The 70,943-nt window shown below is 38.9% G+C and overlaps 5 protein-coding genes and 1 long non-coding RNA gene across 8 annotated transcripts; 3 read left to right on the top strand and 3 right to left on the bottom strand.

Annotated features, from left to right (window-relative positions):
- Positions 1-8,187: 8,187 nt before the first annotated feature.
- LOC120111120 (uncharacterized) lies at positions 8,188-9,869 on the bottom strand. The gene is made up of 3 exons (XM_039127629.3): positions 9,718-9,869; positions 9,206-9,287; positions 8,188-9,093 (listed from the first exon to the last, which is right to left on the bottom strand). The coding sequence occupies exons 1-3, from the start codon at positions 9,727-9,729 to the stop codon at positions 8,339-8,341; spliced, it is 849 nt and encodes a 282-aa protein (XP_038983557.3). The 5' UTR covers positions 9,730-9,869; the 3' UTR covers positions 8,188-8,338.
- A 17,067-nt stretch (positions 9,870-26,936) lies between these two features.
- LOC103707577 (uncharacterized) lies at positions 26,937-27,677 on the bottom strand. The gene is made up of 3 exons (XR_015967151.1): positions 27,539-27,677; positions 27,085-27,166; positions 26,937-26,972 (listed from the first exon to the last, which is right to left on the bottom strand). It is a non-coding gene; the product is annotated as an uncharacterized LOC103707577 (long non-coding RNA).
- A 4,728-nt stretch (positions 27,678-32,405) lies between these two features.
- LOC103707578 (Na-translocating NADH-quinone reductase subunit A) lies at positions 32,406-38,646 on the bottom strand. Its single transcript, XM_008792112.5, has 3 exons — positions 38,431-38,646; positions 33,017-33,114; positions 32,406-32,891 (listed from the first exon to the last, which is right to left on the bottom strand). The coding sequence occupies exons 1-3, from the start codon at positions 38,480-38,482 to the stop codon at positions 32,610-32,612; spliced, it is 432 nt and encodes a 143-aa protein (XP_008790334.4). The 5' UTR covers positions 38,483-38,646; the 3' UTR covers positions 32,406-32,609.
- A 7,139-nt stretch (positions 38,647-45,785) lies between these two features.
- On the top strand, positions 45,786-50,281 carry LOC103707579 (heavy metal-associated isoprenylated plant protein 8-like). The gene is made up of 5 exons (XM_008792113.6): positions 45,786-45,990; positions 46,509-46,674; positions 47,523-47,713; positions 48,300-48,387; positions 49,765-50,281. Exons 1-5 carry the CDS (start codon positions 45,982-45,984, stop codon positions 50,106-50,108), a joined length of 798 nt encoding a protein of 265 aa, XP_008790335.4. The 5' UTR covers positions 45,786-45,981; the 3' UTR covers positions 50,109-50,281.
- Positions 50,282-52,000: 1,719 nt separating this feature from the next.
- On the top strand, positions 52,001-56,808 carry RUS4 (root UVB sensitive protein (Protein of unknown function, DUF647)). Of its 3 annotated transcripts, XR_015967150.2 has the most exons (12): positions 52,068-52,643; positions 52,971-53,117; positions 53,202-53,348; positions 54,687-54,749; positions 54,850-54,926; positions 55,322-55,424; positions 55,562-55,664; positions 55,760-55,908; positions 55,994-56,059; positions 56,158-56,237; positions 56,318-56,536; positions 56,614-56,808. XR_015967150.2 is itself a non-coding variant. In XM_008792115.6 (11 exons), exons 1-11 carry the CDS (start codon positions 52,161-52,163, stop codon positions 56,632-56,634), a joined length of 1,578 nt encoding a protein of 525 aa, XP_008790337.4. In that variant the 5' UTR covers positions 52,001-52,160; the 3' UTR covers positions 56,635-56,808. The 3 variants fall into 3 exon arrangements, 2 of the variants coding, with proteins under 2 accessions (XP_008790337.4, XP_008790336.4); XM_008792115.6 differs by lacking the exon at positions 56,158-56,237 and having other exon boundaries at positions 52,001-52,643; XM_008792114.6 differs by lacking the exon at positions 56,158-56,237 and having other exon boundaries at positions 56,318-56,808.
- A 4,386-nt stretch (positions 56,809-61,194) lies between these two features.
- On the top strand, positions 61,195-65,003 carry LOC103707581 (zinc transporter 2). Its single transcript, XM_008792116.6, has 4 exons — positions 61,195-61,818; positions 62,418-62,476; positions 62,771-62,903; positions 64,419-65,003. Exons 1-4 carry the CDS (start codon positions 61,341-61,343, stop codon positions 64,811-64,813), a joined length of 1,065 nt encoding a protein of 354 aa, XP_008790338.3. The 5' UTR covers positions 61,195-61,340; the 3' UTR covers positions 64,814-65,003.
- Positions 65,004-70,943: the final 5,940 nt, after the last annotated feature.

Genomic DNA, 70,943 nt, shown 5'->3' with positions numbered 1-70,943 from the left:
AAACACTGGATTACGAACACAAGGATTAAAATTTGAAACAACAAGGGTGGAAACATCAGTCATTGGAGGAGTTTATATTTTTTATAGTAGAAAAATTAGCTTCACACATATTATTTATTACGAAAGATATTAAGAATATTAATTATTAATTGCGGGAAGAAGAGAGACTAATCCACCAAAATGCCTAGTGAAACTAGTCACCGAAATCATCTGCATATTAATTGCCCAAGTCCCAAGCCATTGGCACCAGCCCGGTTCATTAAATGAAACTCAACTTTAATCTATTTGATCTACAACATAAAGAATAGAAATAACCATATAGCAAGACTCGGGAATGAACCTGACTTAAGCTAGCCTGAATTTGGAATTAATGGACTAACTTTTAACTCGTGCCTACAAAGTTGAAACTCAAATTGGATCTTCGGGGTGAAAGCGAATGGGTTTAAAAACTAGTCTGAGAATTTACAAGACAGGATAGGTAGGATTTGGGTACAGATCTAAAGAGATAATCACTGCACTAAAATAGTATTATATATAGTAGAAGATTTAAGATAATGGATGGCGAACCAGATGTGACAGACCTCCCACGATAATGACACTTATGCAAAAGAAGATCCACAAATTGGGGGTAAAAGATGATCTTCAATACAGAGAAAGGCTACACTCATGCCCTTTATACCATCCTACATAAAATTCGCAGCTACAGAATGATGTACAAAACGGTGTTCTTAGATGGCGTCAAAGATGGACAAGATTTGATGGGTTGAGGTTGGTGGCTCAACCTTTATCTCTCTCTCCTTTTTTTGGAGGGAGGATGATGAAAACGGGTGACTTCTCAACATCCTGAACCCAACTCCATGAAGCGATGTGACTACAAGATGTGGCCCATGAAGACGGAACATAGTTGCTGTCAACCATGACTGGGACCCAGACCAACGGTTCAAGTGGGACTTTGATTCCATTAACTCCGGTAAAAAGCTTGAGAATATGCGTTTTCCCATTTGCCTTCATAGCAGTAGGTCCATTGTTTCAGCAGCATGATTCTACGTTGAAACACCTTAGCAAACGAGCATGCTTCGAACTGAAAAAGCCGAGCATTCCTCTCGTTCCATAGCGTCCAGCAGATCACAGTGTTGAAATTAGTGCAATTGATTTGTTGGAACACTCTAGATATATATTAAACTAGATTTATGCAAGAATCGTTAATATATTTATGTACTTATTCATCTTTACATCTTCCTATAATGTCTGTTCATTTTTCTATGCAATCTTAATTACTTGCAATTAATGTGAATGCATATACTACAGGTCTCCATGAAGAATGAAGTACATCCCTACCAGTGTATTTGGGAACACAACCACAAGTTGATTGTTCTCCATCTTTGTATTGAGTTGCTACAAGTTGAGTAGCAATGGTAATGCATTCGTATGGCATGCTAGACTTGGGCATCTTAACATGAATAAGTTAAGAATTATGGTGCAAAAGAACTTGGTAAAAGGGCTTCCAAAATTAATTAATTTTGATAATGGAGAAATTTATGAAAGTTGTCAATATAGAAAGGCACATTGCCTTCCATTTGACAAATCTATCTCAAGGTGCAAGGCTCCACTAGAATGTATATATAGTGACTTAGGCCCTGTTTGGGGGGGCTGTTGGCAGTAGAGCTGTTGGAAGTAGAGCTGTTGAAAGTAGAGCTGTCTGAAGTAGAGCTGTTATAAAAAGCTGTTTGCTGTTTGGTAACTACATTCGTAAAGTGCTGTGGTACTTTGTTTTGTGTTTGGTAAACAAACTGAGAAAGTACTTTTATATGACAAAATTACCATAAAGGACATTGCATAGTATTATACAACACAACATAATAAAACATAACATAAATTAATACATAAATATACGATATAGTATAATATTATTGTAATATAAAATAATATTATGTTAATATAGCATAATAGTAATATAATTATTAGAGTAAATTAATATTTGGTAATATAACATAATTTTAAATTATTTAACATAACATATTAATGTATTATGATATAATGTAATATATATTATATTTATAATATAATACAATAATAAAAGTATAAAATATTATAATTATTAGTATAAATTAATTTCTCATAATATAACATAATATTAAATTATTTAAAATAACATATTAATGTATTATAATGTAATGTAATATAATACAATATTTATAGTATAATACAATAATAAAGGTATAAAATATTATAATTAATATTATAAATTAATTTTTCATAATATAACATAATATTAAATTATTTAAAATAACATATTAATGTATTATAATGTAATGTAATATAATACAATATTTATAGTATAATACAATAATAAAGGTATAAAATATTATAGTTATTAGTATAAATTAATTTTTCATAATATAACATAATATTAAATTATTTAACATAACATATTAATGTATTATGATATAATATAATATGATATTATATTTATAGTTTAATAAAAAATAAAGGTATAAAATATTATAATTAATATTATAAATTAATTTTCCATAATATACCATAATATTAAATTATTTAAAATAACATATTAATGTATTATAATGTAATGTAATATAATACAATATTTATAGTATAATACAATAATAAAGGTATAAAATATTATAATTATTAGTATAAATTAATTTTCCATAATATAACATAATATTAAATTATTTAACATAACATATTAATGTATTATGATATTATATTTATAGTATAATACAAAAATAAAGGTATAAAATATTATAATTATTAGTATAAATTAATTTTCCATAATATAACATAATATTAAATTATTTAACATAACATATTAATGTATTATGATATAATATAATATGATATTATATTTATAGTATAATACAAAAATAAAGGTATAAAATATTATAATTATTAGTATAAAATAATTTTTCATAATAATTTTTCATAATTTTTCATAAAATAATTTTCCGCGGTCTAGGGGCTCTTCTTCATGGTCCACGCTCGAGGAGGACCTCAGCGTGGGCCGCGAGGTTGATGATAAAAAAAAAACAATAGATTGATTTTGGAAGGTATGGAAAAGGATTAAAAATTTTTTCTTCTAAAATGTGGTTCAAGAGATGCATACAAAAATTGAAAAGAAAAATACATTTTCTTACGGAAGGGAGTCTGACGGCTTGGGTTCTTGGCTCTAGCAGATTTTTAGATTTATACAGGGATAAACTATGTAATTATGTTATTTTAATATGGGCATTTTTGTCAAAAATATAGCTTTCCGAAAAAGCTGAAACAGCTTCCTCCCAAAAGCTGTTTTCAGCTTCCCGCAAAAGCTGAAACAGCTTTTGAAAAATTTACCAAACACAGTTTTTCATCTAAAAGTACTTTTGGATGGCCAGAAAGTGCTTTCTGGCCCTCCAAAAGCTCCCCCAAACAGGGCCTTAATGGGACTAACTAGAACTCCATCTTATTTTGGATTTCATTACATATTAATTTTTGTTGATGGTTTTACAAAATTCATGTGGGTTTATTTTGTAAAGTATAAATCAGAAGTTTTCACCAGATTTTTGGAGTTCAAAGAGACCGTAAAAGGTGAACTTGGGATGAAAATCAAGCGGCTACAAATAGATAATCGAGGGGAGTTCACTTCCGATGGGTTTTTCTCTTTTTTATCGACAATATGGCATTAAGACAGAATTTAGTTATGCTGAAATGCCATAGCAAAACAGTAGGGCTGTTAACGAGCCGAGCCGAGCCCGAGCCTGGCAAAGCTCGGCTCGGCTCGTTTCACAGAAGCTCGGGCTCGGGCTCGGTAACGAGCTCTATATTGGGCTCGAGCTCGGGCTTGCTTGGCAAAGCAAAGGCTCGGGCCTGAGCTCGTAAAGCTCGTTTCAATTACGAGCTCCAGAATGAGCCCGAGCTCGGGCTCGTAATCGGGCTCGAGCTCGGGCTCGGGCTCGATAATAGGCTATTTTTCTCTATGTGGTCAGATTTTTATGAATTATAGTGCTGAAATAAGATTTTTCAGTGGGAGACTAGAGCTCGTTTGGGCTCGTGAGCTGCTCGGGCTCGAGCTCGGGCTCGGGCTTGGATGTAAGCGAGCCTTATATTGGGCTCGGGCTCGGGCTCGTTTGACTAACGAGCCGAGCCTGAGCCGAGCCCGAGCAGCTCGGCTCATTAACAGCCCTACAAAACAGAGTCGTTGTGAGAAAAATCAGACACCTTGTGGAGACTTGCAAGAGCTGGTTGTATGCTAAAAATTTATCCAAAGCTATATATATAAAGTGTGCAACATATATGATTAATCAAATGTCCCTTAGCCTAACAAACATGAAGTCTTCTTATAAGTTGATGTTTGGAGAAATTTATGTTCACATGCCGGAATCTCAAAAAAACAAGTTAGATGCAAAAGCAAGAAAGTGCATTTTTATTGGATACGATGAAAGGAAGAAGGGCTGGAAGTGCATGGATCCGAGAACTCACAAATTTATTGTTTTGATGAAGTTTCTTCATATTATGGCCTAATTAATGGAGCTGCATTTGAGCAAGAAAGATCCAACACTTTAGACCTTAAAATGACAATACCACATGACTCTTCTTCTTAATCATCATTAGGAGAGCAAAGTGAAAGGGAGATTTGAAGTTCTCCCCAAAGTAGTGGACAACAAGAAGAAAATGATGAATTGGTGGCTAGTAATTGACGGCCAAGGAGAGCAATTTTCAAGCCATTCCGTTATCGAGATAAAAATTTTGTAAGTACTTATTCTTATTTCTTTACCAATTCAATTGATGATGAGGAACTTTCTTGCTATGATGAAGCTAAAGGTATCAAGGAGTGAAAGGGTGGATGAGGAGATGAATGTTTTTTTTTTTAATGACCATCACTTCCATCAAAATAACTTTATCTATTTGTTATCAAAAGAAAAGTCACGTCAGTCAATATCATCCTCCACTTTGAGAGGAAAGTATTGGATAGCCGTTGCATCAAAAGTATTAAACTACGAAATTTAAGAAAAGAATATTCGTGGGGAGGACCATTTCCTTTATGAATCTTGAAGTGTTAAATTACCATCATCATGGAGGGAAATCATGAGAGCCACCATCCATGCAATCTCTTGTTGCCTTCCACTTTGATGGTGATGACGTAAAGGCATCTTAATTTATGATTAGCCTTGTCATATCCAAAAAGATGAAGATGATGTTTGTATTAAAATTTAAAAGCGTGTCAAACAAAGCGGGCTTATCGGGCAGTCTTTTCCATCACCAAACCGGCCGAACCAGTGGTTCACAAGGTATGGGTTGTGCCTTCGAGTCGGGCTTCTCATCGGGGCATTTAGTATCCTTGGGATGGTCGCATACCATAATTTGTATGTCATTGATCACCTTGCAGGATTCTTTTTTCTTATCAGAGGGTGCATTAATTGGGAGGGTCCCTGTGTTCTTTGGCAGGCCTTGCAGCAGAGCTTCTGGGGATCCAATGGGCCGGCGATTGTGACGGCATTGTTCTTCTCGTCATAGGAGATAGTTTTTATGTTCTCTCCTTCTTTGCTGGTGGAAAATATGGGGGAAAATTGGATGGTTGGTACAATCATTAGTAGCTAAAATATTGGACTAAAATGGAGGTAGTAACATGTGTGGAGGTTTAGTTACGTATCCAGGAGCTTGCATGGAGTCATTTAAATCTTTTTGTAGCAACGATGGCAGTCTAGGTCAACTTTTTATGGCTAACTTGGAGATCTGGGTGATAGAATTTATTTAATGAATGTGAAAATAAAATGAAGGACCTTGGCTAGCAAATATGTGAAAATAAATATGCAATACAAAATGAAAATACCGTTGTCTTAGTATGAGTATTAAAAGAATTAAAAAAAAGAAAGAAAGGAAGAAAAGAAAGAAAGAAGGAAAGGTGGCAAAAAATGAAGCATTTAACCTGCTATTAGAGAGAGAGAGAGAGAAGAGTGGGGAAGAAAAAAGAAAAGGGAAACTCTAAATTGCTTTCACTGATAAATTTAGAAACAATTTAACAATAATTGCGATCTTAAGCTAATAGAGAAAGAATAAATAATGTAGGTCAAAGTTAAACATAGACAGATTGATCTAAACAAGAAAAAAGGAAAAGATTTGAGAGTGATGAACCATCCACCTCTAAAGTTTTATTCTGATAAAAATTATAAATGGGAATACAAAAGCTTCATAGTATCATTGACATATAACCGAAAGCTTTAGAAAAAAGATCATGATATTATGAGATCCGTAAGAGAAATGAGTTAAACACATCATATATTGGCCTTCGAAAATTGCGTTGAGAAGATACAATAAGTGATATTGGAGGGAGGAGAATTTTCAATCTTTTCCGCTATTGCTAGATTGAAGCCAGATCCCAATTCTGAAATTTGGTGCGAGGGTACGTAGCCTTTTACGGCCCCGTATAACGTGAGCGACCGACGGAGAGCTGTAGAGAAAAAGCCGGGGGGACGTGACCAAGAACCCACCCGCAATTATGGTAGGCTTTTTTATTATTATTTTTCTTTTTATAAAAGTAAGTGGAAGTGCCATCACACTAATGGTAATATTTTTTAATGACCATCACATCCACCAAAATAACTTTTCTTATTTGTTTTCAAGAGAAAAGTCATCCCAAGAGTCGTTCAATATCATTCTCCACTGTGAGAGGAAAGAATGCGATAGCCGTTGCACTAAAAGTATTAAACTAGGAAATTTTTATTTTTTAATTAAATATTATTTTTTGAGATTTGTGCATTGGATTTTTTAGTTGACAGTATCTTGACCTGTAGTCAACTAATAGTCCACTGTGGAAAGAAAAACAGTCCAACAAACAATCTTAAGAGATCAAGCACGTAGGAGCTGATAGATAAACCAGATGTAACTATTTTATTCAAAAAAATATAAAGAGGATCAAAGCCACCCCATGTATCCACTCTATGGGTACTTGAGTTCAGAACAGACTAAGCTTAATACTTGAAGTCTCGAAGAATTAGAGTTGCATCTTTTGTAAGCCTTTGAATTATGATCAATTGGTCGCTTTGAGATGTATGCAGGCGGATAAATAATAAAGTTTTGAAGTGCTTTGAGATCTGTGCATGGGTGATCTAATAGTGGATTTGTGTGAAGGAAATTGAATACTTCTTTCATGCAAAAGATGCAATCAAGTCCCAGCTTTCAACCCAACCGGGGCAGAGGATTTGCTGGTACCTCTCGCCTGGAAGATAAGAGGATTTGCTACTCAGCTACAAACTCAAGAAGTAGATGCAGTTGTGTTATAGAAAATATTATGAAGAATAGCTCTGTTAAAGATCATAATGGCAGTACCACCGAGGTAGTAGCACGGTTGAAACGAGGCTAAGATTCCACCGGAGTAGCCCAGATTCGAAACGCGCGGGCACGGGTGGGGAGGGTATGAGTAAAACTTATCTGCCCGTATTGAATATTCTTCAGTGGGAAGAGGGCTCAGTAGGGGCTGCTACGCGGGTGAGGTCCTCCTCACCCCCCCTCCTTCCTTTTGTCCTAGCAAAAAAAAAAAGAAAAAAAAAAGACCATAATGGCAGTCTCTTGTGAAGATGATTTGGCTGGTTGTTTATAGGCTTTTTGGTTGCCAGTTTTTTGACCTCAAGTCCGCTAATAGTCCAATGTGGAAAGAAAAATTTTCTAACAAACAATCTTGAGATCGAGGACATAGGAGCCGACAGATAAACCAGATGCGACTATTTTTTCCGAAGAAAGGCAGAGGGGAGTGGCCTTACCCACAGTATCTATATATGAGTCCAGAACAAACCAAGCTTAATACTTGAAGTCGTGAAGGATTAGAGTTGTATCTTTTGCAGATCTTTTGAATTATCCATTGGTCATTTTGAGATCTATGCAGACAGATAAATAATGAAGTTTGGAGTGCTTTGAGATCTGTACATTGGGTGATCCAATGATGGATTCGTGCGAAAGAAGATGAATACTTCTCTAGATCCAATGGTATTCTAAGTCTCACATGTATGTCTATGAGGAGAGAAATCAATCTCTAGATATATTGGCTAGCCAGTAGGCGCAGATGTACTGATGGAAATTTTATAATCGGAAGTTCTCAGCCTTTATCTTCCTAGTAGGCTTTTTTTTCTTCTAGCTGATATAAGTTTATTTATTTTTGGAGGAAAACACTAAGAAAAAACTTTACATTATCAAGCATATATAAAATATTCCTTTCACACAATATTCCAAATGAAAATATTACACTGAAATAACATTTTATTTCCACATTATTCCCCCATAAATCATACATCGTTCGCCCTTATTACTGTTATTAGTTTTGGCAAAGGAAAAACACGGATACACATGATCACATGATGGTACATGACGCTGATGGATCCTCCTTAAGAATGAACTGGTATCCTCCATAAGAGGTTCCACCATAGGGCATTGGTGGACAATCAGGCGCACATCCGTAGATCCTTCCACAAGAGTAACACCGAGACCCTCCTTGGTACCCGCCAGAGCTGGGCATCCAGCAACAAACCTGACAAATTGGTGGTTGACACGGTGGCGGACACGGTGGTGGACACGGTGGTTCACACGGTGGTGGACACAGTGGTTCACACTTTGGCTGACATGGTGATTCACACGGTGGTTGACATGGTGGTTCACACGGTGGTAGACACTTTATCTTTTTTGGCGGCTCCGTGCAGGAATCCGGGCATTTTGGATGCTCACATATTATGATCTCAATGTCGTTGATCACCTTCTTTTTAGTTTCTTTTTCGGTAGTTTTTTTATCCTTATCATCCTTTTCCTTCTCGGGAGTAGGATCCTTGATCACCTTCTTAGTCACCGTGCATTTGGGATCCTTGTGATGGTCACATGATATGATTTTAATGTTGTTGCACACCTTGCAACAACATTTGCAAGGTACTGGTGGGGGTGGCGGCGGTGCCGGCGGCTTCGGTTTCGGTTTCTCCACTACAATTATTATGGCTATGATCACCTTGCAGGCCATGCAGCGGAGCTTCTTGGAGAGCTTCTCGGGATCGAATGGGCCGGAGATTGTGACAGTATTGTTCTTCTTGTCATAGGAGATGGTTTTTATGTTCTCCCGTTCTTTGTTGATGGAAAGCAAAGGGAAAAATTGGATGATTGGTACAATCATTAGTAGCTAAAATATTGGACTAGAATGGAGGCAGTGGAAGTGTCGGGGGGTGTAATTACGTACCTTGGAGCTTGCATAGAGTCTTTTGAATCTTTTTGTAGCAATACCGGCAGCCTAGGTCAACTTTTATCTCTAACGTGGAGATCTGTGATAGGATTTATTTAGTGAATGTGAAAATAATATGAAGGACCTCAGCTTGGGAATAAGTGAAAACAAGTATGCAATACAAATGATGTTGTCGTTGTTCTAATATGAGCATTAAAAGAATAAGAAGAAAACAAAGAAGGAAAGAATAAAAAAAAGAAAAAAGTTAAACATAGTCAGGTTAATCAAAACAAGAAAGAAAGAAAAGATTCAAGAGTGATGCAACGATCCGCCTCAAATAAGTTTTATTCTGACAAAAATATAAAAGGGAATTACCAAAGCTCGATGCTATCATTAACATAAAACTGTTAAGCTTTAGGAAAACGATCATGATATTATGAGATCCACAAGAGACATGAGTTAAAATCATCGTAAGCTAGCCTTTGAAAAGTACATGGAGAAGTGATTCTGAAGGGAGGAGAATCGGCAACCTTTTCCGCCATTGCTAGATTGAAGGCAGATCCTAATTCTGGATGTTTGGTTTCGAGTGTAGTTGGCGGGGAGGGGGGGTAGCCTTCTTTATAACGCGAATGACCGACGGAAAAGAGGGAGGGGACACTGTGACCTCGAACCTACCGGCAATTATGGGAGCACCTGAGAGGCTCGTTTGGTGGGATGGGACTTTTATTAATTAGATGGAGTGAATTTCTCATGATGCCCCTACCTTCATTTATAGGTGGAGTGAATTTGTCCCTCGGACAAATTCTTTCCTCCACCTTGACCATGAAGTGCCATGGGATAACATTTTCCTATTCTGCTCTTGCTTGACATGGTAAACAGTATTACCGGGCATTATCGCACTTATTTAATCAGTTTCATGGGCCTTCTTTTAGAATAACTAGTTTTCCGTGCTTTCATTAAAAAATTATATTAAATTGAAGAGGCTTCTTATCTATCTTTGTTAGATTCATGCATTTTTGTTGAAATAGTATACTTGCATCTTTGTTTGCATTATTGTTTGTAGTAAGTACATATTGGATGTTGTAACAATTTAACTATAATTCAATATGTTCAAACTTGACGTCATGAAGAGTATTATTAATTGAACGAAAATATAGTCTGAAGTCTGAGACACCTTGTGGAGACTTGCAAGAGCTGGTTGTATGCTAAAAATTTATCCAAAGCTATATACATGAAGTGTGCAGCATATGTGATTAATCGAATATCCCTTAGCCTAACAAATATGAAATCTCCTTATAAGTTGATGTTTGGAGAAATTTATATTCACATGCCGGAATCTCAAAAAAACAAGTTAGATGCAAAAGCAAGGAAGTACATTTTTATTGGATACAATGAAAGGAAGAAGGGCTGGAAGTGCATAGATCCAAGGACTCACAAATTTATTGTTTCTAGAGATGATGTTTTTGATGAAGTTTCTTCATATTATGGCCTAAATGGAGTTGCACTTGAGCAAGAAAGATCCAACACTTTAGAGTTTAAAATGACATTACAACATGGCTCTTCTTTTTAATCATCATTAGGAGAGCAAAGTGAAAGGGAGATTTCAAGTTCTCACCAAAGTAGTGGACAACAAGAAGAAAATGATGAATTGGTGGCTAGTAATTGACAGCCAAGGAGAATAATTGTCAAGCCATTCCGTTATCGAGATAAAAATTTTGTGAATACTTATTCTTGTTTCTTTGCCAATCTAATTGATGATGAGGAACACTCTTACTATGATAAAGCTAAAGGTATCAAGGAGTGAAAGCGTGCCATGGATGAGGAGATGAATGCCCTTATTTTTTAATGACCATCACATTCATCAAAATAACTTTTCCTATTTGTTATCAAGAGAAAAGTCACATCCCAAGATTTGTTCAATATCATCCTCCACTTTGAGAGGAAAGAATTGGACAGTCGTTGCATCAAAAGTATTAAACTACGAAATTTAAGATAAGAATATTCATGGGGAGGACCATTCCCTTTATGAATTTTAAAGTGTTAAATTACCATCGTCATGGAGGGAAATTGTCACGCCCCCGCCTGCGCGGGGCACGTAAGGCACCCAGTGCCCACGTGGGGGCCACATGAGGGGGAAAACATGGGGCTCCCCTGCCAGATATTGTCCGGTTTTGGAGCTTCACGCAAGCATCCTTCACCCCTCCTCGGTTTTGTTTTCCACCCAAAATGCGTCGCAGGATTTGGAGACACCCGCCTCATATGCCCAGGCTCTGAAACAAGTCTTTCCAATATGGGACTATTGGGCCTCACACCCTTCCCACATCAGACAAGAGCCATTCTCGGCTCTGATACCAAATGTCACGCCCCGCCTGCGCAGAGTACGTGAGGCACCCAGTGCCCACGTGGAGGCCACATGAGGAGAGAAACACGGGGCTCCCCTGCCAGATATTGTCCAATTTTGGGGCTTCACGCAAGCGTCCTTCACCCCTCCCTGATTTTGTTTTCCATCCAAAACACGTCTGCAGAATTTAGAGACACCCGCCTCATATGTCCAGGCTCTGGAACGAGTTTTTTCGATGTGGGACTATTGGGCCTCACACCAAGAAAATGCCAAGCCAAGGAGGACCATGTGCCAACTGAAGGCCAAAGTGGCCGCGCTAATCAAACAGGACATCGGGATATGAAGAGGCCAATGGAGGGTCAAGCCAAGGCCAACCACTTTGCCGGAAAAAGCCTTGGCCAAGCCCCTTCATTCGGCCAAGCACGCCCTTGGTCGGCCGAGACCATGCCCAAGCCGCATGCACCGCACCCATGCAAGCCAAGCCTCGGCCGAGCACGCCCAACCTCAACCGAGCCAACTGCGCGCCGATGCGTGCCCAAGCCTTGGCCAAGCATGCCCAACCTTAGTCGAGCCCACCGCACGCGCAACCCCGCCAAAGCCATGCCGCAGCCACGTCCAGCTGCGCTCAGCCAATATGCTACAGTGCGAAGAGGTTCGGCTGCAAGAACCTCGCCAGCTACAGTGACTGCGCCTGCTACAGTGCGGCGAGGTTCTTAGGCAAGAACCTCACCAGCTACAGTGTTAGCGCACAGCTAGCCCGCGAGTCAGCCTGCTACAGTGTGGCAAGGTTTGGCCTCCCGCACGCCCTCCCATGCGCGCGCGCCCGCACACGCCCGCCAGCCTAGCGCGCGCCCAGTCCCAGTACCACCCGGACTGGGACACGTCCAACCGGGACGCACGACTCGGCCAACTAGGACATGCGTCCCGTTTACCCAGCCCGCGCGCCCAACTGGGACTCCTCCAGCCACAACCGGGACACGCGTCCCGTGCGTCCGGTCTGCGAGTCTCATGCAATCTCAACCCTCCATCCTCTTCCATCCAACGGCCAAAAAGCAAGCCAATGTCTAGCCGTGGCAGGGCCCTTCTTGGGGGATTTTCAGCCACTCATCTCATGCCAATCAACGGTGGAAAAGCCTTGGATCCATGGGATGACAATTTGCCATGTTTTCCTAAGGGGTTTTACTTAGTTTTGTCTAGGGCTTAGCCTATAAAAAGAGTTGTGAGAGGACATTGTAGGGAATGGAATGATCAATGAGTTGAGTCTTGTTTCTTTTGTGAGAGAGTCGGCCGTAAGGCTTGGGCTATTAGGGGGTTAGGCCTTTAATAGATTTTGGTCCTTAGATCTTCTGTTCTAGGACTTGGGCTAGTGGTTGATAAATCAATCTCCACTAGATTGGGCTAGGAAGGGATCCTTTCGATCCTTTGCTAGATTTCTTTTACTTTTTGTTATTCTTGTTATTTGCTTTTGATTGTCGTCGTTTGTTTTTCAATTTATTGGAATATAAATCAAGGTTGCTTTCATTGTTGATCTTTTATTGAGTTATTCCACCGGCGTTACCTACAATCGATCCATCATCAGCATCTTTTGAAAGCGCATGCAAGGAGCGTGAGGGAAAAGGGCTTGGTGAGGGGTTCTGGACCGTGAGCCCCCATCAAATTGGTGCTTTCATTGAGAGAATCCTTCAAGGAGCTAACGCTTGAATACCAATCTTCCAGATCTGATTTTGCTTTGCATATTCTTTTGGATCTAAGGTTAAAAATCAGATCATAGTCGTTGGTGAAGTTCATAAAAATTCTGCATCCTATATTGGACTTGAATTTGTATTCGGTTGGGGGATTTTTAATTTCTGTTTTTATTATTGTAAAACCCCTGTCGGTGGCTGATTGGGTGAAATACAAATCAGGTGGGTTGGTTCATCCTTTGGGTGACAACCGCAAGAGGTTTAGGGACTGATTTGGGAAAGTTTTGTGTTGCAGAAAAATTCTGTACCAAGGTCTGTGTTTGGGTTGTTAAGAACAGAGTTTTCTGAAGCTTTGAGTTTGATTTTTTGTGGAGAGTTTCAGAGGTTATTACTCACTGTAATAGGCATCTTTACGTGTTGATTTGGTTCTATTTTGAGGGAGATATTGGCTGCTGAAGTCGGTAGACTGCTGCAGAAATTTTCTGCAGTCCAGAAATTTTTTGTGCAGCAAGTTTTGGGGGCTTGATTGAGTTCTGGTTTTTGGAAGTTAGAGGGGCTGTTGTCTCCGGGTTTTAGAGTCCTAAAACAGAGGGTTAAAAGGAGATGGAGTCCCCCCAAAATAGTAACCACGATAGGAGGTTAGAAGCCCTTGAAGTTAGTTCGGCAAACCTTAACCGGGCATTGGAAACTTTGTCCAATACTATGGCTGAAATAAGGAGGGAGAACATTGCCAACGTTGAGAGATTAGAAAGAAGGATGCTAGAGAGAGAACATAAGAGGGTGCAAGAAGAAGTGCCTAGGCCGCATGCTGCACGGTAGAACCGGGCAAGGTATGAGAGCGATGCCATTATTGTTTAGAATACACATCATGTAGATCATGGCATTAGGCATCATGGCCGAATGGGAGGAAGGATAGAAGCCGAAGGCTTAGTGTTTGAGAGGTGGCTTGATGATGAGTGGGTTAGTAATGGCCATAACAATCATGATGGGGCTGATAGTGAACCCGAAGAACATCCCTTCCATGCTCAAAGGCCTCATGGCCGGAGAGAACCCATGGCAAGGAGAAGAAGAAGTATTATGCGGGGTACTGACTTTGGAGATGATGACTATAGGGGTCCATGGCCTAGAGAAGAAGGGCTTAGGAAACCCAAAATTGACTTTCCAAAGTTTGGTGGAGGAGACCCGTATGAGTGGCTTGACAAGGCGGATCAGTACTTTGACATTTATGATATCCCACGGGCTGATCGGGTGACCCTAGCTAGTTTCCACTTAGAGGGAAGGGCTAGCCGATGGTGGAGGTGGATCTGGGCCTTGTATGAGAAAGAAGGAAGAAGATTGGGTTAGACTGCCTTTATGGATGAATTCATGAAACAATGGGGACCTTCCTCCGTTGTCAATCACCATGGTCAACTTGTAAAACTCAAACAGGAGGGCAAAGTCCAGACCTATATCGATGAGTTCCGGTAATTGCAAACTATGGTCAGCGGATGGTCCGACGAAGTCTTACATGGTACCTTCATCGATGGCCTCAAACCATGGCTAGCCAAGGAGATCAAACTCAAACAACCAACACGGTTACAAGAGGCGATGCGCATGGCGGAGATCCTAGACCAAAGCTACAACCCGGAGTGGCGGATGTCCAAGGATTGTGCGGGCAACCAGCACACCGAATTCCCACCATCCAAGGCGACAAATGAAGGCAAAGAAGGGATTGGAACCAGCAACAAACACCAACTAAAGGAGGTAAGAACATTGACTCGTGATGAACTGAAAGATTACATTAAAAAAGGGCTATGTTTCAAATGCGGTGAAAAGTGGAGCCAGGAGCATCGTTGCAAGACCGGCCATGTCTACATCCTTGATGCAAGCAGCGAGGAAGAGGACGAGGTGTCTGAATTTTCTGATGAAGATGGTGAAAATCTGATCAAAGGAAGGCCGAGCATTATGAAGTGATCAAAGAAGCTGAACTTTCATTGCATACCATGTCGGGAGTCCAAAAACCTCCTACTATACGGCTTATAACATGGATCGGTACGTATGAAGTTTCTTTATTGATTGATTCAGGCTCTTCACATAATTTTGTTAATGCAAAGATGCTTCAAAGGGTGGGCTTGAAAGGGATATCGGTGGAACCCCTTGAAGTAAAAATCGCGAGTGAAGAAAGGATGAAATGTGAGGAGATTGTGAGAGAAGTAAAATTGAGGGTCCAAGGGGTTCTGATTAGTGTTAATTTGCATGTACTACAGTTGGTACGACTAGATGCGGTACTTGGGATTTTATGGCTTCGAAGGTTGGACAAGATAGAGACTGACTATGAGTCGATGACCATGAAGTTCAGACTTGGTGGACGGATGAGGAAGTGGACCGCTTGGGGCAGCAATGACATGAGGCCTTGTGAGGCCAATATGTTGGAGACACTGCACGGCCGAAAGCCTAAAGAAGAAGCTATACAGGAAGCCCATGAAGGAGTTCGGTGACACTCAGAGCATATCCTTGGGGGCAAGGATATTTTTCAAGGGAGGGGGTTTGTTGAGGTCCCACGCAAGCAACACCTAGAAAACGCCAAGCCAAGAGAGGACTATGTGCCAATTGAAGGCCAAAGTGGCTCATGCAGACTAAAGAGGACATCGGGATATAATGAGGCCAACGGAGGGTCAAGCCAAGGCCAACCACTTTGCCAGGACAAGCCTTAGCCAAGCCCCTTCATTCGGCCAAGCACGCTCATGGTCGGCCGAGACCATGCTCGAGCCGCACGCACCGCGCCCATGCATGCCAAGCCTCGGTCGAGCACGTCCAACCTCGGTCGAGCCAATTGCGCACCCAAGCCTCGGCCGAGCATGCCCAACCTTGGCCAAGCCCACCGCACGCACAGCCCCGCCAAAGCCATACCGCAGCCAGGTCCAGCCGCGATCAGCCAACATGCTACAGTGCGGCGAGGTTCGGCTGCAAGAACCTCGCCAACTACAGTGACTACACCTGCTACAGTGCGGCGAGGTTCTTGGGCAAGAACCTCGCTAGCTACAGTGTCCACGCACAGCCATCCTGCTACAGTGCTGCGAGGTTTGGCCGGCCGAACCTTGCATGCTATAGTGCCCGCGCGCACAGTGTCCGCGTGCCCAGGCTCGCGCGCACCCGCCCGCGCGCCCGTGCCAGCCCCGCGCGCACCCAGCACCCGCGCGCCCAGGCCCGCGACCCAGGACCTCACCCAAAATGGCTAGCCATAAAGTATTATTTGGGTTCCTTGATCCTGTATAAGTACCCAAGATCTATCCAGCGAATAACCGATGTGGGACTAAATATACGCCCGCACGGATCCTCACATACTCCCCCCGTTCAAGCCCGAACGTCCTCTTCAGGCTAAGGGTTCAAATCCATTCAAATCTAATCACAAATACCATGATCGGCTCATGGTTAGCCCCAATGGATCCGTGCTGCAGTGTCCCCTAGTCCACATAGATTATGAGCTGGGTCCGCTCTGATACCATTTGTAACAACCCAGAACCTCATCTAAAATGGCTAGCCGAAAGTTATTATTTGAATTTTTGATCCTGTATAAGTACCCAAGATCTACCCAGCGAATAACCGATGTGGGACTAAACACACGCCCGCACGGATCCTCATGGGTTGTTACAAATGGTATCAGAGCGGATCCGGCCTATAATCTATGTGGACTAGGGGACACTGCAGCACGGATCTATTGGGGCTAACCATGAGCCGATCGTGGTATTTGTGATTAGATTTGAATTGATTTGAACCCTTAGCCTGACGAGGACGTCAGGGCTTGAACGGGGGAAGTATGTGAGGATCCGTGCGGGCGTGTGTTTAGTTCTACATCGGTTATTCGCTGGGTAGATCTTGGATACTTTTACAGGATCAATGAACCCAAATAATACCTTCTGGCTAGTCATTTTGGTTGAGATCTACAGAAATCATGAGAACTACCTTCGAATGCAATCTCTTGTTGCCTTCCACTTTGATGGTGATGGTGTAACGACATCTTAATTTATAATCAGCCTTGTCATATCTAAAAAGATGAAGATGACGTTTGTATTAAAATTTAAAAGTGTGACAAACAAAGCCAATGTGAGGGCAGTCTTTGTTTTATCGGGCAGCGGGGCGTCCACCCGAGTCAAAAAATTATCCCATCCAAAGCATGCACAACCTAGAATATATTGAAGAAACGGAAAGCCGATTTATGGCCATTATATTGCACTGGAAGGATATAATTATTTGAGCATGCACGGGCTGAGCATCGCGTGGATCTGCCCTTGGTGCAAGATGGAGAAGACTGTGGATCACGTCCTATTTCAGTGTGATTGTGAAGTATGGGTGTGGAGACTTGCTGATGTCCCGCCAGATGCTTTGTGCAAGTCTGGCTCCTTCACCCAGACGCTTAGGAGGTGGGCTGCCTCTCCTCAAATCCGGTATGTAGTCATCAGGGCATCTTATACGGCTTACCATATTTGGATGATCAGAAATGCCTAGATTTTTGGAAAGAGTAGTCCCACACTGAGACTCGTCATAGAGAGGGCCTGCGTGCAAGCTACAGAGATCATCCATGTAGGTTCATTGAGCGGGTCGCTGATAGCTCGGGACATCTGAGACTCTATCTCTACTCTTGTAGCATCTCGGGCGGTGTATATCACCTAGGAGTCCCCACCTCTGAGCTTTCTCAAAGTCAATTTTGATAGATACGTTTTGAATCGTGGCAGGAAGAGGCAGGGCCGGCTCGAGTCTTAGACGATCGCCTCGGTCGCCTTAAGGCCTCGGCCCAAAGGAAGGCCTCTGGGAGGCAAAGAGAAGATAACCACAAAAGGAAAAAAGAAGGCAAAAAGGCACCGACTTGCAATGAAATAAGGGATGAGAGAAGAGAAAGCAAATTGAGAGAGAGAGAGAGGAGGGAGGGAGGTTCCTTGCCCTATTTTCTGTGTTTGATCATGACCAAAAAGGAAGCAAAGGCCCCATATAAGATGGGAACAGGAGCTGGCTACGAGTCTTCCCCCTTGATGGAAGGGAGGTGGAGAGTTTCCCGGCCTGCAGAGGGGCAATTTGGAAAGTTGGGGATAGTAGTTTTGTTTTGGGTGGAGAGAAAGAGATAGGAGGGATTTGGTTGGCTTGATACACATGTCTGAAGCCACTCTTACCTTTAATCCCTTCTCTTTTTTGGTTTTAGTCTTGGTTTTCCTTCCCTCACATTACTCCTGATCCAGCTGGGCCATCAGGAAGAAAGATAGGGGGATTGGAGATGGACTTCTTGGAGGGTGGAGATTCTTTTAATTTTCTCCCCTCTGTTTCTTCTCCCCTCTTGGGTAGTAGAGAGGGGAGGGGGGGGGGGGGGGGGGGGGGGGCGGGTTGAATGGCTGCTGCTTGGGTACTCGCTTGAAGGGGAGACGGTACATTTACCAAAACAAAAGGGGAGACGGTGGGATGGGACTTTTATTAATTAGATGGAGTGAATTTCCCATAATGCCCCTACTTTCTGTTATAGATACGTCCTGTTCTAGATAAATTCTTTCCTTTACATTGGCCCTGAAATGCCATGGGATAACCTTTTGTTATTCTGCTGCTTTTTTCTCTCTTTCTTTCTCTTTCTTTTTTTTCTGCTAAGACAGACGGATCATACCAAACAAATATAGATACACTCAATAAAATTAAAAAATAAAAAAACCTCAGAATGCCAGGAGCAACTCTCCATCTCCAGCCACAGGGTACTATCCGAGTACTGGCTACGTAAATAGCTACCCAGTCCGCGGTCCCATTAGCTTTATGGAAGAAATGTTTAGCCTGGAAAGCCCCTCTATTTCTCACCATTGCCTAGATATCTTGGAGCAAAGGGTGGATGCAACCGTTGCCCCTTGGACCTCCTCGAATTCAGATGATGATCGTGACTGAGTCTCCCTCCAGGACGATGGAACTGGCCTGTAAAACACACTGAGCGTGACGAAAGCCCGTTCAAGCGGCACTCAGCTCTGCACCCGAAACCGATATGTCAAAAAGTTGACTGCCTCCTGCAGCCACGACTCTGGCAGACGGGTCCCGAATAATAAAATCCGCACCGCCCCTTGTACCTCCGTCCAAGACAGACCCATCGATGTTGACCTTGAGAAAACTCGGAGGTGGGGGCTTTCAGGTGAAAAACACTGTATGAGATGCTGTCGAAGCAGAATAAGAATCCCAGATGTCCCGAGCTGTCAAGGGCCCTTCGACAAGTATGATGTGATTGATCTTCGCCACTTGCACACGGGCACTCTCCACCATAAATCTCGGTGACATACTGCTCATGCTTGACATGGTAAACAGTATTGCCAAGTATTATTTCAGTTATTTAATCAGTTTCATGGCCCTTTCTCTTTTTTTTTTGGCTAAGGCATGGCCCTTCTTTTATTGTAATTACTTTTCCGTGCTTCCATTCAAGTATTATATTAAACTGAAGAGGCTTCTTGTCTATCTTTGTCAGATTCATGCATCTTTGTTGAAATAGTATACTTGACAGCTATCTATTTCTATATTATTTTTTAAATATTTTATACTTATTAAAAAATTTTATTATTAAAAAAAGCCTCATTCATTGAATTTGCCTTAGGCCCCCAAATGTATTGGGCCGCCCCTGGAAGGGGGGTGCTGGTTTCATGATCAAAGGCCCGGACTCTAGAGTGCTGGCAGCTAGAAGGAGCCCTATCTTCGATATCTCAGTCCCTTGGACGGAGCTGAGGGCAGCTTGAGCTGGCCTATGTCATGCTCGACTTGCACTGCGAGCCAATGACATCCTTCTTAAAGGTGACTCGGCTATAGTAATCGTCTAAATCCAGAGGTGTACTAGTGATGTTAGAGGCCGCCACCCCCTTCTTCGAAATATTTGGGGCATGGCTAGTGGTGACATTACCTTCCGGGCAAAACACTTATATAGGGAGGTTAATGGAGTTACGGATTGGGTGGCTTCTTTTGTGGCTGATCATACTTGGAGGCTTCTGTGGATTTGTGAGGCGGAGCTGCCTAAGATACTCCATGACTTGTTATATTTTGACTTTTTTGGTTGTATTTGTACTAGATTTGTATGAGTCCTCCGGTATAGAAAAAAGGATATAATTATGAAACCTAGCCTCTAACGGCTATTTAAAGACCCCCACATCTTCTTTCGTCCCACCACCGATATGTTTCGCCGATCATCACTGCAAACCACCATCAATTTCTTTCTCTTTCCTTTTCTCTCCTCGCTCTTTTCTTTTCTCTCTCCTCTTCTCTCTTTTTCTCTTTTTACCACTTCTCTCTCTAGAAATCCTACAGACCTATGGAGGTCCAGACATTTTGATAGGCCAAGATGACCCTTGACCCTAGGAGGGGTCCCAGCTAGTATTGTGCGACCAAGAGCTTTGAGCTGGTCTTGGTTTCAGATTGGCGTTATGCGGCCATAGAAAGCATTCCGGGTTGGTGTTATGCAACCGTACGAGGGGTTCTAGGTTTTCGGTTTGACCTTATTATAATCATCTGTCATAATTCATGGATGATTATGATTATTCTAATGATAAGACCCAACTTTTTTAGGTGAACAATCATTTGGGCTATAATGTGTTGAGCAGTCCACTTTGCCCCCGAGTTCGTAAATCAAGCGGAGTATCAATGTACCCAATGTTTAAGTCTGTTGCTTGTAGAGGTAAGAATCCCTTAACACAATCATCTACATGATTATGAAAGTTTTGTATATAAATATATCTTGCATGATTGTGGATATTTTATACATATTGCTATCTGTATTATGTGTTAATGTGATGTTACATAGATTATGATGTTACTTGGTCTAGCTTCGTATAAGACTTATTAATTGGTGATTTATTATAGAAATCATGTAGATATTAAATAAATCAACACTTTGATATAATTATAAGATGGAGTATGGGCGGCATCTAGATTGGTTGGCCACGCAAGAAACGTGGTGTATATGCTGGGTCAATCTTGGGCTGGGGTGTAGCATTATGTTTGGCTTATCATGGGCTAGAGTATGGCTATAACTAGTCCAACGCCAAAAAGATCAATTCCAGATAATGAACTATCATTAAATCATAATTGTGACATAATTAAATCAATTTTTTGTAAGAGTGGGGAAAAGGGAGCATCTAGATTATCCGGCAATTTGTGAAATTTGGTGTGCCAGTCGTGGGCTAAGTTGTGATATTGCAATTGCCAGCCATAGGTGGAAGTATGGTATATATTTGGCTTTCCATGGGCTGGAGCAGGACTAGGATTAGTCCATTGCTGAAATCAAATCATGATGATAAATTATGTTTAACTACAAGTAAATTTAATTTTTCACAATTATGAGATTGGGAACAAGAGGAGCAATTGGGCTAGCCGACATGTGTGAAACTTGGTCTTTGTGATATCAATTATGCTGAGATGTGATGTTGCGGTTGCCAGTGATGGGTGAAAACGAAGTATGTTTTGACATGCTACGGGCTGGAGCGTGGGTGGGACTAGTCTAGTGCCAAAATGATAATATTGTCGAGATCTAAACTGTGTTAATCGGTTAATCATAGGTAACCTCACTGACTTATTGTTGAATAAAATTGCTGATTTGGGTGATATGTGATTTGTTTATACAGTACTATGGTGATGTTTAGCATCTATCTCGAGATTTCCATTTATGATGATATATCTATGATTGTGTTGCTATATAATCAAAACTTGATATGTATGCTGGTATGGCTTATACGGGTGTTTATAAATATATACACGAGATCAATTGAGTAATATTCAATTATAAGATTGTTGATTTTCAAATCTTACTATTTTCCTTTCAATTTTATATTTGCTTGTAGATGCTCTCCATATTCATGCTAGTGTGCATGCGTGGAGGATTCTTATTGTACCGTAAAGCCCACACCACTTTTTTTTTTCCTCCAGAGTTACAAGATGCTTAGTCTCGGATAAAGTCGGCATGAAGTTTGAGCGATGGAGTTTTTAGTTAGTCTGCTTTCTACTTTCAAACAAACAATTGAATATCTTGTAGTTGAATTAGTTTGACAATTTGAATATGGTGGATTTATTTAGTTTGATTCTTTAGTTGTTGAGTTATTGGATATTTGTTAATATTAGGCCTTGGAGGATCTCCAGGGCAACGCTCCAGGGTTCATGTGGCTGTGTCATATAGCCGACCAAGGTGTTGGGTTCGGGGCTCGACACGTACAGTCCAGTATAAGGCGTTAATATGATAGCGGACCACTTGTATCACATGCAAATCATATATGATGGTAGAAGCCAAAGAACTTCCGTGGTCCAAAGGAACCGCATATTATTGTAGTCACTTCAGAGGGAATCACTCGATGTTACAATCTAATTTCAATAATATTTTTTTGTTTCCTTTTGAAAGAGTGGGACGCCACAGTATAAAGGCTAAAAACAAAACAAAGAACTTTGAGCTAAACAAAAAATGAGGTTGTCATCGGCTTCCTGTAACTTATGGTTAGGGCTATATAATCTCATAGGCTCATGCATATAATCGAGCAGCATTATGCTGTGCTGAATGCAAATTTTTGTTATGGCCCATGGTTATTTCATTAAATGATCCTATGAGCCTACCCTATTGCTGCTGCACTGGATGCCATGTCTTCGATCATTTTGTTGAAAGGTTGCGATTGCGTTGAGCTAAGTCCAGGCTTTACTTAGTCTATGATCTAGACCAAGATTTGATTGATCAGGAGGCAAATTAGAATCATCTTGTGCATCTTGCACGTGCAGCGTAATTCTAATTTGTATTTAAAATGGCTAGACCAAAATTTATGAATAAGTAGATATAGGTGCAGTGAAATTTCAAATTCAAAACACTCCTACCTGCAATCACCATTGGAAATTCATACCTTCAAAATTCATAAAAGGTCTTGCTAATGGAAGAGATGGTGAAACATGACCCACTGGAAAGTTGCTAAAATCATGATCATCCCAACAACTATCACAACCAAACACCAAAATCGAGAAAAATCTCCTAACAACAAACCTATATGAATCAATCTCAATGGTGGGATAGCTCCACAGAGAGAGAGAGAGAGAGAGAGAGAGAAGCCGGCGGTAACATATGTGATGCTACAATTGGGGCTCGCAAGAGGGATGCAATCAAGCCTCAAACCATATGGGAATTGAGAGGGAAGAAATAGGGGTTCAAACCACTCAGGTAGCGTGGGGGGCGCAAGAGGAGGAGGGATAGAGGGGCACAAGTTTGGGGGAGGGTCGAGGGAGGAATAAAAGAGAGAATCCTAGGGGTGAGAGGAAGAGAATAAGGGGCGGAGGGCAAGTGCTAAGGGTTTTCTAGTCACAACAAACCAGAGAGAGACCAAAGAAAACTGGAAAAATGTTTTCTGGAGATTCTCCCTCTAATTAAGCGTAGGATAGACGGAGCTTTGCTCGTGAGAAGTCTAACAATGGCTGGCAGTGCAAATATAATTCAAAATAAATTCAAATAGATTTGTTTTAAATATCTTTGATTAATATTGTGTGCGAGACGTTTTTATTTCTTTGTCAAACATGGGATGTAACTCGCCCATCAACAAAGTTGATAGTGAACTCTCTAAGGTATTGCCCTCGACAGAATACGGTTGCAAACATAGTAATTGAATTGCAAGCATATGAAACAACTATTTAGATACTTGACTACAAGCTGCATTTGAACTACAAGCATGAGTCTAGATTTTATAATTAAAAATATTGGAAAAATTGATTGTATTTTCAAGTACAAAATTTATTGCAATTGGAAGCAACCTCCAAAAGAGATGCCGCACCACACTTCAACCAATGAAATTTAAAATTCTATATTTTATTATTTAATTTATTAGAATATAAAATTATTGTAACATAATGTATGATGATTATAATATTTAATAAAATTTTCTAAAAGTATACTTCAACAAAAATTGATGTTTTATTGTTAATAATATAAGTATTGTTTTATGATCATAGCATGCGTGTTTAATTATTTCTATTACATCACAATGATTCCTGTAGCACCATAAAACTAAGTTAACTTCAATTGTATTTGTAATTTTCAATTACAGATAATGAAAAAGCAATAGCTTTTGCAACTGTCATGTCAAAATGTAATATTTTTAGTTGCAACCTATTTTTAGCTTGCAAGAAATAGCATTGCAGGTAAAACAAATACTTACTAAATAAATATTTTATTTGACTGGAGAGAGGAAAAAAATCTTTTATTCTCCTCAACTTGAACCTCTCAAATGGATTTAGAAAAGGTAGAAAATATGGCAATATTAGGGTCTTTTCTTACATTGATCAATAATAAATTGATATGCATAGCTTCTATTAATGCTAGTGAGGTCCACCCTTGTATATTTTAAGTCAGATTGCTCTTCTAGTATAAACAGACATGACTAATAAAAAAATAAATATTATAAAGTTAAAATCCAAAATAAAGTAAATCTCAACTCCTACATTGACTTTGTCTCTAGTCGTTCTACCAATTATTTTCTATATGAAAAGTTACATCCGATCAAAGTCTCTCCTAAAAAGAAAGTTTCAATTAGATTGGTTCATTTTAGAATTTAAACGATAAAATTTGTTACTATTCGCTCCCTGTACTACACCCTAAAAGAGGTGGCTCCATATTATAGAGCTTGAAAGTTGTCGGATTTATTTTAAAAAATCATCTTAATGTAGCATCGTACGAATAAGTTATAGCCTTCGAAAGTTAGCACGCGATTTAGCTCTTTAATGTAATGACTTGCCCCTAAACAATGTCCAATCCTTCTTATAATGGCTAAATTGATCCACATCGAGTTTGATGATCCTACTGGATCGATATCAATGAAACTAAGATTTTTATCTCGGTCGAGATCTCGAATTGTATGGCAACTTTGGATACAATATGCGCAGAAGGCTTGGCCTATTTTCTCAATCAAAATAAATTGATAAAATCCAAGATCTTTGCTGACATGATATCATTCAAATAAAAAAATATTTTTTAATCACTTTTATGTCCTTAAATGAGATTTTTAATCAATAATTCTTTGATTTTTTAATCATTTTATCTTAAAATAATTATTCTTTAATTAATTATTATTTTTTTGAGATTTGTGCATTGGATGATCCAACGGTGTATTTGTGCGAAAAAAGATGAATACTCCTTTGGTGCAGAAGATACAATTGCGGCCCAACTTTGAACCCAACCTCTCACTTAGAAGACAAGTGGATTTGTTGCTTAGCTACAAACTTAGGGAGTAGATGCAGTTGTGTTATAGAAAATATTGTGAAGAATAGTTCTGTTAAAAGACCATAATGGCAGCCTCTTGTGAAGACGATTTGGTTGGTTGTTTATAGACTCTTTGGTTGCCAGTTTCTTGACCTCAAGTCAACTAATAGTCCAATGTGGAAAGGAAAATTTTCTAACAATCTTGAGATCAAGCACATAGGAGCTGACAGATAAACCAGATGCGGCTATTTTTTCCGAAAAAAAGGCAGGGTGGAGTGGTCTTACCCACTGTATTTGTATATATGTCCAGAATAGACCGAGCTTAATACTTGAAGTCTTGAAGGATTAGAGTTGTATCTTTTGCAGATCTTTGAATTATCCATTGGTCACTTTGAGATCTATGCAGACGGATAGATAATAATGGAGTTTGGAGTGCTTTGAGAACTGTACATTAGGTGATCGAATGGTGGATTCGTCCGAAGAAAGTTGAACACTTCTTTAGATCCAATGGTATTCGAAGTCTCACATCAACACATGTCTATGAGGAGAGAAACTAATCTCTAGATATATTGGCTAGCCAGCAGATGTGCCGATGGAAATTTTATATCCGAGAGTTCTTAGCCTTGATCTTCCCATACCAATAAGCTTTTTTTCTTCTGGCTGATATAAGTTTATTTATTTTTGGAGGAAAACACTAAGAAAAAAACTTCACATTATCAAGCATGTATAAAATATTCCTTTCACACAATATTCGAAAAGAAAATATTACACTGAAATAACATTGCATTTCCACATTATTCTCCCATAAATCTAACATCCTTCACCCTTATTATTGTTATTATTCTTGGCAAAGGAAAAACACGGATACACATGATCACATGATGGTACACGGCGTTGATGGATCCTCCTTAAGAATCAACTCGTATCCTCCATGAGAGGTTCCACCAAAGGGCATTGGTGGACAATCAGGCACGCATCCGTAGATCCTTCCACAAGAGTAACACCGAGACCCTCCTTGGTGCCCGCCAGAGGAGGGCATCCAGCAACAAACCTGACAAATTGGTGGTTGACACGGTGGTGGACATGGTGGTGGACACGGTGGTGGACACGGTGGTGGACATGGTGGTTCACACGGTGGTGGACACTTTACCTTTTTTGGCGTCTCCTTGCAGGGATCCGGGCATTTTGCATGCTCACATACTATGATCTCAATGTCGTTGATCACCTTTTCAGTTTCTTTTTCGGTAGTTTTTTTATCCTTATCATCCTTTTTCTTCTCGGGAGTAGGATCCTTGATCACCTTCTTGGTCACCGTGCATTTGGGATCCTTGTGATGGTCACATGATATGATTTTAATGTTGTTGCACACCTTGCAACAACATTTGCAAGGTACTGGTGGGGGTGGCGGCGTTGCCGGCGGCTTCGGTTTCTCCACTACAATTATTATGGCTATGATCACCTTGCAGGCCATGCAGCGGAGCTTCTTGGAGAGCTTCTCGGGATCGAAGGGGCCGGAGATTGTGACAGTATTGTTCTTCTTGTCATAGGAGATGGTTTTTATGTTCTCCCGTTCTTTGTTGATGGAAATCAAAGGGGAAAATTGGATGATTGGTACAATCATTAGTAGCTCAAATATTGGACTAGAATGGAGGCAGTGGAAGTGTGGGGGGGTGTAATTACGTACCTTGGAGCTTGCATAGAGTCTTTTGAATCTTTTTGTAGCAATACCGGCAGCCTAGGTCAACTTTTATCTCTAACTTGGAGATCTGTGATAGGATTTATTTAGTGAATGTGAAAATAATATGAAGGACCTCAGCTTGGGAATAAGTGAAAACACATATGCAGCACAAATGATGATGTCGTTGTCCTAATATGATCAGTATTAAAAGAATAAGAAGAAAAAAAGGAAAGAAAAAAAAGAAAGAAAAGTAAAGCTCGAAACTTGCCTTAACTGACATATTTAGAAATAATTTAACAATAATTGTAATCTTAAGCTAATAAAGAGAGGCTCAATAACTTGTAGCAAAGTTAAACATAGTCAGGTTAATCAAAACAAGAAAGAAGGAAAAGATTCAAGAGTGATGAAACGATCCGCCTCAAATAAGTTTTCTTCTGATAAAAATATAAAAGGGAATTACCAAAGCTCCATGCCATCATTAACATAAAACTGTAAGCTTTAGGAAAACGATCATGATATTATGAGATCCACAAGAGGACATGAGTTAAAACATCATGAGCTAGCCTTTCAAAAGTACATGGAGAAGTGATTCTGAAGGGAGGAGAATTAATTGGTAACCTTTTCCGCCATTGCTGGATGTTTGGTTTCGAGCGTAGTTGGCGGGGACGGGGGTAGCCTTCTTTATAACGCGAATGACCGACGGAAACGAGGGAGGGGAGACTGTGACCTCGAACCTACCAGCAATTATGGGAGCACTTAATGCTCCCATTGTTACTTTGTCCAAAAAAAAAAGAAAATCTATACATCACATGTGAAAAAGAAAAATAAAAAAAAGATCACATAGTTGCAGTAAATATCAGATCAAAAAATCAATTACTGTCCAATCGATCAGTTCCGAACTACATTTGAATAATTCTTTTAATATATCATATGGATTCACTAAGTGGAGTTTAGAGTTTTTGACAAGGCTTGATCCTTGAATTAGGATAAAATAGAGCTCCATCCATTCGATTAGTTTGGATGATGTTTTCTTTAGCCACCTGATGTGGCTATATATACTCATAAGGTCGGGGTAGTACATAACAAAGCATGCTACATTTTAATGCACGGGCTCATGTAATTATGATTGTTGTGCATTACATTTATTGCAAATCATGGTTGTTTTTACAATGCAATGTGATCATGATTATACGGGTCTTGTTTATTATATGTAGCCTACTGTGCCATTCGGTGATTAAGATATGTCATATTAAATCAGATCGTACGAAGAACGTTGGCACACGGTAAGCTGATCGAATAAGTTCGACGTCATCTCTCAATCAGACTGTCGCCGCCCATGTGATCAAAAAGTTGTGATCAATCATTCCGGCCGTACGGCCTTCCTAAACGCTGGATAACGAACACGAGGGTTAGAATCACAGTATAGCATTATATGAAAGGAAAGAACCAAAAAAAAAAAAAAAAAAAAAAAAAAAAAAAAAAAAAAAAAAAAGAAGAGAAGAAGAAGGGCGTTGGCTTCCACCGAAGTGGTCTAAATTCAAAATGTGCGGGCATCGATTAAATTTGGGGACCGGATGCCCCACGCATGAACGCTGCCGGGGGAGCGCTACTGGTCTGCTGGTGTCGAAGTGGCGTTGGAATGACGTACTCACACGTGGGTATTGATTTTAGTGGAGGAAGCCCACGGGTTGGAAAAGGTACGCAAAAACTTGCAGCCTGTATCGAACATTTTCTGGTGAAAGGGGGGCCCGATAGGGGGCTGCTACGCGGGTAAGGTTCTCCTCTCTCCCTCCCCTCCTATTTTTCACCAAAATAATAATAATAAAATATATAATACACTGCTTTAATTTTAGTTATCTTATTTTACTAAGACTTATATTCTATGATCATCATTTTATTAGCTTTTTCTTCCTTCATTTTTGTTTCCTTAAAGAGATTTTAACAAATCAGTTCTCTTTTCTCAGCCCAATTCCAATGTTGTTCTCCTTCATGTAAAACTTAATTTATTTATTAAAACTTAACGCATTCCATTTAATGCAATTTGAAACAACAAGGGTGGAAACATCAATCATTGGAGGAGTTTATATTTTTTATAATAGAAAAATTAGCACCATGCTTATTATTTAAGCACCAAAATACCTCGGTGAAACTAGTCACCGAAACCATCTGCATATTAATTGCCCAAGTTCCAATACTTATTAATTCTCTATCTAAATTTCAAATCCAGGATATTTGACTCCTAAGAAGAGGGTGGAACCATTGGCACAGGCCCGGTTCATTAAATGAAACTTAACTTTAATCTATATGATCTACAACACAAAGCATAGAATTAATCATAGCAAACCAACCAAATTAACGACAAGATTCGAGAATTAACTTGACTTAAGTTAGTCTGAATTTGGAATTAATGGACTAACTTTTAACTCATGCCTACAAAGTTGAAACTGAAATTGGATCTTCAGGGTGAAAGCGAATGGGTTTAAAAACTAGTCTGAGAATATACAAAACAGGATTGGTAGGATTTGGCTACAGATCTAAAGAGATAATCACTGCACTAAAATAGTATTATAGGTGAAGATTTAAGATAATGGATGGCGAACCAGATGTGACAGACCTCCCACGATAATGACACTCATGTAAAAGAAGATCCACAAACTGGGGGTAAAAGATGATCTACGGTACAGAGAAAGGCTACACTCATGCCCTTTATACAATCCTGCATAAAATCCGCAGCTACAGAATGATGTACAAAACAGTGTTCTTAGATGGCGTCAAAGAGGGACAAGATTTGATGGGTCGGGGTTGGTGGCTCAAGGGGGCCACTCCCTTTATGAAACCTCTCTCTTTCTCTCCTTTTTTTTTTTGAGGGAGGATGATGAAAACGGGAGACTTTTCAACATCCTGAACCCAATTCCATAAAGCGATGTGACTACGAGAGGACGGAACATAGTCGTTGTCTACCATACTGGGACCCAGACGAACGGTTCGAGTGGGACTTTGATTCCATAACTCCGGTAAAAGATTGAGAATATGCATGATGCTACGTTGAAACACCTCAGCAAACGAGTATGCTTCCAATTGAAAAATCCAAGCATTCCTCTCTTTCCACAGCGTCCAGTAGATCACGGTTGCCAAACTAAAATGCTAAATCATTTTTTTGTTATGTGGTTGTTTTTCATTTCTTTTGGTAAAGTTGGTAGGTTCTAGTTCTAGCTTTGAGGTTGTTTTTGTTCTATCAGGTAGGTGGCGTCCGCACGAGTATGGTGAGTAGGAGTTACGTTTGGTAGGCTGGTCCAGTTTCTCCTTCAAAATACTGTATCTTGAAAGTGGTTTCATGGCCTTCGAACATGAATCAATGGCCCCAGTGGATGATAACAAATGGAGTACTGTTGTCAAACCTGTTTCTAGCTATCCTAGGTTGCCCAAAAAAAACTCATTAGGCATGGCTCTTGCAGCACGAAGTTTCCAGCCTAGATTTTCATGAATTTTTACCCACTGATAAAGACCCATCACCGAATTTCATCAACCATTAGGTGGAAGTGGAACATGGCGTATACCGATCGAAACATCTTGATCTCATCTCTCCTGATGCAGGCCGAAAGTTGATAGGTTGGGACAACCTACAAGGCTACAACAATAAAAATGATCACCAACTCATTCCAACCAAGATCTGAAAACCTTTTTATCAATAAAACCAATTTACCTAAGACCAAACAGAAAGCAAGTCGAGCAAGAAACCAGTCTAGACTGATAAATTATACAAGTAGACCATTTTTAGCACATACAAATCATGTATAGCGGTATAGGATTCACTAATATTTTATGGATACAACAACAATGTGGGGCCATCTTAGAGCAGCTCAGTTCTTTGCCATGAAGGCTTTCTAAAGAAATGGCAGCAGATGAAAATAAAGCCGCAAATGGGTCGGTTTGACCCGTGACCCGACCCCCTTATTAGAACCGACCCGAATCCGAATTGGAGGACCCGCGGGGCCAAGCCGGTTCCTAAACTTGGTCCTATTTTATTTTTTGGCTCGAGTCTAGATCAACCCAATTTCGACCTGATCCAGACCCGACCCATTTTTGGGTCAAGTTTGGATCGTTTACCTAAAGATTCGATCCGACCCGACCCAAATCCGGATTTTACCCATTTAGACCCATAGGCCTACAGGCCGTAGCCGCAGCCCATATTCCATAACCCATTCATTACCCGGGCTAGCCAGAGGCCTAGAGCCATAACTCCATAAGGGCATTCACTCTCTTTCGAAGGGGAAGTCCCGATTCTCCATTTCTCTCCTGAGAGCTAAGGTAGAGAACCCTAGAGAAAACCCTTCCTCTCAGATCGATCTCCCCTGACAACCACCACCGGAAGGAACTCTTCTACTATGTCTTTGGTTCCCCGCTGGTGGGATCCCGAAGCAGGAGACCAACATCCTGGCGGTATCACGATACTGCTACTTGGTTTTGTGGGGTCGGGGAAGAGCTCTCTAGTTAATCTCATGTACTCTGTCTTCGTCCCCTTCACCCATACCACCTACTGTGCTGGTACTTCTTTTCTCCTCTAATTTACTTGTTTTTCTCATGATTTTTGACCGAAGGTTTTGGTTTCTTGAACTGGGTTTGTGTTAAAATTTTAAAACTTTGGCTTTTATCTGGATTTCTTATCAAAAGCTCTGTGTTAGTTTCAAAAACTTGAAATTTCTGATGTGAATATGCCCATTTTTCTCTTCAATTTTGGACCTAGACCCGGACCCGAACCCGACCTGGATTATATCCAACCCAGACCTGAATTTTTTGGATCAAGTCTAAGTTATACATGGACCCGACCCGACCCAACCCGAATGACCCATTGGATCAAAAATTGCAGTCGTGAACCCAACCCGACCCGATCTTCAATGGGGTCGGATCTGGTCCAAAATTAAGACCCAAACAAGAAACCAGATCGGATCGGAGTCACTCAAGACCCGACCCATCCCGACCCATTTGCACCCCTAGACGAAAGATACAGCCTCCCATGAGAGAGGATTGCTGGAGTGCACATTTTCATCCTTTCAAAGGATCATACAAGATGATTCTAAAATCATATTTACAGTTTCTGCCAGGCCCTTCAAAAAATTACAAATGGACAAAAAGGAGGCAGTCCTATGATGCTATCAAGAGACATTGACAAAGAACTTCCATTATCGGAGGAACCACAAATTAGTGTAATCACTCCAAAATGCTGCTAAACCAAAAGGAATTACTGGCAGCTAGACCAAACACAGTGCACAAAGCGCACAGCACATTATTCAAACAGCAATCAATTAACATGCAATTAAAGTCCTTGATGATGATAAAATGACTAGGAAACCAGACTAGATGAGGATGATAGAACATAATACATTTAGTATAGAGAATAAAACATTCAGTAATAATGGAAAACATCCAGGGTTCATAACAAGGATGCATCCCTTGAAAGTAGATAAAAGGGCTTTCAAGACTATATAAAAGATGTTCCACAAATGTATCTTAGAATTTTCTTGATAATGTTCTTACTGACGGTATTTCTCAAACTGAGACTCGTGACAATGTAGGTCAAGCCAATCTCGTGGGGAAGTTTTTGGCATGGTTGCACCGCTTACCTTACTGCCCACGAGTTGTCTCAGGCTTTCCTCCTTGTTTTCACGCCCCGTCCCAGAGAATTTACGATCTGCTTCCTTGAGCTTCTGTTTGAAACGCTGCTTACGCCCAGCCGCGTTCAGCTCTAGCTGCTTGGCTTGAGAAGGTGGAGCCCCGTGAGGTCCCAAGTAGATCTTTTCAGCTTCCTTGACTGCCTGTTTAAAGGGAAGGCAACTGGAAGGTAAATTTTCAAATGAAGGAAATCAAGATATAGATTCTGTTGAAAACTGCCCAATGCATAATAGAAGCTAGTTCAGCAAAGAAATATTTTAAGACCAACCTTTGGAGGAGGTTTAGGATCTGTTACTCCCGGCACATCTGGTTTACCAAAATCGGAGTCTCCAACGTTCAAACTTGGGATCACAAACCCATCCGTATCTGTAAAATAGAACCTAAGAAATTGATATTTCTGAAACTATTTGGAAGCACCAATTGTACATGCGGAAAACCAGATGATCCTGAAATTAATATATCATACTAGATAATGTTCAATAATCCATCAAGTCCAACTTCAATAACAACTTTTATCCTACGATTTCTGAATACTAACGGGGTTGCTCATGAAAATGAGTGATCCACAAGGAAAGGTAAATTATTAAGGGCTTGTTTGGCTAGTCCTACAGGATTAGGCTGAAAATGTTCTAGGGTTCATAGATTGGGCCATTCATTTAAGCATGGCCCTGTATCAACCAAATTTCACCAAGCCCAAATCTTATAGAAAGAAAAAAAAGACCTCCATGGGTCTTTCTTTTCTTGCTGCAGCCCAAAGACTACGATCTGGGCCGGGTTTGGACAAGTTAGAAGAAAATGAAGGTTAGATAGACCAACAACCTGAAGAAATATCCAAACATGCCTTAAGTTGTAAATACAAGTTATCATGAAGAGAAGAAAACAAGGATCAAAAAATAATAACACCAAATCAACAAAAATAAAAAATGACTGAATCATGCATTCTAAGTTTACAAGTTCCCACAATACATAAGAGACATCTACCAACCTTGGACAGCAAAAATGTGCCTATCCCCCTGAAAAACAGGTATTTGTTAACTGCTGTTAAGTCCACAAGCTATATATCCTAATGGATCAAAATTGCATAATCAATGCAAAGATTGAAACAAACCATTCAAAATAAAACAACCAATTAGCCCCTTTATTTACATGATTTTGGTGCCTCATAGGTGAATTCTTTCTTTCTTTCTCTTTTTTTAAAAAAAATCTTACCATACATGAGTAATCAGCAAAATCTCAACTGCATTGAGAAGAGAATCTATAGGGTGCAAATAAAGAACCTACGAAAATTCCGGTTAATATTCAGACAACTTGATAGAAGACTGCCAAAGAAAGAGGAAATTCTCAGGCTACCACATCTGTCAGGAGAAAGCCTTTTTTCTTCTCCTTTGTTGTCTCCATTTCTTTGCAGCTATATGAAATGGAGAACAACAAACAAAATTCCACCTAGTGTATGTATCTCACGAGCCATCTCATTTCCATTTTGATGTTTTTCTTAAATGGATACAAAACTGATTTTTTTCAATTATCAAAACATTTTTTTTGGTCTAAAAAGCATACAATATGAAATATGTCAATGTTTCAACCAAGATTCGCCATCTCGGTACCGCACCCTGTATCAGTACCACACTATCACTGTGTTGTTACGGCACGGTACAGCGCCTTTTCGGCATACCGAGTGTCAGTACACCTCCCGTGCCAGCTATCGGTACCGAATCAGTACGGTATGGTATGGTATAAGGCATACTGTCCGGTTGGGCCTGGTACAACAAACCTTGGTTTCAACAATGTGCTAACCTTTATGATGCATGCATATGGTTTGAATTTTCATTTGACATGAAAATTTGTCAGAGCATTAGAATTTGACATCAGCCAGCCAACAACGAAGAGAAAAATCATACATGTCAAGCAGAGTTAATAGAAATGATGTTATAGTTATCTAAAAACCAAGGTTTACACCTAGGTTAAATAAAAGAGTGGGAGGCTAAGGTTTCCTCAATTCTTCAAATCCTTTTGTTCCAAAGGTTTAGGGAAAGAAGTTAAACAAGGCAAGGTATAGGGAATGAAAAAAGATAAAATTCGGATTGAAAATGAATGGATTTCAAACCTCCTCTAAGATTTTCTATGGAAAGACTGGTCAGATCTGATTATAGATCTGAAGAATTGACGAAACAAGGAAATAGAGATCTTGGTTTAGGTCACTGGTGGCCAGCAATTCACTTTAGTCAAATGATTAGGACTGAGAAATTGGATAGGCTAATAGCTGGGTCGACATTACCATCTGATCCATATCTGATTTTTACTGTAAAATATGCACAAATGAAATTAAACAGAGTAACAGATGTGATTGGGACATAGGGTGAGATTTTTATAGACTAGGGCTTGGATGCATCCAATAATCAAGGTACCGAGCCTCGATACTGTTGGCCAAGGATCAAGGTAGTGAACCTCAACAGTGTTTGCTAGTGACTTTTGCAAGTTCCCCTGAATAGTTTTGTCAGAACTGTGTGTGTATGTGTCTGTTTGAGAGAGAGAGACAGAGAAAGAGAGAGGTGGGAATAGGTCAAAGATGGGCCAAGCAATCCTAATCAACACTGACCACTTATCAACAGGTAAAGAAAAGGAGGAAAGCAGAAGGAAATATTGTATCATATCCCCTCACATCTTACCAAAACCCTAACATATTAACAAGCCTTAAACCATCTCGTTCACAAAGAAAATAAACAAATACAACTAACTCGAACACTCTAACATTTTGTCAAAGACATTCAGTAGTATCCTCATTATGTTCAAAAATGTTAATTGCTTTCACAATAAGTGATGATAATACCCCATGTATTTTGAGCTTCAAAGAAAAAGCCTATTTTAGTCTTAAGGCTACATAAAACTTTTGGCTAGGGCTGGATGGTCTTGGTCTGATAGAAATAAATAGTTGTTTTGATGCTAAATATATTATGCTTTACCACATAAAACTCCCACTATAACCCCTGTGTCCTATGACTGTGAGATTTCTTCTTCTTCCCAAAACAACTTTTCCTGTCTTCAGCAATATCTATGATAGCTATTCTTAAAACACATATAATTATTAACCATCTTGCTCGAACATATTAAAAACACATCTTCTTCTGGTTCAATGGCCTTTCCTTTACCAACCTAATTTGTCTTTCTGATAGGTTTGGGATGAAAGCTTCAGAATTCAGTGAAAGACGCAAGCATAATTTTGTTGCATTTTCCTCTATCAGCAAAACCACATGATGCATGTTCCATTAAATCCAGATATTTTACTCTTCCATGTATTAAGCCATAAAAGAGACAATGAACAAGCATATTTAATTGCATCACATGCAATGATTCAAATTGAAACCCTAAATTCATCAGCTTGTCTCCACTAAGATTGTAGAATAGGCACAGACTCATGAGTCATAAGGCTGATAATCAATGGGCTAATAATATAAATATATTAGTAGAAAAGCCTAGGTTCAGGAAGGAAAAGGACCACATTTGCTGTAAAATTTTGAAGCTAGGTTTCGTTATTGATTAGATCTGATTTCTGATCAGAAAATACTGGGAAAGAATTTAAAACAAATTGGAGACAAAATTATGTTGTTAGAACAAGGATATCAAATTACCCATGCAAATGGGGTTTGGATGGGATGAGGTCAAGATAGCAAGCTTAAGGATGCATCTCTAACTGTTGCCAACGATGCTCTGCACTAATTGTAATAAGATATGTCAAAAAAAAAAAGAAAAAGGAAAGGCGAAACGGAGAAGAAAAGATAAGAATAGACAAATTTTCTTTTTCCCAAACTTCTCTGAAATTTTTCAAACAGCAGCCAACCCTTCAAATCAATCCCCTGGGACAGGCACCCCAAATCTGTACATGGTTAATAGGAAAAAAATACATCCAGTCCTCCCTAGCTGCTTATAATGACTGTAACAAATGCACATATACTTTGTGTATGGCACACTTATCGCTCTCCGTGTTTTATCCAACTTGAAATTCTAAAGCAATCACAGTCTTCTAAAGCTTTGATTTGCAATCTTGACAAATTTTTAGTGTTTTCATTGTCTATGAATTTGGGAGCTTTAAAAAAGGTCCAAATGGTTCTGCTAAACAAGGAGGGAAAAACAAAAGAAAGAAAGAAAGAAAGAAAGAAAAGAAATACTGCAGCAGGTGAAACACAAAACTTTCACCGCTTAATTTTGGTCTACATCAACAAGCTAAATCACCGGAAGATAAGAACCCTGGAGGAACACATCTGAAACTCTAAGCTACCTGAAACAGGCATTGAACTGAAACACAACCCTTCTCATAAGGTGCCTAAAAAGGCAATGGGATGTTAAAACACTTCCAAGTAGGAACACAGAAGAGAAGAGAATCTAAAATCAAACACATAATTTTTTAGCTAAATTAACTTGGGTTGTCATTGATTGACAAAAACTAAAACATAATACAATTTTTCAGCTGTCAAGGGTAGGAAAAAAGGAATTTACTATGCTATGTGATGGGCTCAGAATAAATAATTTAGGTGAGATAGTTTGGCTTGGTTAGTTTATAGGTTACATGATAAAGATTAATTATTTTGACCAAAGATGCACATAGACTTGAGCTTGTGCAATTAATAGTCCCTAGGTAAGGACAACCTAGTATATGACGCTTCTACCATTGCATGGTCTAGGAGAGGTCAGATGTACATAACCTTACACCGCACACAGAGAGGTTGCTTATGTATTTCAAACCCATGACACCAAGGTTATAGTGGAGCAACTTTACTGTTATGCCAAGACTCGAACAGTCCATAGGTAACGAAAAAAAGAAGATAGCATCCTCAAATCCACCAACCCGTATATGCAATAAAGTTAAACAGAATAGCATTGGATTTGAGGCATTGAAGATCATTCCGTTAATTTAAGTGGGCTAAGATCTGTTCAGCTATTTCTTCTCCAAAAACCAGTAATTGTCCCAAAATGTCAAGCTTCGGTCATGGAGGATATCTACAGTATGTATTATTTGATATAATACTGCAAAAACATAGCTTTCGGGACAAATATTAGCATAAGACAAATATCCTTAATAAAGTTGTGTCCTCAGCATTGAGGACTAGACGAGAAACCATCTCCAGTAACAGTACCTTCTAAAATAGTTAAAACCTCTTTGCGTGATGCACTGCAGGCTGTTAGCCTAGCCATGTGCCCGATGTATAAATTTTGAACTATGTCAATCCCAACAAAACTTACATGGCCTTTTCTTTCTTCAGCTTTATCCATGTTTTCATCACTCCACCAAATACAAACAGATTCCACCATCACACTTGCAACAGTTAATCGGAAAACAATTGGAAGTTATCATAACAACAAAATAAGTCAACGAAATTTGGATTTGGTCTATGAGAATCCAAATCATATATCTCAGAAATAACTAAAAATACAAAAGAAAAGTGAAATAACATATCTACCAACAGCAATTCAGCAATACAGCAGATTCTTCAACCACACGAATATTTCCCCGATCTTAACAAGACCATTAAAGATTAAATCTTGGAAGGAAACCTAAATCGAAATTTCTCTAGAGATGAATGAGTCCTTGGCAACAACCATCCAACAATCTTGACATAAAACAAGACCAAAAGAACAAGTTTTAGGTGCCGAAAATAGGAGGAAGAGAAGGAGAGATAGAGATCTCACCCCACTCGTCTTCTTCGACCTCTGGAGCGGGCTGAGTCAGAGAGGGATCCATGAAGCGCAAACGAACATGGATTTCAACAGTCGCTAGGGCGCGAGAGAGGCCGCAAATTTATCGGAACTCCTGGAGAAAATACAACAAAAAAGAACGGAAAATGGAGAGAAGAGATCGCCAAAGGAAGAACCTTGGGGAATAGAGGCAGAGACGCGAGGCCGCGAGGGTTCCTTGGGAGCTCGGAGGCGAATATTAGAGGGTAGATTTTCTTCAGACCGCAATGGCAAAACTACCCTACGCTTTCATGTAAATGACGCAGACGCGTAACTATCATGCGCGAGCTAGTGAAGGGTAATTCCGTCAGTGAAGATGTCATAGGGGTATTTTGGTACCAGGAAAATAGCCTTAGGAGAGTATAGGGTTAGATCGTATTCCTACCTCCCATAACGTCCTCAAAATAGTTTGAGAAAAAAAATACATACAAATAAAGTGATGCCAGGATAACATAAAGTCACACTGTAAAAGGATATTAAAAAAAGGAGTAAAAAATCTTGAGACACCTTTGATTATAGTTTTTGGGCTTGGAATTATCTTTGATCCAAGCTTGAGAAATAATCTGCTTCAATCAAGTCCACCTTGATAAGGTTGGAAGTTAGATCTATTGTTCATGTTTGCAGTGTGATAATATAAAAAAAAATTATGATTTATGATCTAGAAGATTATGTTTCATTAAGTGATATACATTTAATAGTATATTTTAATGATTTTATATGAATTTAGCAGTCAAGACTTTAATCTTTTGATTGTTCAAATAGTAAGAATCATAATAAATTTTAATTCAACTTAAATCAAGCTTAAGTAAGCTTGATTCAAACTTATTGTAAGATTAAAATGATTTTAGCTTAATAAACTATAAATTTACTTCCACACACATATAAACTTGATTTTGGAGCAAATATGACATGCATCCGCTATTTTAAGAGCTAATACTTGCCATTGGGAGTGTTTGCAGAAGTTTAAAATGAAGAAAGGAACTATTACAAATAATCTCATACCAGAGAAGTTATTATACAAAGTCCTTTATGTTAGTTTGAGCTAATTATCTCGTTTGGATTTTTGGAACTAGTTCAAATGAATCAACGAACTATTAAACTAACCCGCTTGAACCTCCATCAATGTACTGAATTATTGTTTCCATGTTATGAATGTAGAGTGAGTTTTTGTTTGTCTATTTCCTTTCCTGATGTATTAGTATACAGGTGCATGTCATAGATCTTTTTTGTAAACTTCCTGTGAGTGCAGGAGCAAGTATAAGTTGTAGGTATTGATTTCACTGATTCTATTTTTGAAATATAAATTCAAGTATGGATGCAAGCACTTGTTGAATCTCTACTTTGCTGAACATGAATTTGTCTAGTACAAACTAATCAACATTATTTGTTTAAATGAATCCAACTAAATTCATCAAAATAATGAATCCAACTAAATGAACTTTATTATACAAGTATTTGCAAATAACTGAATGAAAGTGAGTGGCCTAATTGTAATTTTCTTCTCAATATTCACCATTTGGAGATTATTTTTAACTCTCTATATGGAACTCACAAAGCCAGGAATTTGGAAACTATTAGAAGCCTATTAAGAGCCTTGTATGAAATTTTATTTCAGCATTTTGTACAAAGGCCATAGAATCTTGTCTATTTTGTTTTTGTTTCATCGTCAATGATTTTTTAGAGAAATTTCATCACGGATTTAACTTTCTTCTCGTTGACTCTTATGTTTCTATATGTGTTGTGGGTGGCATTATGTTATCTACGGATTTGTGGTGAATTTATTGGTATGGTTAAGCTTTGGATTGGTTGGTTGAAATGTTTATATATAATGTTTTGTTTCCTATATAGGCTCTGAATCTATCTAGGGTTATGGTTTAGCAATGTTTACAACTTGTTTAAGTGTGATTGGTCTGAGAAGAAACCATTGATGTTATCCTTCCTAATTATGGTTTGTATTGACCTTTGGACTGTTGTGTTTGGTTGATTTGGGTTTAGCTGCCTAAATATTTTGTTTCAGAATGTTCGAGGTGTTGAAAGAACTAAACAGAGGGCAGATTTATAAGACTACCTTAATGAATCTGGTTGCTGATTGGCTTGCTCACAAGAAATCAAAAGGGAGGTTACTTGTATCAGACAGGGGATGATGATCATGTTGATTATTGGTATAAAAATTTAGTTCCCACTAATGCACCACCAAACATTAGTATCATTCCCTGTCACTTGGCCTTGGTTTGGAGAGGAGGAATAGAGGAGTATGGTTTGATTCTTGTTAGGTATAGAGTAGAAGGTGGAGATTAGCCCCTTTAAAAAAAAAAGAAGAAATCAATCTTCCTCACCAACCATGCTCAGGAGATTTTGTACCCAAGGATTCAACAAATGCATAAGTTTTGTAAAATACAACAGTTGTCTACCATAATGCCTCTATCAACAGTTCACTTATGAGTGGCTGACCGATTGTCATTCTTCTCAGAGGAGGAAAAGAAAAAGATTAAAAAACAAAGAAGAAAAGGCCGACTCCAAAGAAAAATGCTTCTGAAGCTCATGTTTAGTCCATAAACTTCATGTCAACCTTTCTACTAGACCCTGCTTATCCCATTAATTAGTACATGTTATATATATTTGGATCATTCTAACACCTAAAACCTATGCTGAACATAGTGATCCTTATGGTGAGAGGAGTGCTAGTCCTCCTCCTCCCCATATATTAGTATTGAAATTTAATTATGAGCAAACGATATTATAACATCACGGATTTTTAAGACCACAAGTTTCATGCCCAAGTTCATGCAGTGATTGATAGTTTTAGTTGGATTCAACCCTCGCATATCAATTAGCTACTCTTTCACCAACTTCCAGCAGTAGAATTATAACCACTCCTTGGTTCATTGATTCTTCGAGGACCATTTGTGTTCCAACTCATGACCTTCACAAAACAAAGGCTAGAAACAAAGCTATGGCTAAAATTGTTGTTGGCCGTCCAAAACCGCATCAATCGATAATTTCTCAGGCTACGAGTGAACCAAATGCTATGTGGCAAAGCTTGCTCTTGGAATATTTTGTTTCACACCATGGAAAAGACTAGCTTGATGGCATTCTTAGAAAAAAGATAGCTTACTGAATTCTAGAAGTTCTATGCTAAAAGAAAGTATTCTCGAACTTCTCTGTTCTCACTGCCACTTCAATGTCTACCATGTATCAAGCTTGCGTTGGGGTTATCATGCACTCACTAATTCAATCTGGACCAGACTTGCTGCTAAAGTTTTGGAGCAACAACAATTTTCAAAAGATTTTTCTACTTTTAACCCTCAGGATTAACCAAGATGCCCTGCCCCATCAACATAAGATCTGTTCGATGGATCAAGGATTCACGGTTGAATCCAAAATTCAAAAAAATTAAGAGTTGATTCTGAGTATGAGATCAATCCCTGAATTAGTTTCATGCTTATGGTCAAGAAGACTTGAGGTAAAAGATGAGGTATCATGAGGCCTCAGACCAATTATATGAGTAACATTAACAATTATGTAATTTAAATTCATGAATTCAGTGATGAAGAACAAAAGTCTAAAATTCTCTCGAATTCTGAATGACGGGAGACAAATAGAAGAAGAAAAGAGTTGATAATGAAAACTATGTTGTCCTCTAAAGCGAAAATTAAGAGCTAAAGAGCAACTGAAAACACAACTCACAAACTACCGTTCTTGTCCATATCATTTAGAGTAGAGAGGGGAGATCTTCCACTGGCTAGACAAAAGGGAGGCATATAATGCCCTTGCGTTTGCTTCCCCTTGATGAAATAGTTGTGACAATTTTATTGAAATTGTTCGACAATTTTTTTAACCATGATCAAAAATATAACCTTTCCATACATAATAAATACTAAAGACCAACAAATAATCAGATTAGATGCAAGTGAAATTGACACCTAAAATGCAATTCTGTTTAGATTTTATCAAATCAAGGTTCAATTCAGTTACAATCTTGTTGCAAGATGTTCTCTCGAAGACATCAGTAAACATTATAACAACATCATAAACATTATTTAGATGAATTGTGCAAATATAATGTACGGTCATGATAACAAAATGCCGACAGAATGGAGACATTGGGCAGAAATGAATATGCAGTGACCTCCATGTTATCAACTACTTTACCTCTTTGCCAGCCCTGACTAGGTAAAATACATGCTTGGATCATGTACTAAGTAATTATTAAATAATTAATGAAGCACCGGAGGAACTGCATCACTAAGGGTGGCAATCGGTTCAGATCAAAAATTTATAAACTCAAATCCTACTTATTTATTAAATAGATTAAAATTTTAAATCTGAATCTAATATATTTATTAAATAGGTAACTCAATCCGATCCACATAACCTATTTATTAAACGGATTAGACAAATTTTTAACGAGATAAATAAATTTAAACATGTTAAGCGGGTGAGATTAAACCGGTTAAATAGGTTTCAAACGGATTAAACAAATTTCAAATAGGTTTAACGGGTCGGATTATAACTCGAACCAATTATTAAACGGATTTAAATAGGTTAAACGGGTAAAAGATTTAAACCTGAGCCCAACCTATTTATTAAATAGATTTAGACGGATTGACTAATTTAAGATCCAAATTTATTTATGTCAAATCCAAATTTGTTTAAAGCGAATCGTTCGCAGGTCAGATTGACGGATTGGATCATAAATTACCTCCGCTATGCCTCACTTCCCTCATATTACCTCAAAAAAATTGCAAAAAATAAACAAACAAAGTAATGATTGAATAATAACTCCTAATCAATTTTCTATTAGCAATATGTGTAACGTAACAGGCCCCTCGTAAATCGTTATACATGATGTCCCCTTTTCTTAGACCTTGTATCAAGCTAGCATCAATTTGCATTCATTCCTATCCTATATCACCCAACCTTGATTTGGATGGTCTCTCAGCGCTTCGGCAAAGGGGTTGGATTTCACAAGATGCTTGTCCTTCTTTCGTCCTCCTCATCAATCATGAGAACCTCCTCATCAATCATGAGAACCTCGATGTGGGGAACATGATACGCCCGTGCATCATCGTAGGGTCCCCTCCCCTTGCTTTGTGAGATTCTCCATGACAAATTGGCCACGTGAGGACACAAATACCATCAACTTTTGCCACCCTCTCTTTTTTATTGCGAGGTTCTTTGTTCTCCCTTAACTAGGAGGATGACGAAAGCCGATGCTTATCGCCACAGGTGTTATATTTCTATTGGACAACGTGCATGAGGCCTACTTGATTCTTGCCTATCCTATCCGATGCCATTTTGGAGCTGTCCTTCCGTTCCCCTCCCTCTCGATAATTGTTGGCTCTTTGGAATCCAATATAATGGGGGCCACATAAAACCTAATAATTAATGGCAAACAATTGCATACAGGCCCCTAGGGTTGGATACAAGTATCTTTTAGTGCGGAAATATCCACCTTTGAATTGGCTTGCGATTTGTTTGTCACTGAGCCTAAATTTAGTTCATTCTGATGTTTCTAATGAGAGTGGGCCATGATGGTCCAATTCATAACAATGAATTCCTTTTTTTTTTATAATTTTGAATCAAGGTGAAAGACGCGATCACCAAGATAACTTTCATATTCGCATTGAAGTAGTGTAAAACTTGGATGCATCACACCTAAAGTGCTACAAAGGGTGTTGAGCTCGTTTACGGAACATGGGGTCTAATGAGGAGCATACAACCATGATAAAAGCTTACGATCTAGGTGGAAATGGTGAGATCGACTACCATGAGTTCCACTGCATGATGACTTCATGATTTGTAGATGAGTGTGTTTTCTATAAGTTTGCAATGCATTTAGCATTTGATATATTGATAGGTTTGCAAAGGTTACTGCATTAAGTCATGTATCCATAGTTAAGCAAAAATAATGTGCTATAGGGTCACTCCTATCCGAGTGCAAAATCTCTATAATCATAATTGTAGAAAATTCTTATAACCAATATATGTAACATATTTCCATTATCTCTATAATTTATCGCACAAGAAATATATCGATAGGAAAGACTGATATTAAATGAGCACAGAATCCCATCTTTCTTCTCCAAAAAGAAAAGAGAATCTTATCTACATTTAAGTTTGATCAGTTAAAACTAGTCACATAAGCCGTAGTTTTTTTCACCACTTGAATTATAAAAGGCTTGCCAACAATATCTTTATAGAATGATAAGCAATCTAAAATAGATCGACTGTACTGACCCAAAATCCAAAACAAACACCAAACAAAACAATTACAAGGAATTGCGAGAAGAAAAACATAGTGAAAGAAAAAAATAAAAATAATAATAAATTTATTCAAAAGAAAATAAAGACCGAAATAATGAGTTCGGCTCCTCTCGTAAAGACACCTTACTAAAGAGGCTCCACAAACGAAAAAATAATTCTCTCCAAGTTTATTCTTATAATTCTCTCCTCCGATTTATAAAAAAAACCACGCTCTCTCAGCCTAAGACTCAGCCTAACTTAGAGTAGACTAGCATTAAAAGACAAACTATTCCAACTAGTGTTGGTATAGGAAACAAAGAAAAACTAGAAATAAAATCCTAGTATAACCGTATAAGTAAGCCAACCGATAGACTTCCAACACTCTTTTGTCTTCTCTTTCTTATCTTCTCCCTCCCCGGAAATGCAAAGACAGCTTGGTGCCATTTGGGAGAACAAACGAGGGCACCACTTCGATTCAAAGTACTCTTTTTTCATGTTCACCATGACAATCCTACTAGCCCTTTGGATGAGGTCCTGGGTCTTTACAAACCTATGGACCATAACTTTTCTATTTGCATAGTAGAGAATTTGCTCTTTGCCTACAAATTTCTAGGGCACACAGTCTCAAATATGGCTAGCATCAGAAATGGCAACAGTGGATACAGCAGAGGAACTCGGATATGGAGCATCAAGACCAAGATATATTATGCGAACTAGGTCAAGTTTAGCATACCTTTGTCCATTTGTTTCCCTTCTTGCAATTATACGTCACAAATAGTTAATCCTTTGATTAGCCCAGCTTGATCAATATGTTGTATGTAACAAAAAACTTTAGAGACTAGGGCCAAGCATGGTTAAGCGAGCACTATGTTTATTCTACTGCAGGGAATCAGACAAAGGGCTCACTTTTTTGAAGATAACAAACACTATTTCATCTAGGTGACATCATTCTAATCCATTGCACGTACAACCTGGACCACAAAGCAACTCGATGTTTAAAGAGTTAGCGAAATCTCCACCCCACACGTTGTCTATATAAACCCTAGCTTGTGCTTCTTTGTAGCATCTATTGGAGAGGAAGAGAGAGAAGAAGCCAAGAGTGAGAGAAGAACCAAGGCTCTCTTTTCCTTTTGGAAAAGAGGGCTCTCTCCTTTTTCCTTTGTACTCCCAAAGAATAGAAGAGAGGAAAAAAGAAAAATTTATAGCCAGTTTTGTATCAAACCGAAGCATCTTGGCGTGTGATATATCTTCAAAATAAAGATGGGTGAAGTAAGTATAGTCTTGCATTGCAGACTAGAATTGTCCCAAGTTCTTCACTTCTTTGTGGGACTTCAAATATTTTAGAAGCTTGTCTCTAGAATATTATCACTAGAATTGTTGCCTCTATGCAATAAGGTATAAGATCATTTTAGGTTTTAAACTGAATGCATGGGCTCGTTACGCTGTACCATGAAGAAGATCAGTGCTTTGGTTTGATCAAATTATTTGGAGTTGGTTTCCTTCACATGTGGTAAATATAGATGAGGTGAACCATCATTTTTTCCTGAAATTTTTTTTAAAAAAAGTGTTTGCTTTCTTATTTAGGTGGTACTATCACAATCAAAATATGGCTGCATGGATTTCTTTTCCTCCAAAATAGATTTTAAAAATATAATTTATGCATAATATATTTTTGGGAAAAGAACAATATAATAAAATAGTAGTCAATGAATTGTATTAATTCTAGATGATTTTTTAAAATCTTCTTTAGTTATATTCTAATATTTCTATTTTGTTTTAATGTGTAGGAGCAAAAGGAAGAGAAGAAAATGGAGGAAGAAGAAAAGAAGGAAGAGGGAACCGAAGAGAAGAAAGAGGAGAAGGAAGAAGAGCCACCGGAGATAGTGCTCAAAGTGGACATGCACTGTGAGGCCTGTGCAAGAAAAGTTGAACGATCTCTGAGACGATTTGAAGGTCTCTTCTTCATTCCTTGCCATAGCTTTCCCTCCATTTCTTTAGAATAGTCTGACAATGCTTTGTTAAATACTTAGTTGGGAACTAAAGAATACTAACAAATGAATGGTCTAAAAGGAAGCACTGAAATCTCACCTTTAGCCAATATCCCTTGCTCCAATATAGGGGCTAAAACTTGAGAGAAGACATAAGCATTAACAGAAATATGAAGTTAGCTCAAGATGATTAATTCCTAAATAACATGTCTGAAACTATCCTATTAATATGGATGTTCTGCTGCTTTATACTTTGCAGGTGAACCCATACCACTGTTTCATGTTGGATGTGCCTCAGTAGACCCACCAAACTATAGTTTTTCCAATTCTAGGGAATGTTTCCAATAAGATGATTTTCTATTATAATGAGAAATGCTTTGGCAGCATATAATTTCTTGTCAAGAAATTCATGATTTAGAACGAAGATAAGCACATCATGGACGTAGCACTAGCATGCATGGCCCATTGGTCCTGAAATTTACAACTTGAGGCCGATTGTAGCTTATCCTTGAATTTAATTAATCCCAGCAATGGAATTGGCTGAGACATGAGTAAAATATGTTAGTCAATAGGCTGAGTCATTGTTGAAAATAATTAAAAGTTTTTAGTAGGCCTAACCCCGCTACCTGCAGGCCTAGAACAATACAAAATCAATAACATCATGGAATATTGTCTGACTAGATTTCTTGTACCCATTAAGGTCAAAAATTTTGTGATTAAAAAGTACTGAAAAATCCCTTATCATTTCTAGACACCTATTAGTTCTTTGATATGCATATTTTCTCTAAAGTAGCATAGTTTTAATCTTAATAGGTGTTGAAGAAGTAAAGACAGATAGCATGTCCAGGACAGTGGTGGTGAAAGGAAAGGGAGCAGACCCAATGAAGGTATGCGAGAGAATTCAGAAGAAGACTGGAAAGAAGGTTGACCTGATCTCTCCCCTTCCTAAGCCTCCTGAGGAGGAGAAGAAAGAGGAACCCCCACAAGAAGAAAAGAAGGAAGAGGTACTGTATTTTCCTTTTGTTTTCTCAAGATTGACCTCGCAGTCAGGAGTAATATTAAAGGATGGAATTAAAACTACCTACTCCTCTAAACCATGTCTCTTCTACATATCTGCTTCTATTTGTGAGTTGTGGAATAGCTGCTCCTATATATGCCCTAACCTTTCAAGTACATCAAAGCTTCCAAAGACTGTTATCTAGGATGGCACTAAATCAATATATAATTTCCTTGGTCAAACTAATATTTTGTAATCTAGGTTCCTAACTCCACAATGTTATCAAAATAGGCTAAAGCCCATCAGTTGAAAAGAATTTATTCTTATAAAATTGTATATTAATCTAATTTTGTTGGTATCCACTAAAGTGTTTTAGCATTCATATGTATGCTGAAAAGAAAATTTCAGGACTGGACTCTTTGCTTTAAGCATCTTATTTAGATTTTGATACAAATATAATGGCACTACAGTCTAATGTCAAGAAAGTTTGTTTATATATTGATTTGGTGCAAGCATTCACGATTTCTTACATCATGTTCCTTAACCATCATTTGACTTATCTCAATTTTTTTTTCTTTCAATTTCAATGGCAGCCAAAGGCAATCACAGTCGTGTTGAAAGTTCGAATGCATTGTGGTAAATGTGCTCAAGTTTTGCAAAAGCGGATAAAGAAGATGGATGGTATGTCATGATCTTGGTTATAGCATATGTTTCATTTAATTTTACATGCTTTGGTCATCCCACTCAATATTATTTGTAAAACTGAGAGCTAGGTTTGGCACAGCTGTCTGTTTTATTTATTCCATGATGCATATTTTAACATGTGATTCATCACTAAAAATTACAATTGAAAATAAATATTCAATTAATCTTGCATACTTTGGTCATCTCAATAAATATTATTGATAGAATCAAAGTAAGGTTTGACAACATGTGATCTATCACTCATAACCATAATTGTATAGAAATTTTCAATTAATCTTACAGTCTGGTCTCTCAAAAAATATTACTTGTAAAACCAACAAATTATGTTTTGCTTAGGTGCCTTTTTATTTTTTCCATGATGCATAATTTAACATGTGATTGACCATGAGAAAACCTCCAATTCTCCATGTCCAATAAGTCCAACCACTACAGGAAAAAAAGGTAAAAGCCAACTCTTGATTGCCGACGCTAGGGGGATGTGTCGGTAAATTTGGTTTCCGCGCCAAATTTTGCCAACGCTTTTAATGAGCGTCGGCAATTTGAAAAAATAGACGATGCTTAAAAGTGTCATCGTAGGCCTCAAGCTAAGACGATGCTGGAAAGCATGGGGAGTGCACCTAAAACGACGCTTAAAAGTGTCGTTGTTCTCTTCTGCCTAAGACGACGCTTATAAGTGCCGTTGAAGGTCAAGAACTAAGACGACGTTTAAACGTGTCGTCGAAGGTCAAGACCTAAGACGACGCTTATAGGCGTCCTCGAAGATCAAGACCTAAGACGACGCTTATAAGATGAAGACCCCCTCCAAACTCAGTGTCCGACCCCGAGTCCTCATTCTGCCCTAGCTACTCTCCTTTTTCTCCTCTTCGGCGCTGCCCCCGTCTTCCTCTTCTCCGGTTTAGATAGATGCCCAGCTTCATCAAACCACAGGAGGATCATCATGAAACTAGGCCATCCATTGCTGTCCTTATTAACTTTGTAGTTGTACAGTAAATTTATGCAAAAGAAAATTAGCTAATGTGTTTTCCTACTGGCACATAATGGAGACAGGATTGCAGCCATACGTTCCAAGCAACAATCAATTGCAATCGGGTCTTCTATCTTTTTTGTGTAGCCATTTGGCGTACGACCTGTCGCTAGGTTGAGCTACATTCTAACTAGCATATCCATTACCTAACTAGCATTTTGGTAATACTTGATTCAAAGATTCATCAGTTATCCTTAAGGTTCTGAGGACATACATCATTACCACGGTACACTTTGATCAATCATCAGAACCATAATTAATAAGCATTGTTCTTCATCAACTACTAAGTATGGGTCATTTCTCACATCTTTTTTTTTTCTATTCTGCAGGTGTAGAGTCGGTAGTTACAGACCTACCAAACGATCAAATCATTGTTAAAGGCATTATAGACCCAGTAAAATTGGTGAAGAATGTGTACAAACGAACCAGAAGGCAAGCTTCAATAGTGCAAGATGAGGAAAAGAAGGATGAAGAGAAGAAAGAAGAGGAAAAGAAAGAAGAGGAGGAAAAGAAAGGTGAAGGTGAAAAGAAAGAAGAGGAAGAAAATACTGAAGATGATAAGAAGATTGATGCTAAGAAATATGAATATTGGCCTTCTAGATTCTATGTTGAGTATGCGTACCCACCTCAAATTTTCAGTGATGAGAATCCAAATGCTTGCACTCTTATGTAATCAAAGAATATGACCTTAAAAATGTTTTGCTTGCTTGTGTATGTTACACAATATGTGTGCTGATGCATATTTTTGTATTTAGTAGGGAAAGGACTGATGAGCTATATCTCCTATCTGAGAGTAATTCACCTTTTTATCCAATAAGTAGGTCTCTTTATGTGCATGTTTGATCTTTTTTACAGTCTTCCCTCATCTGCATTGCTGATAACAAAATTTACCTCTTCATTGGTTTTCTAATTGGGGCACCTTCATGGTCCAGCCTTTTGAGGCTCCTATAAGATGCAACATCTTTCGTTCTTTTATATTTACCTTGAAATAACAATAACTTTATACAAGAAGACTCACACAAGGTGCTGAAATTCATCGAAAATGTTGAATTTAGTTCGACAAACCACATGGCATACATCAACAATCTATCGATATATAGCTATTGTACGGTTGCAAATGCACTATGTGTTTGTCATTCTAATGCACCTGATGGGACTTGAACCTAAGAAAATTCATCTATCATCAAGCTAGATGCATAAGTGGTACTATCATATATATAATTAATGGAACACATCAGTTCATCTTTCTAATTCTGCTTGCAGAATTTGAATATAACACATACTCTATGGTACTGTTGGTACCAATTGCAGAGCCCACATTCAAGGAGCGGCTATAAGATTTGCCGTCTCGATACCGGATTTCATACTGGTGCCACACTAGTATAATATTAATATAATACGATACAAAGTTTTTTTTGGCATACCGGATACCGATACCGAACCGGTATATGGTAGGGTAAGCCTTGTACTGTCCGGTTTGAATTGGTATGGCGTACCATGGATGACTATATATGTATGTGTATATATATATATATATATATATATATATATATATATATATGGTGACTATAATTTGTTCAAGATCTACAATTTTTTATGCCTCATTAAATTAATTTCATACATGCTGCGGTGACTTTCTATCTAGTATGGAAAAGCAGCAATATCTCACAACTTGGGAAGCATCGCTCCTTGACGTTAAACAAGTAAATGGAATATTATTTACCTTTTTAGATGGGGAAACCTCCATTTGGAAGGTCACAAACAGCAACTTTGTATTCCATTTGTGTTTTGAGTGCTTGGTAGCTTTGGTCAGAAAACCAAAGTTCGAAATCTGTTATTTCGGTGAGGGACAGCTAGAAAATTGGCAAAATACCCACGTTTCACTAACTTTTATTACGAACCGAGCGACTTATCACGGGAAAGTTCCTATGTTACCTGAAGAATAAGAATCGGAATAGAACGATTTATAAGAAAAATCACTTTCCCCATCCGGTTAACAACTTCAGTCACTTCTCTTGTTGCCTCCCATATACATGTTGAGTAATTGGAGAAACAAAAGAGAAATACAAAAAAAATAAAATCATGGAAAATATAAGTTTCATTACAATAAGGCTGTCCAAATTGTGTATAAATGGATAATTTCGAGACATGCACGATATCTCAAAGTTTCTGCAACCCACGCCAGACCTTGTTCTACTCTAATTCATTTTAATCTACTAGACTATCATTTGGCAATCACTCAACCTTGTGTCAAACTGTTAGCTGGCAACATAATGCCCAATTATCACATACTGTGATATCTTCATACGCCTTCTATTGAAAATACTCTAATTGGTCTCATAACTTGCTTTTCAACTTGCCGTACCGAACCATCCACATTACTTAAGGCAGCAATTGGTTCAAGAATAAAGTAGGAATAAGACTTATATAACGGGTCTTGTACCTAGAAAACAGTTTTTAAAAAAAGTCTAATCAAGAAATAGTGATCCCTGGATAACTATTCCAGCATAAAATTTGTATGCTATTCTTAGCTTCAATCTCCTCGCCGCGTCGTCCCCTCCTCTCGCTATGGGCCCGAACCCGGCCCGGCTCGCCCGAGAAGCAGTTCTTGTTACATGAGAACAAAAGGCCCTTTTTGTGTTTTCTTTTTTTTTCTTTTTTTTTTTTGTTTTCTGCGGCGGTTTTGAGAGTTTAGGGTTTTAAGGGTTGAAGGAGCGGTTCTCCTATGCAGTCCGCCTCGCACCTCAACTCCCACTCTCGTCTCCACCAATCCCCATGGCACCATCGCAAAACTCCAAGATTTCGCTCCTCCATCGATCAATCCAACTCCGTGAGGCCAAATCTGTCCCTGCCTCCCAAAAATCCAACATTTTCCAAACTTTCGAAGCTTTCTCGCCGCTTCAAGCTCGAAGAGATCGAGGGATGCGAAGGCCGGAGTCTCCTTCCTCTCCCCGTCGTCGTTCATAGGGCCGGCAAGTCCTCTCGGTACCTCTGGGACGGTGCCCACCTCCGATTGGAAGGTTTCGATCGAGAACCCGCCGATGGATTCAGGTTCGGCGATGAATTCCAGCGGCTGTTCCAGATGTTGGGCGAGGCCATCCGGCATTTGTTCGTTCCGCGTCAAGTTCAGGACAATTACATGGGCTATTTGAAGTGGAAAGTACTGCATCGAGTCTCGAGCTCTGCTCTCCAAGTTCTTGCCACACAGGTATTTGTTAGATTGTTTTCTTGTTTATTGTTAGCTGGAATTTGTTTCAGTTCGGCAAAAATGCTTTCTTTATATCATACATATGGCTTCATCCAGTCATCCAATCTAAAGGCAATGTCTTGTTAGTGTTATTTGTGGTTTTTCTAATTAGGATATGTAGATCATGTAAAATTGATAAAATGAATTCAGAGGCAGCTCAAATATGTGCTGCCCCAAGTTCATCATTAAGAGTCTTCTTTTGGAGACTAGGTCCTAGATATTTGTTATTTATATGGTTAAACATGAAGATTTCTTGTGTTTCATAATTATTGGAATAATTGGTGACAGGCTATGTTTCGGGCAATAGGATTTGGCTCCTCCCATTCCCTTCCCTCTGCAGCTGCGTTAAATTGGGTATTGAAAGATGGTCTTGGTCGGCTTAGTAGGTGTATATACACAGCTAGTCTTGGTTCTGCATTTGATACGAATTTAAAGGTGTGCTTAGTTTGAGCAACTTCTGCAATTACCTTTTCCCTATTCTATAATTCATTCCCTAACTTATAATTGCTTTCTGTGCAGCGAGTTAGGTTCTCCACATCTGTTTTATTTAGCTTGGGCATTGGAATTGAGTTGTTGACGCCTGCCTTCCCTCAGTATTTTTTGCTTCTTGCTACAGTTGCCAACATTGCCAAGTCTATTAGTCTTGCAGCCTACCTAGCAACTGGTGTAAGTTTTCAAAATTATTAAGCTTCAACATGATTAAGTTGTTTCTTTACTCAGTTTACTCTCTGTTTGTAACTGAAGATGGCTCATCTAGCACATAATTATAGTGAGAACTTGATGCTGAAGTTTTCTACTTTGCTCAAAACATTACAGCAAGTTGCCCCACTATAGTATATCTAATCAAAGTTGTGTTGGTATTAGTAGATGGACTCGTTGGTAAAGCAAAGTTGTGTTGGTACTAGTAGATGGACTGGTTGCTTACCTTTGCAGTCACAGTTTTGTGCTTTTAGGTCAACTGAATTGCAAGTTTTGTCCTTTTTTTCTCAATAAATGAATGAATACATGTTTCAATCAGAACAAACCAATCTATGATGGCCCTGTTTTACCCATCACAATTAATATCCCAGAACTATGCAGAACTTAACATCACTTTTTATATCAAAGTATATATAAAGATGATCTCATATTTGAGAATGGAAAGTAATAGCTATCCAAAATGCAGCAGTATTGTAGTTTGCTTCACTACTAATGTGAGTTGGAATAGCAATCCACCTTCTGTGCCACTATACTTCGATTTATATGTTAATTTATTCCACTAAATTAACCCATATATAAAGGTGTCCTAACAAGCCTAAAAGAAACTTCATGATCCTCAGAGGACTGTAACTCAACTTTGCATGAGCCTAAACTTGTTTAGCTCTTTGACCCCAATCACTCTCGAATCAACATAGAGGTCCATTTTGTTAAAGAACATTCTTAATCAAGAACTCTTGATAGGACATGATTGTAGACCCTAAGTCTCTTGGGAAATTCTTGAATATTGCTATAGCACCTATTGTATAAGCATGGTTCGCAGTAACTTGACCAGCAAAAAGAGATCTGCTTTACAATCATAAACCTAGTTTTACAAAGATCCCTATTTTCTCATTAGGATTACGAGAACTGTTATTATGGGACTTGCAGTCTTGTATACCATAATATACACATTTTCACAATTAACAAACCATGCAAGACCTAAATTGTAATGTTATTATATCTGTCCAGATAGCATAACTCATATCATGGATAGAAGAATGCCTCGAAGCATAAAGTTAGTAAACATTCTAACTTTTTATTGTCATGCTTGAGTACTAGTTTGATGGGACTGTCGTTCTGGGATGCACATGCACCCATATTCCAAGTACTTGTTGATCTATCTGGCTTTTCATGTGTATTTGCATACAATGATTACCTTATATACCTTTCTTCATCAATGTCTATTATATTGAACTTGAAGCATTTTCTACTGAGTACATAAGTTAGTAGTAGATAGAAAATTTTACATTGTCCAATGTTTTGCAGACTGCCATTCATCGGAGCTTCGCGATAACTGATAATCTCGGTGAAGTTTCTGCAAAGTCCCAGGTTCCCAGTTTGTTGCTTTATGCTTCTGTATAATACTTTTTTTTTTTAATCGCTAGCTCATTTTCTTTTGCATTAACCACTTCTCACATCTCCTTTGCAGATTCAAACTGTTTGTTTTGACAACCTGGGTCTTTTGCTTGCTGCACTGTTGAATATATTATGCAAGATTAACCAAAGGTAATTCATCTCTAATTTCATGCAGGTCTTGCATGTTAAATAGGTCAATTTTTGCACTTTACTCATTCGTACTTCGACAATAATCTAGGATACTAACATATAACATGGTCCCCTTGTCTTTATTAGCCATATAGATACACACAATAATTTGTAGTACATGACTTTATCTTTTTTTAGTTTTCACAAGTTATGACATCTTTAAGGAGTATTTGAGCTTTATATAGGGGAACCTTTTGGCACTAGCCTAGTCTATTAGGACCATTAATGCAAGAAAACTGCTGAATTATAATTCTTGTTATGGGTGCATCATATCTTATGCAAGTGATAGTTGACTTACTGTTTGTGTCATTGAGATTTATTTTAGCAGCAACTAATTTTCTGTAATTGCTATCAAGATTTCAAGCAGGTCTACCACTCATCTATCCTATTTTCGCAGCAGTTGACTTGTTTGCTATTTATCAAGGACTTAAGTTTGTACACCTACAAACACTAACCAAGGTCAGTGGTCGCTTTATCTTTCTTGCTAAGTGGGCTTGTTATGCTGCTGCTGGTGTAATAATGTGTGGACAATTATTTTTAATCTTGTTTGTAGATTTTAAGATTTTGCTCCTTATTATTTCTATTATCATGTTCAGGATAGGTTGGAGATTATAATAAACACATGGTTATGTTCAGGAGTTGTCCCATCTCCTGCAGAGGTTAGCAACAAGGAAGGCATAGATGTCTTAATGAATAAAGGTGATTGTATATGAAAACATTTTCATTTTTTGCTATATAAAATTGAGAGAACACTGGTCATGGAGCTTATAGATGCTTGGTGAGGTTTGGATCAGGAAGCAAGCTATGGCCAATCAGAATAGGATGCCTTGATCCGAAGGATTCGTTCTCCATGGTGTCAGTTTTGACCATACAATCTTTGCGTCATGAAGATCTTTACTTTATTTGCATGGAGATATCTCAGAAGGGTTTAACAAGAAAACAAGTCGGTATCACATGAATTCTTTGGTTTGACATTTTGATTGTTCTTGATACACTATTTGGAACTTATTTTTTTCTGTGAATTTCAGCCGGGGATCCTCCTTTCTTTACAGGAAACGGCGGTTTCCTCAGATATCATTATAGGCCTGCTACAGGTAACAAAGCTCAATTAAAAATTTGTGATTTTACATGGAGACAAATAAAATAAAAGGAGTTATCAAATTTATAATCTATCACTTTTATTCTCTGGCAGGTTTGATTATAGTCTCCTGTTTGTTACATACTATTCTCTTTTTTTCATTTCTTCTATGTGGATGTTCATCAAGAATAATGGTATCTTGCACTGTCAAGATTAGTGTATTATTTTAATTTAATGTGAGCTGTTGAAATTAAACTTGTTTGTTTTGCAATAGGCATGCCTCATCCGCAAGATGTTGCTACCGAGGAGTAGCTCTATCTGTAATGCTAGCAGCACTGAAGACTCAATGCTAGCAGAGTGGTTTAAAGTTGTAGAAGATAGCAAGCTGCGTGCCATTAGAGAGAGTACTCACTTGATAGAAGAACTTCAAAGAGCTGGTTGGGTTGTGAAGAACATTTTGTTGAATTTCCAAGAGCAGATACGATATAGCTTGGTGAGAGAGGATTCATATACAAGAATACACTGATTGGAAACACATCTTACTTTTTTCCATTTTCTTTTTCCATTTAGGTTGAGTGCTCACCGCAATAAGTGAGGCCAGCACTTTCTACCATCCAGCTGACCTTAGTCTGGAGCTGACTTTTTTTTTTCTCTTTTTGAGAGAGAGAATTGGAGCTTGATATTTTGACATGATACTTAACTGCCATACAAGAGTAAAAATGGAAACATTGCAAGGTGGGGATGTTGGTTTTGCAACTTCTGTAACTTATGTTGTGTGATCTCTTTGCTTCAGTTCATGAAATCAAGCCTTGACAAAAGCAATTAATGTGGGGAAGTTGTTGCCACTGGTGGGGTTTGTGAACCAACCTACAAAGAGGAAAAAGGATGCCTTCATAGTCTCTGTTTACTTCCCTTTTTCCCATTGTTTTCTTTTTTGCGTTAATAGCATGGTATGCCCCGGCCTTCATATCATTTGCATTGCACCGGAGGAGCTTCGGACAATTTAATTCTTCCAAGAAATCAAACATCAAGTGAGCTACCCTAGTTACATGTAAAGCCATTACCCCTTCAATTGAGTAGATCAGCAATCTCAGGCAGAATCAATTCGGTAGTGGTTCCTTCTGATTTGTTTCAAATTTGCAATGGACCTTTTATCTCTATTTATGGATGGCACAGGATTCAGGGATTGGTCCACCTAGCTCGAAGTAGGTGGTCTTTCTTTGTGGCATAAAGTAGGAGGGCTTTCAGTCTTGCAGACCAAGCTATTATTTACCTCGGTTTGGTAATTGTGTTCCAAATTATTCATTTCCGTACAAGGCTAAGTTGGGTGTAAGTGAACAGATAATTTTTCACTCAAACCTAAGCCATCTCCTCCCAAATTGGTTCTAAATTCAAAACTTTATGGCACATTATAGATATATCTACATTCAGGAGCCATGACTTTTGAGGAGGAAACATTTTTTTTTCTTTTGAGAGAGAGAGAGAGAGAGAGAGAGAGAGAGAGAGGGAGAGACTCATTGTATGATAATGATCCACATGTGAAGATGCACCAATGATGACTCGAAGAACATCATGCAATAATGAAACCTGAATATCCAGTTGCTAGGTAAAAAAGTTCGACCTTCGGGGCAAAATGCAGATTCACCCTAAATTGAATTATCGGTTGCTTAACTTGCTGCTGCAAATAACTTCTTTTTTCCCGTCCATGTTTTTCTCACAATGACTATAATAATTGCTATTGACAAGATCCTTTTTTTTGTTTCGTAAAAAAAAAAACAAAAAAAAGGACCTTTCTTATTGGTGAGTATTGCAGGTTCCAGGGTTCTTTTCTACATCTCACCCTTAATTTTGTTCAAAATAGCACGGATAAACAATAAACTGGACTGTCAAGATAGCCATCAAGGTATGGGGTCATCTGATTAGAATTCTTATGGTATGAATGATAGTACAGAAAGCTTGATTAGTCCCCTCTCCCTTTGAATGGCATGTAAAAATCACAGTCCACTTGTTTAAATATATGTTAGAAAAGAGTATAAGTTTTCCTTTTGAAACAAGACAACCGGCCTCTGTTGATGAACCTATAGTCAGAGTCAACGGTGAAGAAGCCATGATAACACAACTTCCAAATGAGAATTTTCTTGTGGATACTTGCATTGTGTTGAAAACGGGAGTTCGGAGGCGACTAATTGGATCCAACAATAAGGGCATATAATACTTGGTGAGCTGCAACCAGATGCATCTCCCCTTGTCATCCTTTCACACGGTTGCTGCTTCTATTGTTAGTCTATAGTCACAGAATAAATAGATTGATGAAGATGGAATTGTCCATATAGAGCTTGAGTTGACGGATGGCCGGGGAAGGCACGGAGCAATTAAGGTGCATGGCCCCTCCCATCTCCCACTCTTACATGGTTAGTGAAAAGCAATTTAGTTTCTTTGTGCATCCATTGCTGTCAGCGTCCATGTCCATTAAAGAATCTTTCTTTTGTTCATGCGGGAAAGGAAGTTAGAACATAGTAGGCTTAGAAAAAGAGAGAGAGAGAGAGAGAGAGAGAGAGAGAGAGAGAGAGAGAGAGTTATGATCATGGCATATGAGCAAAATGTCAAGACTGGTGAGTGATCTCTGAAGGGATGGGATGTTATATATGGTCATGATGGCGAGCCAATAACAAGATTCTTCTATGTTTTCCGTTCTGATATTTTAATTTTTTATTTACTTGTGCCACAATCTGAATACGAATTGCTTCTAGATGGCGATATGCAGTCTTTACGGAAGTGTCAAAAGTATGATAAAAGGGTAGGTATGGAACTTGATTTTTCTTTTATATCTATACCTACTCTCCTTCGGTCCTTGTCACTCTTGAACATTCTTGGAAGAAGGAATGGATTTCCTTCTGATACAACCGAGATGTAGTGAAAGTGTTATGATGAATATAATACTTATTTAAAACTTTGATTTTGTTTTTATTACACTATTTGAAGCTTGTTCTATGGATGGTTTGTCTTTAGACATCCTGCAATATGGGAACATAGACACCATGGTAGGTCATCACAGACCAAATATTGATTACATTAATGATAAATAATTTTATTTTTGAATTCCCTTGACAAGTATTGTAGTTGGTTGTATTCGATGCCATAGAAAATTTATATAACATTTATCAAAATAAACACCCTCAATAGACTTTTCTCAAGACAATAATTTCCGCACACTTCCAACGTTTCATAGACTTTACAAGTCTTTAACCGGCGTAAAAGTATGAGCTTGGCTTGTGAAAAGTCAATAGAGTAGCATCTTATGCAAAATTATGGTTGATATATAATTTTTTTTTCTTTATTATCCACTAATCTAGCAACCTCTATAGTGCTTATTCTAACAAAAGAATAATGAAAAGTTATTAAGTGAATCTGTAACTATATCTCGTGAGTTGCCACCAGAAAATATTAAATATTTAAACATCAAAATATAGCAATGCTAATTGCTGCACCCATGCGGGTGTTGAAGAAGCTTTGACTAGGCCGGTTGCTTTCTACTAATTTTTCTTGGACTTCGGATCCCTAAACTCGAAGATAGGGTATCAACCAGTTGGGCAAGCGACCTCGTGACACTTGAAAAAAACTGCAGCATCCGAGTCCGAATGTTATGCATAGGATATGAAACAGTTGGATTTATCTTAGCTGGCATGTCATGCATCATATTGTATTTCTAGTTTTATTAAATACATGTTACACGAAAATTCATGTTTTTTTCTTTTCTCGCTGCCAGTTTTCTGCAAATGACAATAACTAATTGATATTTCATCAGGGTGTTGGCTAGACTAATAAAAGTAGTGCCATATGGATTTATTAACCTAAAATGATCTTCCTCTCAATAGCTTAAGTTTTAGAGCTGCAAATCTGTGATGGATAGTATCAAAGTCAGGCTTATTATGCATCACCAACTTTATTAGTCATGTGAACCTCTCACTAACAAACACCAAGATGGAGGAGGACCTAGATTTATTGTGCATTACCATCTTTATTAGTCATGTGGGCCTCACACTAAACGATACTAAGGTGGAGGAGGACCTAGTAGGGATAGAGTAGGACCCAAGCCATAGATGAGCCCTCCCAATCTCTAGAGTAAGAGCCAACCATGATGAAGATGTTACGAGGTTGGATGAAGAAGATTATCATAGTCCTATATTGATCAATAAAATATGTGTCGTTTGGATTTATTACCTGGGGATGGTTCTCCTCCCAATACCTTAAATTTTTAGGCTACAACTCCGCAACACTAGCCATTATAACGAAAAATTATTAGATAGACTTAGTCAACCACATCGCCCAGAGACTAGTCTAATAAACATTGGCCGCATTAGCACCTTCTGATCTAGCACCTAACCATGGTTAAAAGAATTTTTTCAAAAAAAAAGCATGGGACCTATTGTAACAATCTAATACTCTTATCCAAAATGGCTAGGTGGACGATGTTTTTTAGATTCCTTAGTCCAATATAAATACTCAAGATCTCTCCCACGAATAATCAATGTGTCGTCACAAAAATATTCGTTGCTTACTGAACTGTCTAGTTCGTTATTCTCTATTTTACTATTTTTATGGATATGATAACTAAGATGACACATGAGTACGGTTGGAAGAATAAATACGGTCGGAAGAATAAATAGAAGGATATCTTTAATTTAAATTAAAATTTGATTAAAAAATAATATAATTTTTTTAAAAATTTTATTAATTATATAAGATATTAAAAATTAATTTTAATTATTTAAATTTATTTTGCTGTTTGCTTTATAAATATTATAGATTTGTAATAAAATTTTTTATAAAAAATGCGATGGCTGCCGTGACCGTCGTCTCGGGAACTTGGGTGGAAGGAATTAGGCAGCGTCTCGGGGACGGCAAGGGCGGATCCTTCGCGGCTCCCTGTTCGTACCAATACGCATCCACGAAATTTTAACTCTTTTAGCCATGGTTAAAATTAGGTTAGAAAAGAACTGACGTGTTTATTGAACTGACGTGGTAAATAAATCTACTAAATTTACCATAATTCTCTCCATCCCAGCGCCAATTACCGTTCTACCGCCCGATCCTCATGTCCCTATCGTACTACCCTCCTATTTCCTCTCCCATTGTAGTACATGCGCTCCTGCCAACTTTCTTATCTTGACTTCCTCTCCGTCGTCTCATTAACCTCCAATCCTTCCAAAAAATGGTACTACCCTTGTACGCACAATTTATAAACCCTGGCCTACGCACCATGAATCCCTCGTAGAATCCTCCGTCCTCCTTCCCTCATGGCCAAATCCGCTCTCCTCCTCTTTCTCCTCTCCCTCCTCCTCCTCTCCGCCGCCTCCGTCTCCGCCCACGGCGGCGATCACGACTCCGACGCCGACGCCGACTCCGGCGATGGGGACTCGCCTAATCTTCGTTCCAAATCTCTTATCCTCGTCAAAGTTTGGTGCTTGATACTGATCTTCGTCGGGACCTTCATTGGAGGCGTATCCCCTTACTTCTTTAAGTGGAATGAGGGGTTTCTGGCGCTCGGGACGCAGTTCGCCGGGGGAGTGTTCTTGGGGACGGCCCTCATGCATTTCCTCAGCGATGCCAACGAGACTTTCGAGGATCTCACGGACAAGGATTACCCTTTTGCTTTTATGCTCGCCAGCGCCGGGTATGTGATCACAATGTTCGCAGACTGTGTGATTTCGATGGTGGTGGCCCGGGGGAGGAGCCTCCGAGATGTGGAAGGAGGAGCAACGGATGGATATGGAGGTGAGCTCCTCAAAATTTGTTTCTTTCTTTCTTTCTTTTCGGTTCTCGTTTGCTTGTTTATTTGTCTTTGTTGATAAGATTTGTATGTATATAGATTTCTAAATGATGCTTTAGAGTAGGGAGATACCTGGAAAAGAGAAAAAAATAGTTCTTTTGGAATTTTTAAGAAATATGGAGGTGACATATCGAGGACTTTATTTTTTTTTTATTTCCAATTTTACTTGGTAAGATTGAAGACATATTAGGGAATAAAGTGTTTCTGAAATATCAGTTGAAGAATTTTTCTTAACTTGAGTTTATTTCAATTGACCCAGATGGTCTTTTTTGAAGAAAAGAAAGCAATTTTATCATTTGGACATCTTTAATTTATGACAGTGCTCACCTTTCAGTATTACAATTTGGCCTGTTATTTCCTGATTTTACCGGCTTTAGGTATAATAATGAATGTTCGCCTGTTTCATCCTCAACATTTCCTTATGATATATGTTTTGTATTGATAAGACTGTATTTTTTTTTTCTTTTCTTTGTTCAGTTCAGTATGGTGCCATAAATTCATTTATAATTGAATCATCGTTTAAGAACGTTGTGCTTCGTTGCAGGGAAATTTCAAGAGAGCAAAGTCGGCAGCAACGGTGGAGGCTCACAATTACAACCAGAGGTGAGTTTGTAGTACTTTAAGCCTCAAGCATATCTGCATATTTTTGTCTGCGTGCATGTTCATGTGCAGCAGTTTTGCTCAAAAACTAATAGAAACTGCAAAAGTTACATCGAGGTTTTCTAAGGTGTTTTCCATGACAATCTTACTCTACTAGTATCTACTTCGCAATAGGAGGTTAAACTCTGTTTCCTTTTCAGCATTTTTTAATAAAATTTTTGGCCTCCCTTTCATCCCCCAAAAATGGTCGTTTCCATGACAGAATATATTCTGATGAGTGCTGCATATTTATTATAGGTTGAGAGCACTAGCGGCCATCAATCTCTAGCATCTATGCTTCATGATGCTGATTCACTCGGAGATAGCATTTTGCTGATTGTGGCCTTGTGTTTCCATTCTGTGTTTGAAGGCATTGCAATTGGAGTTGCAGGTAAAATATTCATCTACAGATATGACATCTTTTATCTGAGCAGTAGAATAGGCACAAACTAACAAAGAAAACGAGAATGGAAGGATTCCAATCTTAGTGTGCTTGTAAAAGTAGAAAAGAATGGGATGTCCTCAGTCAAGAAACAAAGGGAAGCCAAAAGTACAATAACATGAATTGCCTTGTAGAGATTACTCTTTTTAACAAAGAAGCAGTCGTTTTAGACCAAAGAGTAATTCTAATTGTTTGTCAAGATATGCAGAACTAAACTGAGCCTTATGAAGATTCTACTATTTGATTCCTTCTAAACTTTCCATCCTTATTGCTCCAATAATCTGCTAATATCTCATGCTGATTGCAATGAAGAGGCTTTGAAATTATCTTGTGGAATAGCTTGAGCTGGTGCTTTCCATGTTTCTTTCCCTGGACTGTAATTGAGGCTTTGCCTCCTCCCTTACCAGAAAATGAAAAATCTCTTGTGGATGACCTTTGATAAAACCAGAAAAGCATTTAAAATCTACTGGTGTCCTAGAGGAGATTAAGAAATAACTCAAAAGATTTTGATCATCATAAAATGTTTCTTGATTATATTGACTTATACTCGCCCAAATCTGGTCTCTCCCCAACGTAATGTAAAGAGTCCTTGTTGACATTTATGCTTGTTCCAGTTCATCATTACACTTGGACACAATCATGCCCTTAATTGTGTTAAGCAATATAGCTCCATTGACGCACTCACAAGAAATAGGAAAGCTGCTCCTAACACTCTCCTTCGATGACACTTTGATTGCCATATATGATAATATTAAGACTGACCTTCATTTCATACTCAACGATCTTGTAGGTCCCATCTGGTATGCTAATATATTCAGCACTTCTGATTGTAGAGCAACAAATGAATCTGGTCCAGACACCTGGTGGAGCACGTTTTGCTAGAACTAAGTTTTGTTTTTTTGTTTTTGAATCTAGTGGAAAGTTCAGAACCTTAAAAAGCTACAGCTGTGGGCCTCGGACAAAAGGTTCTACCAATTAAACCAAACCCAGCCTATCATTATTGAAGTGCGAACATTAGTCTTGCCCAGCTCTGAATAATTAGATCTGACCTTGAATGACTCATAGCTAGAATCATCCAAATATGACCCAAACAATTCGCATGTTGATCTTCATTTGAACTTCTAGACCTGAAACCCTGCTAGGTTGGAACTGAATCATGTTGGGTGCAAGCCCAACTTGATCCTTCGCACCCTACTCTGCCAAATTCCATGTGTTTTCTTTTTGATCTTGATCATTTGGTTCGAAGGCACCAAACTGTTCCTCGCCGCGCGGTTTGGCTCTGCTTGATCAGTAGGGAAAGATGATTTGATTTATTAGACTGTAATAAGGTCATTGTTATCATTTATATGTGAGGTGTCCTGGTGTCAGAACTAGTTTGCTGATGTGGTGTATGTATGTCCAATTTTCTTGCAAAAATCTAAAAGCTGGATCTTTTCTTCTTGTTCTGTGTCTATTCCTGTGCAGAGAACAAAGCTGATGCATGGAAAGCCCTGTGGACTATCAGCCTGCACAAAATATTCGCAGCCATTGCCATGGGGATTGCACTCCTACGAATAATCCCAAACCGTCCGCTCCTATCCTGTGTGGCCTATGCCTTTGCTTTTGCTATCTCGAGCCCCATTGGAGTAGCCATCGGAATAATAATAGATGCAACAACAGAGGGTAGGGTGGCTGACTGGATATTTGCCATCTCGATGGGTCTTGCTTGTGGGATCTTCATATATGTTTCCATAAACCATCTTTTTGCCAAAGGCTACAAGCCACAGCGACCCATTGCAGTTGACACACCCATGTATAGATGGTTCTCTGTTGTATTTGGGGTTGGGGTGATTGCAGTTGTGATGATATGGGACACATGAGGTGTGAGAAGTGAAAAAGGCCATGAGTAAGAAATCAAGTGCAAAATGTCTAGGGAGTCAACCCTATCATGTTACGAATTTGAGTCTTCCTCTCACGGCAGGATACTATAAATGACTCTTTCTGGTGGCAGGAATATTGTATGTATTTTTGCTCCAAGTTTTTAAAGAGACACCATTTTATCTCGCTGAATTATTATTTTCTGAGAAGCAACAATTTCTCTACAATGGTAAATGATCTGACCATGTTTTCTGGCACTTCTTTTGGAAACCACAGGTCATAGTTTGCAAATGAGTCAGATTATATTGGGCTGGTTAATGTTCATTGTTGAATATTCTTTTGCCCACGGCAGTCGAGCTGTTTTTCTAAATGGGATTCTTCTATTCTGCACTCTGCTCTCTGGTGCTTGTGGTCATTTGTTGATCATGTCCAAGATAAAGCGGCCAATAAATATAAACCCAGATTTTTCTCCAGCTGACAGTACAGAGGGAGGAACCAAGCCATGGGAAGTACAATCTAAAGCCCAAGTTAACCCTTAAGAAGCTATGATGAGATTAGACCTTCAATTGAGAATTTTTAAAAATTAATTTTATCAGGTTCAGTCTACCTACCTAAAATTGTGGGACAATTTACAACCTGAAGGTGATCCGTAATTAACCTAATTAATTGTGTATGGACATAATTGCATCTTAGAGTTACTATCATAATATATTGCATAAATGTAAATTTCATCTCTTTGAAATTAGTACACTAAGAGTGGTTTTAGGTTTGCTGCAATTTCATACGTCCCAAATCCGAGACATGATACTACCATACTATTGCGAGGTACAGCTCATGACACTATAAAGCCAACAATTATAATTTTAAGTAAAATAAAAGGTTCAAATCCATCATCCATTAAATAATTAAACAAATACTAATTCAGAGCAACTAAATCCAAATTTAAATACTCAAATAATCTTAAAATTTAAAAAAAAAATCACCAAATGCAAATTCATAGTCAATTAAAAAAAATAAAATTCTACTATAAAATCTCTAATCCTACTGAAGCCTCCCAATTTTCCGACCGACTGACTACATGTAACTCATAACTCTTAATCCTTAATATTTCTAACTTATGACTCTTGATGTATGCATGACCCATGACTCTTAAATTTTATATAACTCAGGACTCTTCACATTTTACAACTTATGACTCTTAACCTTTTATAATTTATGATGACTCTTGTGACCCTTGATCTTTCATCTTTTTAACCTTGACCTGACTTTGACTCTCCAACTAGGATGCTAGTTGGTACCACGTCATCTTATAAATCAAGTTTATTATCGAACACCCCCCTTTTAAACTTGATTCTTTTCCTCCATCAATTATTCCAAGCTTAAATTTTAATCTCTGGAAGGTGTCAATTTTAAGAGGCTTGGTGAATATATCCACCACTTGATCTTGAGATTTGGTGAATAAGCACAGCTTCTCAGAGTGAGAAATGCCGCAGGAAAGGCCGCTCATGCGATACATCAGTCACCACAACCACTATTGATGTACCTTTTGGCGTTTATCGCAGAACAAGATAGTCCCGCGGTGTTGGTGATATATGTTGTCAGCACTCCCATAGGGTTGCCTTGTCTAGCAACCATGTGGCCGCTGGATTCAAAAGGGGTTCGTTCTTCTGTTCGACCAATGTGATCTAGGGGAACCGACTATCATTAAGCTCCATGGCTCGCACTTATAAGTTTTCAGCATCATCTTAACCTCCTTGTCGGTCATTTATACTATGAGGGCTACAAGGTGACGATCGGAGGCAAGATGACCTAGGTGCATTTCGAGAAAAAGAAACGGAGGGCAAGTTAGTGGATTTCAACGGCAATGAAAGGCATTAGACTGGCATCTACAGTCGACTTCGGAGAAAACAATCGTGTTTTAGAGTTTGGCATATGAATAAAGGGGCTGAGCTCTTGCGGAAGGACGTCTTCTACATGGAAGAGCCTGGGTGGGCCAGAATTATAAAATGGTCAGATTGGGAGATCATGGGCATTATAGGAGATATTCCTAATGGAACAGAAATTGTAAAGCCGGATCGACAACTAACAGAGGTAGTAGAAATTGTACCTGAGTGCTTAAGTTTGCTTTTAGTGTGTAATTTGGTCCTTGACAGCAGCCGCAGAGGCCCTTCTTTTTGCCATGCTTCTCGCTGGGGTAGGTTTAGAAAAGAGAGAGGAAAAAGGGGAGGGGTGATGAAGAAAAATAAAAGTAAAAAAAAAAAAATCTTAAATTATTCTTTGATTGAATTTTTTCTTTTTTTGGTCTTTGTGTAATTGGGTTCGCCTCATTCTTGATTATACATCCACATGATAGGCCAATGTGCATGGCTCTTCGGTGCAGGGGAGGCCGCAGGGAAAGCTGCTCATGCGACAGATCAGCTGCTGTGACCACTACCATTGTGCCTTTTGGCGTTTATAGCATAGCAACATTGTCTCGCGGTGTTGGTGATATGCGTCGTCAGCATTGTCGTAGGCTTGGCTTGTCAAACAGCCATGTTGTCGCTGGATTCAAAGAGGGATTCGTTCTTTTGTTTGACTACCGTGATTTAGGTGAACCGACTGTCTTTAAGCCTCGTAGCTCACCGTCACAAGTTTCGGCATCATCTTAACCTCCTTCCAGCTCATTTATGCTGTGAGGGCTGGCCACATCTACAAGGTGACGATCAAAGGTGAGATGACCCAGGTGCATTTTGGGAAAAATAAAAAGAAGAGCAAGTTAGTGGATTTCAACGGCAATAAAAGGCATTAGATGGGCATCTACAGCCGACTCCGGAAAAAGCAATCGTGTTACAGAGTTTGGGATACGAATAATGGGGCTGGGCTCTTGCAGACGGACATCTTTAATATGGAAAAGCCTAGGTCAACTAGGATTATAAAGTGGTGAGACGAGAAGATCAGGGGCATTATAGGAGATATGCGTAATGGAATAAGGGTTGTAAAGTGAGATCAGCATCTTACAGAGGTGGCAGAAATTGTACCCGAGTGTTTGAGTTTGCTTTCAGTGTAATTTGGTTCTTGATAGCAGCCGCGGAGGCTCTTCTTTTTGCCCTGCTTCTCGTTTGGGTGGATTTAGAAAAGAGAGAGAGAAAACGGGAGGGGTGATGAAGAAACAAAATAAAAAAAAAGAAAAAGAAAGGAATTCTTAAATTATTCTTTGATTGATTTTTTTTTTTTTGGTCTTTGTGTAATTTCGTTTAACTCATTTTTGATTGCGTGGCCGGTTACTGGGCATGGCTCTTCGGGGCAGGAGAGGCCGCAGGGGAAGCTGCTCGTGCGACACCTAAGCCGCTGCAACCACTAATGTTGTGCCTTTTGGCATTTATTGTAGAATATGATAATCTCGCGATATTGGTGATATGCGTCGTCAGCCTTGCTATAGGCTTGCCTTGTCAAGCAGCCACGTGGCCGCTAGATTCAAAGAGTGGTTTGTTCTTCTGTTTGACCTGTGTGATCTAGGTGAATCGATTATCTTTAAGCCTTGTGGCTCGCCATCATAAGTTTTCAACATCATCTTAATCTCTTTCTAGCTCACTTATGCTGTGAGGACTGGCCACATCTACAAGGTGACGATCGGAGGCGAGATGACCTAGGTGCATTCTGGAAAAAAGAAAAAGGTGGGCAAGTTAGTAGATTTCAATGACAATAAAAGGAATTAGATGGGTGTCTATAGCTGGCTCTAGAAAAATCAATCGCGTTACAGAGTTTGGCATACAAATAATGGGGCTGAGCTCTTGCGGAAGAGCATCTTTTAAACTGAAAAGCCTAGGTGGGCTAGGATTATAAAGTGGTCAGACGGAGAGATCCGGGGTATTATAGAATATATGTGCAATGGAATAAGGGTTGTAAAGTGGCATCGACAACTGATGGAGGCGCCAGAAATTGTACGTGGGTGCTTGAATTTGCTTTTAGTGTAATTTGGTCCTCGGCAGCAGCCACAAAGGCCCTTATTTTCTCCTACTTCTCGTTGGGGTGGGTTTAAAAAAGAGAGAGAGAAGTGGGGAGGGGCGATGAAGAAAAAAAAAAGGAAAGAAGAAAAAGAAAAGAATTCTTAGATTATTCTTTATTTGATTTTTTTCCTTTTTTGGTCTTTGTGTAATTTGGTTTGCCTTATTCTTGATTATACATCCTCGTGGCATGTCAATAGGCACGAATCTTCCGGACAGGAGAGGCCGCAGGGAAAGCCGCTCGTGCGACAGATCAACCGCTACGACCACTACCGTTGTGCCTTTTGGCGTTTATAGCAGAACAAAATAGTCTCGCAGTGTTGGTGATATGCGTCATCAGCACTGCCGTAGGCTTGCCTTTTCAAGCAGCCTTGTTGATGCTAAATTCAAAGAGGGGTTCGTTCTTCTATTCGACTTGCGTGATTTAGATAAACCGACTATCTTTAAGCATTGTGGCTCACCATCATAAGTTATCGGCATCATCTTAACCTTTGCCCATCTCATTTATGCTGTGAGGGCTGGCCACTACAAGGTGACGATCAGAGGCGAGATGACCCAGGTGCATTTCGGGGGAAAAAAAAGAAGGGCAAGTTAGTGGATTTCAACAGTAATGAAAGACATTAGGTGGGCGTGTACAGTTGGCTCCAAAAAAATTCATCATGTAACGGAGTCTAGGATACGAATAATGGGGCTAGTCTCTTGCAGAAGGACGTCTTTTACAAGAAAAGGCCTGGGTAGGCTAGGATTATAAAGTAGTTAGACAGAGAGATTAGGGGCATTATAGGAGATATTCCTAATGGAATAAGGATTGTAAAGCGGGATCGGCAACTCATGAAGGTAGCAGAAATTGTACCTAAGTGCTTGAGTTTGCTTTTAGTGTAATTTGGTCCTTGACAGTAGCCGTAGAGGCCCTTCTTTAGAGAGGGAAAAGGGGAGGGGTGATGAAGAAAAAATAAGAAAAGAAAATTCTTAAATTATTCTTTGATTGAATTTTTTCTTTTTTTGGTCTTTGTGTAATTTGGTTTGCTTCATTCTTGATTATACATCCGCATAGCAAGTCAATGGGCATGGCTCTTCGGGGTAGGGGACACCACAGAGGAAGTCGCTCGTGCAACACATCAATCGCTGTGACCACTACCGCTATGTCTTTTAGTGTTTATCGCAGAACAAGATAGTCGCACGGTGTTGGTGATATATGTTGTCAGCACTGCCTAGGCTTGGCTTGTCAAACAGCCACATTGCCGCTGGATTCAAAGGGGGTTCGTTCTTCTGTTCGACCCGCGTGATCTAGATGAACCGACTGTCATTAAGCCTTGTGGCTCCTAATAATAAGTTTCTGGCATCATCTTAACCTCCTCTCACAGCTCATGTATGCTGTGAGGGCTAGCCACATCTACAAGGTGACAATCGAAGGCAAGATGACCCAGGTGCATTTTGGAAAAAAGAAAAAGGAGGGCAAGTTTATGGATTTCAACGGAAATGAAAAGCATTAGATAGGCGTCTGCAGCCGGCACCAAAAAAAGCAATCGCGTTACAGAGTTTGGCATACGAATAATGGGCTGAGCTCTTGCAGAAGGACATCTTCTAATGAAAAAGCCTGGGTGGGCCAGGATTATAAAGTGATCGAACGGGGAGATCCGAGGTATTATAGAAGATATGTGTAATGTAATAAGGGTTGTAAAGTGGGATTGGTAACGAATGGAGGTGGCAGAAATCATACCCGAGTGCTTGAATTTGCTTTCAATGTAATTTGGTCCTCGAAAGCAGTCGTAAAGGCCCTTCTTTTCTCTTGCTTCTCGCTGGGGTGGGTTTAGAAAACAGAGAGAGAAGAGGGGAGGGGCGATGAATAAAAAAAAGAAAAGAATTCTTAAATTATTCTTTATTTGATTTTTTTTTTCTTTTTTTTGGTCTTCATGTAATTTGGTTTGCCCCATTCTTGATTATACATCCGCGTGGCAGGTCAATGGGCACGACTCTTCGGTGCAGGGGAGGCCGCAAGGGAAGCTGCTTGTGCAAGAGATCAGCCGCTGCGACCACTACTGTGCCTTTTGGCATTTATAGCAGAACAACATGGTCTTGTAGTGTTGGTGATATACGTCGTCAGCACTACCGTAGGCTTAACTTGTCAAGCAGCCATGTTGCCGCTGGA

The sequence above is a fragment of the Phoenix dactylifera genome, chromosome 7 (assembly GCF_051530095.1).
Source record: "Phoenix dactylifera cultivar Ajwa chromosome 7, Ajwa_hap1_PhDact_Kaust_v1.1, whole genome shotgun sequence".
Classification (NCBI taxonomy): domain Eukaryota; kingdom Viridiplantae; phylum Streptophyta; class Magnoliopsida; order Arecales; family Arecaceae; genus Phoenix; species Phoenix dactylifera.
This window is presented reverse-complemented; position numbering and strand designations above follow the sequence as displayed.

Bases quoted from the DNA above. Each gene is read 5' to 3' on its own strand.
- LOC103707581 (XM_008792116.6), top strand. From the start codon at position 61,341: ATGGCCAAATCCGCTCTCCTCCTCTTTCTCCTCTCCCTCCTCCTCCTC. The intron at 61,819-62,417 runs GTGAGCTCCTCA...GCTTCGTTGCAG, and splicing joins AGCAACGGATGGATATGGAG to GGAAATTTCAAGAGAGCAAA. The intron at 62,477-62,770 runs GTGAGTTTGTAG...TATTTATTATAG, and splicing joins GCTCACAATTACAACCAGAG to GTTGAGAGCACTAGCGGCCA.
- LOC120111120 (XM_039127629.3), bottom strand. The intron at 9,094-9,205 runs GTACGTAATTAC...CCATCAACAAAG, and splicing joins GACTCTATGCAAGCTCCAAG to AACGGGAGAACATAAAAACC.
- RUS4 (XM_008792114.6), top strand. From the start codon at position 52,161: ATGCAGTCCGCCTCGCACCTCAACTCCCACTCTCGTCTCCACCAATCC. The intron at 54,750-54,849 runs GTTCCCAGTTTG...TCTCCTTTGCAG, and splicing joins AAGTTTCTGCAAAGTCCCAG to ATTCAAACTGTTTGTTTTGA. The intron at 54,927-55,321 runs GTAATTCATCTC...ATTGCTATCAAG, and splicing joins TTATGCAAGATTAACCAAAG to ATTTCAAGCAGGTCTACCAC.
- LOC103707578 (XM_008792112.5), bottom strand. From the start codon at position 38,482: ATGGATCCCTCTCTGACTCAGCCCGCTCCAGAGGTCGAAGAAGACGAG. The intron at 33,115-38,430 runs GTGAGATCTCTA...TCTATTTTACAG, and splicing joins GGTCGAAGAAGACGAGTGGG to ATACGGATGGGTTTGTGATC. The intron at 32,892-33,016 runs GTTGGTCTTAAA...CCCTTTAAACAG, and splicing joins ATCCTAAACCTCCTCCAAAG to GCAGTCAAGGAAGCTGAAAA.
- LOC103707579 (XM_008792113.6), top strand. The intron at 46,675-47,522 runs GTCTCTTCTTCA...TAATCTTAATAG, and splicing joins ATCTCTGAGACGATTTGAAG to GTGTTGAAGAAGTAAAGACA. The intron at 47,714-48,299 runs GTACTGTATTTT...TTTCAATGGCAG, and splicing joins AAGAAGAAAAGAAGGAAGAG to CCAAAGGCAATCACAGTCGT.